General features: G+C 47.6%; 1 protein-coding gene across 1 annotated transcript; it reads left to right on the top strand.

Annotated features, from left to right (window-relative positions):
* Positions 1 to 22,383: 22,383 nt before the first annotated feature.
* Positions 22,384 to 40,185, top strand: HRH2 (histamine receptor H2; the record flags this gene model as incomplete). The annotated part of the gene is made up of 2 exons (XM_080922123.1): positions 22,384 to 23,456; positions 39,993 to 40,185. 2 exons carry the CDS (start codon positions 22,384 to 22,386, stop codon positions 40,183 to 40,185), a joined length of 1,266 nt encoding a protein of 421 aa, XP_080778249.1.
* Between the last annotated feature and the right edge of the window lie 31,904 nt (positions 40,186 to 72,089).

The raw sequence follows: 72,089 nt of genomic DNA, 5'->3' as shown, positions 1-72,089 counted from the left end.
TACCTGGACAGTTCTTATCTGTCCTGCCTCTAAAGCCCCAACTCCCTCCCAGTTCTTGCCACTAGAACACACCTCCTCCCCTCCCGGATCCCGGGATCTTCCAGGGTTTTCTCAAAACACTGTTTCTTCTCTCACACCTTGCCATTCTCGGAGTGGTCAGGTCCTGGTGGCACTCAGGTGAAGGGCTCATCAGATTTCTGGCCTAGGGTCCTCAAATCAGAGTGGTCCATAACTGGGCCTCCCCTCTTAGGACATCAATGTACACACAGGTGGGCAGGGTTTCAGGCCAGGGAACTGCCCAGAATAAGGACAGAAGAAAGCCACATTGTGTGTGTGTGTGTGTGTGTGTGTGTGTGTGTGTGTGTGTGTGTGTGTGTTGTGTTGGGCGGGCATGACAAATGACCATGTGAAAGGAAGAAAAGAAGAGGGAGGGGTAAAAGTGTCCAGAGAAGGAAAGGGGGGGTTGGGAAGGAGGGAGGGAGAAGGAGGAAGAGAACAAGAAAGGGAGGGACAGAGGGAAGAAGGAGAAGGGAGGGAAGGAGAGCGGGGAGAAAGGAAGAGGGGAGGATGAATATAGGAGAAAACGTTGAAGAAAGGAGCGGCTTTCAGAACGAGGAGGAGCGAGTTGGGGGCGGGGACGAGGAAGTGGGTGCTAGGCGCACGCCATCAGCTCCATCCTTGTCCCAGCCAGTGCAAGCGCGCGGTCCTAAGCGCCCCGGTGCAGTGGCGCACAGCAGCAGCACCAGGTAAGGTAAGGTGACCGACGCCTCCAGGCAGACGTAGCCTCTGGATGGGGACGCGGGTGGGGTTGCGCGGAGACCAGGCTGTGGTGTGGCCGCTTTAGCTGCCTGCTTCAGAATCCTGCCGACCCCGTTCCCAGAACGACCTCAGACTGCCCTGCACACAGGAAGCACCTGACCTTGAGCTGATGCCTCTACTTAGGTTTCCTCCCGGTAACCCTCAAGGGTCATACCCAGCCCAAAGGGGTGTTATGAGCTAGGTTTGCAGCCTCATCCCGCGGATGTGAGGGATACCAAGGTAGCCTCACACTTCCCGTACCCTCTAGGGTGAATTTGGAAATCTACCTGAGCCTAAAGGTTTGCTTTGTGCCCTCTGGGCCGTGGTGTGGCTTGCCTGATGTTTGTGTGGGGGCTTAGAGAGACTTTCGACTCCTCAGCAGCAGTGGAGCGTTGGAGCTGACAGGAAGGAGGCTGTCTAGTTTATCAAAAACAGGTCGCTTTGCCTAAGTCCTTCTGGGCTCCTGCCCCATTCTGGGGAACGAGGAGTTCCCTTTGCTAGACTGGGAGGGACCCTGATAGCTGTTCTGGTAGGTGTCCGGAACATCAGAGACTTCTGGTAGCTGTTCTCTGGTAGTGGAAGTTCAAAAGTGGCCTTGACTCTGGTTTTGGCCTCTTAAGAAATCCAGTGACCTTGAGCCTGGAAGCCTCAGTTTCCCCCTCTGACACTCACATGGTGGTAAAGCACCTGTGAGCTGAGGTGTCCCCACTGGTCACTGTCATACACTAATTTTGGTGTCTACAGAGCCTTGGCACTGTTTGTCTGGAGGTCATTTATGTAGCTAAACATAAAGCAGGGCCCAGGGAACGGAGAGAGTTCAAGTCCCAGGCACCCACCCCTCCCTTCGAACGCATGGCAAGGCGGCTTTTTTAGGAGACATTTCTCAGATGAGTCTTGGCCAAAGCCTCTGCTTTCTTAATTATAAGAGAGAGTTATGAATTTCTATAAACATATTTGCTTTCCCTGAAGGTTATCCAGGACTGCGGAACTGATCTCTGAGCTGGGTTTGGGGATAACTGGAAAGAGTAAAGATATCATTTGTGGGCAGGCCTGGCATTGGGCACATTAGGTGTCTAATAATTCAGACTAAAGTCACCACAGCACTCCTGGAAACCGGAATCATTAACCCCCCATTTCAGACGGAGAAACGGAAGTTCTCCACAATAAGTGATTCCCAGTAGTCCCTGCGGTGGAACTTGGCCTTGCATCTTCCTGATGGCAGGGTGATACTACTTTCCTGCTGGCCCTGGCCATTAAATATGACCATGAATGAAATGCACAGGCACCCAGTATGTACTCCTGGTCAGCCATGGTTCCCTCCTCGTCCCACGTGTAGTGGGAAGAGTAGCTGCATACTTCCTGGATGGTTGTCAGGGAGAGCTGGGTACCCTCACCAAGTGTTGCCTCTAAAAGGAAGGAAGGAAAGAAGGAAGGAAGGAAGGAAGGAAGGAAGGAAGGAAGGAAAGAAGGAAGGAAAAAAAGAAGGAAGGAAGGACACTGCTCAGTGTCCCACAGAAAACTGATACTGGACTGTCTCACCTCTGCAGCTGACTCCGCCCCATGTCACCCTGTCCCTATTATTCTCCCCATCCCCCCATTTAGTCTCAGCCTGGATGGTACCCCTGGGTTCTTGGGCAGGCACATTCCCTCTGTCCTGCACTAATGGCTGACTTATACTAACTGCGTTGACTCAATCCGAGTCATCCAACCGACAGTGACATCTGAATTTGGAGGGACAAGACACAAGACAAAAATCTGGTGACAGATTCAATTTGGCAAACACTCCTTTTAGGGACGCTCTCTTCCAGAAGCCGTCCGTGGGGAAAACAAACCCAGCTGTGGTCCCATCCACCAACGCCCCGAGAAAGTAGAAGCAGGATTAAACTGCAATCTGAAGGGTTTAGTTCATCTCTGGGAAAGAAATCCCTGATAATGGGGTAAGGGTCTCAGCAGGCCAAAAAGGCTCTTTGCCAAAGTGTTCTAAAACAAGAGGACATCTGTCCGCATGGAATGATGGGAGGAGAACACAGATTATTACAATCCCGAGATGGTTATCAACACTCAGAAAGTGTCTAAATGTCAAACAATAGAGGCAAACTTTTTTTTTTTTTTACTAAAAACAGAGTTTTGAATGAATGGGGTCACCCTTATCCATTGCAGACATGGTATGACCCTGGATTTGAGACAAAAACCTAGAAAAAAAATAATAAGAGGAGGTTAACAATGTTTGCCCAGGGTGGCAGGATTGGGGGCAGGGTTGCTCCCTGGGCTTTCCTGAATTTCTGCATAGAGTACATATTTCAGTAATCAGCACTGAGACCTCTGTGGCTTCCAGGGCTGTGGTCTTGCTGAAGGAAGGGAGGGAGTGAACGAAAGAGGTGTTTCTGGTGTGGTTCTGTGAGTGGGCATGCCACCTCTGAGGCTTCCAGAGCTGTAGACAGTGTCCACAGAAGCAGCGTTGGTCACCGCCTTGTTTCCTATCTTCTGACTGCCACCTGTCCCCAGTCCTCATATATTGGCTCGCATGGTTCTTCTGTGTGTCATATGTATGGCTACACACTTCCCTGAGGATCCCTGAGGGAGGGGACTATGGGACCTACCTGCCCTGTCTTTTCTCGACATTAGCATGTGTGTGCTTGCCAGGACAGAAGCACACATGCTTACCTGGTAATGGTGTTGGAGGAGGAACCACAAGTGACTAATGCCAGCAGTTATCTGGCAGGCTCTATGTGCTCTCCAGCACCTAAGTAGCCATTCCACAGCCCTGTGAGAAGAGGTACCCCGGCCCCCACAGAAATGTGGCTCCTGGGTGACCATAAAGGGATAGTCCCTGTGCTGGATTCTAGGGCCCCGACATAAGGCACCATCTCTGCAGGCAATGCCCAGATGGACTGAGAGAGCCCTTGAACCCAGACTGCAGGATGTAAGGCAGTACTGGAGACCTCTGGGTGAGATACTCAAATAATTCTGCCAGAGTCACCTACAAGGAAGGTGGTGCTTGACTGAGAACCATCTAACACTCCGGGGACCTTTTCATCACTTGTAGGTTTTTGAATGTCACAATGTCAAGAGGGATGCTTTAGCATCTAGCCATAGACCAGGGACACTGTTGGATAACCAACAGTACCGTCCCAGCATCTTAGCAAAGCATGACTCTGCCCCAAATGTCCATCCACCCATCTATCTATCCATCCATCCATCTATCTATCTATCTATCTATCCATCTATCTATCTATCTATCATCTATCTGTATCACTATCTTTCTATCTCTATAAACCTATCTGTTCTGGACATCTCAGATAAATGTCTCACAACATGTGACCTTTCTTGTCATGTGTCCATGGCCCATCCTGTTGGAGCATGTGTCAGTACCACCTGCCTTGTTAGAAGTGACTCAGATTCCATTTTATGAATGCCACCTTTTATTTATCTGTTAGCCAGTTGATGGGCAGTTGGGCCGTCTCTGCTTTGGAGCTGTTAGGCAGAGTACTGCCGTGAGCACTTGAGTGCAGGCCATTTGGAGGGACAAATACGTTATGGCAGGGTGTGTACTTGGGAGTAGAAGGGTGAGTGGATTTGGGTCTATCCATCTTGCCTCTTGCATAGCAGCTCCAGGGGTAGCCTCAAAGGGGCCCTCCCTGGCTTCTCAAACTCCAGGCTAGCCCAAACACTTCCTAGACCATCTCAAACTTTTCTTTGGTTCCTCTTTCCTACCTGACACAAACTCGACTCCAGGTGTGAATACGTACCCACCCCCAACTCCCATCTCTGAGATTCTGGGCATGTAGAGTTTCCTCTCTGGGCTTTGGGTGACTGATCTGAAAAACCATAGGGCCCATCACTGACTGATCTCAGAGGGGTTTTCCAATTCAACCCTTAGTAAACAGTATAGTGAAAAGGGTGTGGGCCTGGCCACAGTGAGGGAAGGCTGGCTAGGCCTGTGCTGGGCATGAATTGAAGAAGGCAGAGTGGCCAATTGCTACCAGCCTCATGGGAGTATTCTCCCAGAGTCTATGAGAGCATTCTCTCAGAGTATATGAGAGCATGCTCCCGGAGTCTATGAGAACATTCTCCCAGAGTCTATGAGAGCCTGCTCCCAGAGTATATGAGAGCATTCTCCCAGAGTATATGAGAGCCTGCTCCCGGAGTATATGAGAGCCTGCTCCCGGAGTATATGAGAGCATTCTCCCAGAGTCTATGAGAGCATTCTCCCAGAGTCTATGAGAGCATTCCCTTGGAGTATATGAGAGCTTTGACCTGGTTTCCAGCCTCAAAAACCAGCAGGAATGACCATTCCTACTTCAAGATCCAGCAAAAACTGAATGTTGTAGTCACTGTCAACTCTCAAATTGCCCTCTTCTCCTGATGGAATGGCCTCAAAACATCCAAATCAGAGCTAGTCACTCATTCACTGAAGTGTTCAGAAGACACTCTTTAGGGCTGTCACACGCCCAACCTGAGCAGCTCACAGAAGACAGAGATGGGTGAATGTAGCATGTGCCCAAGGATGCCTGTTTAGCAGGGAAACTGGTGATGTTGCTGCCAAGGGGCAGGGCAGTCCTTCAGCCATGGGCTGCACTCATGGGAGACACAAGCACCCCACTGTCCAGAAGAAGTCACCTCCAGAGATTTCCAAAACTGCCTTGGAGGTGATGGGAGCACCAAGAGTATAGCCCAGAGGGAGACAGAGATGGTTCAGAGGCTTGGGGATGCGGAACTTCCAGGAGTTCCTGGGGCAGGTAGAACAGCTAGGTGTCAGCAGGAGAGGGGATGGGAAGGGGTCACACAGTTTACAGGACCTGGATCCTTCATTGCCAAGTAGGCTGTGGGAGGCACCTGGGAGTCTAGGCTCCCACAGAGGTCATCAACTTTTTATTTTTCAAAACGCCATTCCTCCAGACAATGGAGAGGAAGGTGAGCTGGAACCGGACGCACACACACCTCATGCCCACTGATGCTGCCCTGCTTTCCACCTTTACCTTGAGCAGAGAGATGAGGGCCAGGAATTGTAAGTGGACAGCAATAGGAAGCAGTTAATGCCAGGCTCCTGAGGTCTCTGCTGCCACAGGGGAGGCACCAGGTCAGTGCGAGCTGGCATCCAAACACAAAATTCCAGGAGGTGCAGGATAGAGGAAGCCAGAGAGGGTGTTTCAGACCCAGGGATCTGGATGGCAAAGCAATAAAGGGGTCAGAATGTAGAGAGCCAAAAATGATGAAGCCTTCTGGGACCCAAGGGCAGACAGTGTGGAGGGAAAAGGGAGTGTGGGGGGCGACACTGAAGCCACATTACAGCCAAGAGCAGGAATCCCAGCTGCAGGATTACTAAGAGTTGTTTCCAAAAGCAAAAATACTCACTACCCAGGAGAGAGCCCATAGCTAGATTCAGGCTTCTCTCTCCTCGGCTCCCCACATACATGCCCAGAGAAGAGCGTGTGTCATCCTCCTGCTCTGGCAGAGAACACCAGCCTCCTTCAAACTACTGCCAATGAATTTGATGCCAACCCGAAGCGAAACTCTCAAGCTATAATGACCCTGGCAAAGGCGTTTACAAAAGGACAGGGTCAGCCAGGGAGCCTTCCAGACTGTTCAGGACACAGGAGGACATGCAGAGATCACATGTCCAGGGAATGGTCACATGGCCCATGGGATGTTTGTCTGTCTGAATGAGCCTATTTCCCCCCATGTTTACTAGCAGATATTGATTGTGTAACGATGGGCTTCATTACGACTGTCCCATGCATCGTGTGCATATTTTCACACACCCATTATGTGTGCCAATGATTTTCACACACTCATTATGCTCTCGCTTATCCCTTTCCCACTCTCCCGGATCTCCTTCCACTTTCTGATTAAGCCTTCTGCTCTCGAAGTTGTGTGCGTGTGTGCATGCAAGCGCCAGTGAGTTTCATTGAGGCTGTTCACAGGAGGGTGTGTAAGACTTTATTAACGCGGGAAGTTAACCATTGCGTATACTCCTGAAGAAACTGATCCTCCCAACCAAGTAACACTACCTGTGTGCAGGTTCTGGGAAAGGCAGGGCCCTATGAGCCCCTTCCATGACACACTGTCGCGGGACCCAGTCTTGTATCCATCTTTAAAGCTAAGGACATCGGCTGTGAGTTCAACATGCGCCATGCCTGGCCCAGTGTTCCACACCCTTCCCTCTCTTCCCACCCACCTCCTCGGGCTTTTCCACTCATTCTGCCCTTTTTTTCTGAGATGCGACCTGAACCTTAAGGTGATGGAGGTGTCTCCTTATGGCTGGACCTTTATCAGTCGTTAATTCTCGTATTTTGACTTGGTGAGTCTCAGCAGTCGCTGTCAGCTACTTTGAAAAGAAACATCTCCAACCAAAACTGACAGCCACACTAGTCTATGGGCATGAACACAGCAGTTTAGAAGCGTTTTGGATGGGCATGACATGTCCCTTTAGCAAGATAAAGAAATTGCTTCTTCATTAGGCCCTGTGTTTTTTCCCAATCACAGGCTTTTGGTGGGTATGTAGAAATGAGTTGTCTCCCATGAAGTAGGCATCTAATCTAATCAAAAACCCGTCAGTTACCCTCATAACGGTCTTGCCTTCGTTGCACCAGTGAACTCATCTTGCCTGGCAGGCTAGATTTTCACACTCAGGGTCCGCAGTTAACAGGATGTTGATGGCAATCCTCCCCACCCCCGCGTGGCCTGCACAGCATTGAGGTCTAGCACAGCAGGGCAGAAACTTCCAGCCTCTTTCTAACTTGATTTCTCGATGTCCTGCAATCAAGGCCTGTGGGAGCCAGCAATTTAAAAGAAGAATTCGCTGGAAATTAAGACATCTCGTTTTAAAGCCAAAAGACTTGAGTCTACATCAGCTTTCTAGCTTCTCTTGAAAAACATAATGAGAGGGCTCTGAGCCCAGAGTGATCTTAGCTGTTCGGTGGCCAACCCTCTGGACACAGCACTCCGTGTCCCCAAACACACACAGTGGATGTTAAGGGATGCAGCCCACGTGGACTCTAGGGACAAAGGGATTCAAGATGATCCTGGATGAAGCTTCATCGTTCAACTCAGAGCAGCAGAGCATTTTCTGTTGTTTGCTTTTGAGATGGGCTCTTTAATCCAGCATAGCCTCAAACCTGCAATTCTCCTCCAAAGATGGAGATGTAGGTGTATACCACTATACCTGAATTGACAGGCAACTAAAAGCTTAATTATTTAATGATTGATTGCTTATTTCTTGAATTTCTCCTTAATAATTCCAGGCTGTGGATGATCACAAAAAAGAAAACACATCAGACAAAAGGATTCACTGGATTTTGCTTATATTTTTCATTATACCCACATTATCCATGTTTTCATATTTTTGCCCCCAAAGGGGAACATGTAAATGCTATCCTACACTGTAAGAATTGTTCTTAAGTAACTAGTATTATTTATCAATGGAGAAAGAAACGTGCATGGAATGTAATCATTGTATCAACAGCCCGCCCCCAAAACCAGGTATTGCAAGTCAATCACTCTAGGCATCAGTGTTTGGTGGTACTCTCTGCCGCTTAACACTGATGGAATAGAAGTTCATAGAAACACAGACTTTGAATCTTGATGAGGCTTTTTAAACCCAAGCACGAGCATTTCCACCTTATTATTTATAGTTTCCAATCTGTGACAGCGGTAGGCGTAGCGTTTCTGACGCAGCAGAATGGACTCAACTACTCTTCAAGTTCTGAGCATCCAAAGTCATTTTCGACCTTCAAGCCACTGCTGAGGGCACAGAGTATTCTGTGGCTGGATGGACTGGTCAAGGAAGACAAGTGCCTAGGTCACAAGTATGATCGCTGGGCCACAGGGTAGGATCTAGTAGACATGGTGTGGGATGCATACCAGAGCTGAAGCATGGGGGGGGGGACATAATGAGACCCCAGAGGAGAAACAGCAAATGCCAGTGGTAAGCTTTGAGGAGGCAGGCATCCATGAGGGCCAGGGATTGGGCTTGTGTTGTAGGCAACCCACAGTCCTGATGCACACTTGTGAGCTTGGAGATGCGGGACGTGGTTGCCCCCTGACCCACTACAGGTCAGATGATGTGCTGGTTTGAAGAAGAATACCCCTCCACAGGTTCATGTATTTGAAGTCATCAGGGAGTGGCACTATTTGCTAATGGTTAGGAGGAGTGGCCTCAAGAAAGTGGGTGTGACCTTGTTGAAGGAAGTGTGTCACTGGAGGTAGGTTTTGAAGTTTCAAAAGCCCAAGCCAGACCCCAGCGACTCTTTCCTCCTGTTGCCTTAAGATCTAGATGTAGAACTCTCTGGTACTAACCCCAGCACCATGTCTGTTTGCATACTGACATGCTCTCGACCATGATGCTAATGGGCTAACCCTCTGGAACTGTAAGCCAGCCCCAAATGAAATGCTTTCTCTTATAAGAGTTGCCTTGGTCATGGTGTCTCTTCACAGACAGAACACTGACTAGGACAGATGATGGTGCACAGGTGACAGATCTACAGAACCTTGAAGACTTCATGATTATCTGCCTGGGTAGAAACTTTCTACACAGCCTCGTTTTCACAGACTGCAGGAACTGAGGCTTAAAAATGGCAAACCCCAGCCTCTCAGAGACCAGATATCCCTGCCTGTTAGATCTCCTCCAAGTGACTCCTAGCATGAGGACAGACCAAAACTGGTCAGTGGGGATGTGGCCTGGAACTTTTTACCTTAGTCATCAGCTCTTACTTCATCTCTGACGGCAGTGAGTGTGTCACGGTCAGCCTGTAGTACACAGAAGATCCCGAAAATGCTTCCAGCCTAAAGAAGGCCACAGGGGAGCCCAGCCTCCCATAGACATCATAAGGAGACTTACCTCATCCTCCAGCTGGGCAGAGCATCCAGCACAAAGCCTGCCTTATCAAGTGTGGTCCACTTCGTGGGATTTCTTAAGTTCTGTTCTAGAAGTGTGTGGTTTTGCTCCTCATAAAGTAATAAAATTACTAAGTCAAGCCATAGCAAGCCAGAAACTAACTCTAACTGCAAACCCCAGAATTTCCATTATACCTCCTGATGATAAAATGGACAGTTAAAAAAATTATAAGGATTGTTTAAGCCCAATAACTCTTCAGTAGACTAAAATACATGTAGCCACTGGCTTTCTTATTGCACACACAAATTAGTAAACCAAGGAAAAAACACATTCCTGAAAGGGGCAGTCAATAGGCCTGTCTTTGGAGATAATCAAGGGAAAACGGTATGGCCACTATGTGAAATACTGGACAAAGATTCCTGCACCTCAGAGATCACTGAGTTACTTTCTCGGTTCAACATCAGACGGTGCACAGATCCCATAGACCCTCATCCTTGCCATCCCTTCTCCCTTCATCCCATGATATCCATGAGCCCACAGAGACCCTTCAAGAGTCTATGCTGTTCACAATGTGCCCCTGGCCAAAGGCCATCCACATTAGGACTATGAAAGTCTCATTCAGGCTTGTTTTGCCACACTCTCTCTGGGCACAGGCCAGTCACAGTACTTCTGGTCCCGTGTGATGGAAAGCTGGTGTGGCCAAAAGCCTCTTAGAATATGGATCAGAAGAATCTCCAAGGACTGATAGGCTCAGAAGCCCTAGATGGGTTTGATTTCCTCAGCAGAGTGGAATGTAACAACTTTCCCCTGGCCTGATATCACAGGAACCTTCTCCCTGTGTAGAATGCATCAGAGTCTGACCACACCTTGGCCCAGGATAAGGTTCTAGCTCTGTAATGATCCGCCCCCTCCCACTTGGCCTCACCCCTCTCCCTTACTATTACTGCCACCATCAGGGGGCTGTTACCAGTGGGACCCCTTCTAGCATGTGTTCCTCTTCATATTACTCTCTCCCCTCAAAGCCATTCTCCACCCATCCTGCCTGCCCTGGCCCAGTTCCCAGCCCCACAGGCTGTTCTAGACAAATTTGTTTTAGGCTTATTCTGCCTCTTTCCATCTGGTGACCTTGGCTGCCTTCACTCTCAGACAAGGTGGGACTTCAAATAAGCTTCTGTAAGAGGGAAGCAGACAGTAAGCATGAGGCACGCCATCTGTGGAAGAGCCTTGGTGTTTCTCACACGGTCGTGGCCCTGACTCCCACTTTTCTCCTCTCAGCAGCAGGTTGTGATGAATCACTTATGGGTGGATGGAATCATAGCCTCAGAGAGGTCAAGAGCTTTCCCAGCAGCACAGTGGAGACGTCACTGGGCCAATATCTGACACAGAGCAGGCTTTTGCCCACCCACTCTGTACTACTGGCTCCCTAAGAAGAGTGAGATTCCTCTGGTACAGAGCAGGACACCCTAGGGTGTTACCTGAGATAGATTTGGGTGATATCTGACACACATACAACAGATGACCAGGTGTCATGGAAACCTTCCTCTGAACACAGAGAAAACACCTGCCAAGTGCCACTACCATCTCACACCTCATCACCTTCCCAAGGTAGACCAGTTGCCCTTTGGACTGGCCTCAGAGGCTTCAATAACATGAGCTTCCCTTTGCATTTATCACTCGGGTGGCCTATTTGTGGGAGAGAAATCCTATCTGTGTATAGAATGATCAGACAATTCCTAAACCCATTCAAGGGGAAAATGTCATGTCATACATACATACATACATACATACATACATACATACATATATATATATATATATACATATATATATATATGAATTTGGTAAAGATCATGAGAGGGTGGGGGTGGATGAGTGACTGATGCTTGGGAGACAGAGGGAAGAAGATGGGGTAACACTTAAGGAGTTGAGCTCCAAGAGGGTTGGGTATTGACCTCCTATAATCAGGCATGTGGCCTCCACCAAGGTAGCTGGTTTCTCTGTGTCATGTTGCAAAATGGGATGAAATTGGTATCCCTGTCCACAGCACACAGTTCTCCTACAACCTCCAGTTGAAATAATGGGTGTGGAAAGACTTTGAGGGAGATGGCAAAGGCACAGAGGAGTGCCTAAGATAACCAGCAGTATGAATGTTCTTGGCAAGGGTTAGCTGTTTGCTTCTGATACCTATACAGTAGCCCAGCCAACCACAGTGCTTTGTCCTGTACAACTAATCTGTACCCTGCTGGAAGGGCAAACCTTCAAGGAATGAGATTGGTGCAGAGTGGAGATCAGAAGAGAGCTGGTTCCTGGGCATATGGTGGTGGAGGTAATGTGATAACAATTCGGGGGCATGACGGCTGAGATGATGAGGTGACGGTGGGGGTGAAGGGGATGCATCCACCTGGCAGACTGAAAATACAGAGATGTGATGGCCTGAAAGACACTAAAGCTCTGTAGAGCCGCCTGTGAAGGAGGACTTGGAGCCTTTGATGACCTACCCAAGAAAAGAGTTTGAGTTCCAGGTCAAAACTACAAGAAAGAAAAAATACACACTGCAAATGGCAGCTTGTAGCCAGCCAGCCGAAAACACAGTATTAGACATCTACCCACATCCATGCTGCCCTTTCTTGGAATGAGTATGAATTGCAATGTTCCCCCTTCCCAGGGAGTAGGGTTTCCAACAGAGAGTGTGCAGGGCCCAGGACAAGGCTTTCAATGAGTGACTGGGAAAACATTCTGTGAGAGGCTCTCCATCCTCAGAATTATGTAAGGAGACTCAAGATGGCTGTCTCTTGAGCAATTTGCAGATGGGCCTCAGCAATGCTAGGCAATGGTTGTGTTTGGATTCTACTCAGCTCTCCTGTATTTTGTTATTTGGAAAACACATAATTGCTTTCTTCCTCTCTCTGTTCCTCCCTCCCTTCCTTCTCCTCATGTATATAGAACTGAGAGGAACTCAAGATGTTCTAAGCCTGTCTCCTCATTTTTCTGCCAAAGAAACTGAACGAATAAAGTCAGTGTCACCCAGAACTTAGATCCAAGTTTGCAGTAGGTTGCCCTCCTCACCCCAGTTCCTGCCCAGAGACTTTTATCTCCAAGGTGGTAGAGATTTGGGCTTCTCTGCCAAAGCAGGGAGTCCTCGGCTTTACTTCCTTGAGAACCAAGGCAGAAGTTTGCCTTGGCTCCCTCTAGCTCCTGTCCATACGGTCCTTCATCAGGCCTTCCCTGCCCCTTTGGTCCAACCCATGCTCATGGTCCACACTTCAGTTCCAAATCTATAAAACAGAGGAGCAGTAGCTACAGAGCTGCTGTGAGGTGAAAAAACACGTGTCAAAGGTCATACAATGTAGCCTAACAGTTCCAAGTGCCTGATAAACAGGGCATTACTATGTGACAATGGTGTTACTATGTGACAATGGTGGCATATTTAGCTACTCCAGCTAAGAGTTGATGATCTCCTATTGCCTGTCAGGGAGCAAGATAAAGGGGCTCTTAGTCCTAATACTTGACAGAGGTCACACTCCAGTGGGGGAGTGGCAGCAAGGAGGAAAACCAGGCAGGGAGGTGTTGGCAGGAGGCTGAGGCTGGAGACTCAAGAATTCAAGGTCATTCTCTCCTATACAATGAGTTCAAAGTCAACCCAGCCGAGAAATTCTGTCACAAAAAAAAAGTAATTACAAATTATGCTATGTAAAAGGCTAGGTGGGGTGGTTATACAGTGGAGAGGAGTCTGGTGGGCCCCTCAGAACCGACACCTGTGCTCTGGTAATAAACCTCCACCAGTCAAGTAACCATAAAGTTGGTGGCAGCAGCAAAGGAAGGTGACAGAGAGGAGAGAGGCTAGATATAGAGGCAGGACACATGGGACTGGCCTATGTGTGGCTGAGCGCTGGTGTGAAGGAAGGGCAGAGAATTAAGGGACATAGGGAGCAGTTCTCTGAACAATGTGTCTGAAGGCTGAGCAAAAACAGAATAGAGGAAAAAACAAAAAACAAAAACCAGGGACCCACTTCCTCATTCCAGACAGACAGACAAGTTATAGACAACCAAGTCTATAGACAGAAAGTAGTCCAGTGGTCACCAAGGCAGAGGAGAGCGAACAAGGATAGGATGTCCTTCCTGCTGTGTTTTGGATCCATGTGCAATGTGATAACGCTGTCTAAAGCTGCTGGATTGTGCCCCGAAACAGTGGCTTATGAGAATTTCAACTCAAGTGGGAAAAGGTGTAAAACAGAAATAACAAGTTTTCCAGACAAACAAAAAAACTAAGAGACCTGTCACCAGGTGTGGCTTGGCCACCTCCATGCACTACTGCCAGATGCCAAGCAGATGTCACCACAAAGGAGACATGACAGCTGAACTACTCAGAATCTGGATGATGTGAGGAGGTTGTGGATGCTCACACTCTGACCTAGACCTTGTACAAAACCCTGCCGGTCTCGTCACTGGATGTGTGGTTTTAGACAAGTGGCGTGTTCTCTCTGAGCCTCAGTTTCATTACCTATCATGTGGCAATAACATTCTTGCCCCTGCTACAGATGTGTCACCACCTAGACTGTGGAAGGTGACTGGCACATGGTCAGCATCTTGGCTTTGAGTCAAAGTCACCTTCTCCCTCTTGGGGCCATCCATCATTCTAAAGAGATCATTTGGAAGCCATCACCCTGCTCCAGGTGAATGAGACCCTGACTAATGTGATGGCAGCAGCTACAGACCTTTGCCCCAGATTCCAGATGACACTGAGATATGCTCACCTTTCCTCCGGCTTGTTGAGTGTGTGTGTGAAGGGGGGTGTGCACCCTTGGAGCAAGGTGACATGAGGACAAGTGAAAGCTTTAATCACCCATGTCTAGAAGAAACAAAGGGGGTGCAATGAAAGGCCCCATGAGGCTGGGCCTTTCCTCTAAGCAACAGCTTCCACCAGATGTCTTCCTGCAGTGAAGGCCATGACCAAATGTCCCACCCACTATGCATGAGGAAGCAGCTGCCGATTTCACCACCACCAAAAAAAGAAAAAAAAAAAGAAAGAAAGACTCCCGTGGCCGTGATTTTCAGGGAGGAAAAAGCCTGCGCTGCAAACACAGGCATTCAGGCCGATCGGCCTTTGTCTGCTGAAAAGCTAAATACAGAGTAGCTAAGAATAGGGACTGTGGAGGCAGACAGATCTGGGCTCAAATCCTGACTTTCCCTCTCGCTGGTTTTGAGACTCTGAGAAAGCGCCACAACTTCTAAGCTTTGATTTCTGCCTTTGTAAAGGGGGGGGGGGGCAAATAAAACCCCTCACCTGACAGACCCATACAGAGAGGAAATAAAACAGTGTATGGCCCCAGGCCATGAAACAGACACTCGGCTAATTTCCAAGTGGAACAGCCTCACTGACTGAGCAGGAATAGATACCTGGTGTTTCCCCGGATGATCTTGAACTTGTTCCTGGAACAGTCAATGTCACCCTGTTGCCTTCAGAACTAAGTCTCAGTGTCTGGGCACCTATCCTCAGCTACATTTTTATCCTGACAGTCAGCTGGGAAGGTTGGAAGGTGCTGTATCTTGCAAGCAAGTTGGAGAGGAACCTTTGGGAGCATGGCGTAGTCACGGTCATGACCATCTAGCCGTGAGTCTCATGGAGGGAAGGAGTGTGAGCTTGGAAGTGGTGGGCTTCTTACAAGGCACCCTCTCCTAACCTATAACCCACTGCAACTCTGCCTTCATCCCCTCTTAACATGACCTGCTGACCTACTTCCTTTCTAGCATGCTGTCCCTTCTACCCAGCATACACCTCCTCTTCCCTTTCCAACGTGACCAGTCATGCCACTGTTGGGTCTTAAGTAAATGAGATGTCTGGAAAGGTCTTCAAATGAAGGTAGTGAGAAGGGAGTCTTCTACTCTTAATGGGGCTACCCGTTCCCTCCCTGGAGACATGGGTACTCTTCTGTGGCTTGGAGGCTCTCCCACACTCCACTTAGAGATTCCCAGGTGCTAGTCTAAGCTAGTCTTGCTGTTTCTCTCACTGTCCCTCCAGTGCAGTTTTGTTCTTTCTAGACTCGGCTAACACATGCAGTGTCAGGAAGGCCACAAAGCTCAGCTGCTGGGTTGGTCCGTCTATAGGTTTTGAATGTGGCTCTCACTAGTGATCCCAGCCACTAAGCAGCTTGAGCTGGAGAGAGCGTGAGCCACCAATTCAGAGACATCTGGGACAATGGAGGGAGAGTCTGCTCTCAAAATAAATGAGTAGATAATTAATAATTATGATAATAATTGGTGATGATGATAATAGGTGCTTCTAGACCCAAAAAAATGCTGCCTTTCTCAGAGTATGTGTTCTGTGTGCATAGTGAGAACATAAACACACATCCATACTTACAATAAATACACACACACACACACACACACACACATCGTTACTCATACCCTCAGACACACAGACTCATATACCAATTCACACATACACTCAATATACACATGCACACTCACACTCTCACACACACACTCACACTCTTTCACACATACATACTCACATATACACTCACTCTAATACACACTCTCACACACACTCAACACACACACATGCACACACACACTTTTACATGTATATACTCATACTCAATATATATACTCACATGCACACTCACACACACTCTCATACACACACACACTTGATATACACTCACACATACACTCAATACACACACTCACATACACATTCACACACACTCAATATACACTCTCCCATGTACACTGAATATACTCACATACACACTCACACACTCTCATATATTCACTAACACTCAATAAACACACTCACATGCACCCATTCAATATACACTCTCACATACACACACATATAATATAGACTCTCACATGTACACTCCCCTCACACACACTCATGTCCAATACCCATCTTCATATTCACACTTAATATATACTCATACTGATACACAGTCACAGACACACTCACACACACTCAATATACACTCTCACATGTACACTTAATTTTCTCTTTCTCTCCCTCCCTCCCCCCTCTCTCATACACACACACACACACACACACACACACACACACACACACACACACACGGCTGGTTACTCTGAGTCTCCTTGCATCTCTCAGCCCTTACTGCCCCTCCCTGACTTGTGCTGAAGTCTTGGAAAACTGGGACCTGATGTGTCATTTTAATTTCCCTGGCCCTTCATCTCAGGCTTTCACAAGAAGCTAAGTCCAAGTCCCAGCTCAGGACAGACCTCCATGTCAGCCTTTCCTGACAACCCTAAGAGGGCAGAGAGCATTCCTGGGAAGGCCCAGCATCACTTCAGCCATGACCCTCTATGTACCAAGTCACCTTGCCAGTCACCATGTGGGGTGACTGCTCTGAGGCCTAGAGAGCTCTGTTCTTCTGTTAAAAAAAAAAAAAAAAAAAAAAAGAAAGAAAAAAAGAAAGCTATGGTGCTTCAATAGCTACCTGCTTCCTAAGTCCATTTTGAACTGCTTCTTAGAAGTTGGTTGTGAGGTGTTTCTATCTTCTCCACCCCAGGTACATGAACACAGTCGTAAATGGGCTGCCCTCTGGAGACCCAGTGGTGTGGGTATCTGGTCATCTATGGTGATGGGTAGGGACCTTCATCAATGTCTGCTCACATAGACCCACGGGGACACCTGATGCATGACAGGGAAACAAGCCTGGGGAGTCCTGTTCTGGCCTTTTCATCTGTAGCATCCTGTGCACACTCTCCCTGTCCCCTGATAGAAGGGACATGCCTCCTGGGTTAAAGAAAAAAATCTCCTACCTCAAGCTCCTTGGGGCTGTCTCCTTTCCATGTGGTACAATTATGTAAGTAAAAACTATCCCGGAGGAGCAGGAGGTGACAGGAGACCAGGACTTGGAAGAAGAGTAAGAGCATACAGGACAAGAAAGGGACGGAGAGCTAGCTTGCCCAAGCAGTAGGAACAGCACATACAAAGGCACAGAGTCAGAATGGCCCTGCCACTTGCTGTTCAGAACCAAGAGAAAGTGAACCCCATCTCAGAATGCTGCAAGGCACAGCAGGCATTCAACAGGCAGGATATGACACTGAAAATGGAAGATAGGGTCATGTCTATACTAAGAGATAACAAAGACAGGTCATGGGTACTGGCCAGAGCATGCTCAGTTTCCCACAGAAAGCCTGGTATGGCTGAGTAGGCATTACCAGGTACCCAAGAGATCCACTGAGGCCCCAGCCTTTGAGTGCGGCCCATGGAGACTATCTTGGATGAGGGACACATAGTGAGATTGTTAACAAGGTGGCAGTGGCTGGGGACACCTACAGCTAAAATGAAAAGCTTCTCTCTGCATGTGTGTTGGGGGCTCGCTGTGCATAGATATATTTAGGAAGCACCTCTTTCAAATGCATTAAGGAAAACACGAGAAGCCATTGAAAGGAAATGCATGAGTGTACCACTGTATTATCTGTGGTCAACATGTGAGATGGGAAAGGAAGTAGCCAAATGAATATTCTATCTTCGTCACATGTACAGAGAGGTAGAATAAACTGTGTGAAACCATATCAAAGATAAACAAGATGTCATGTGTATTCTTCTTCAGCTTTATGCAACTACTCAGGAATATTCAATATTAAATAAACACATTCTCACCTGTCCATTCAGACAGTCACCAGGCCTGTTGAGCTCCAAGATGAGCATTAAGGTGGGGAAACCACAAGAGAGCATACACATGCACACACTTCATACTGTATATACTTTTCCCATTATATGGGCAATCAAAAAGGATGGATAGATGGATGGATGGATGGATGGATGGATGGACAGACGGGTGGGTGGGTGGGTGGGTGGATGGTTGGTGGGAAGATGGATGGGTGGGTGGATGAATGATTGACAGATAGATTGGTGGGGGTGGATGGATGAATGGATAGTTGAGATGGATGGATGGATGGATGGGTAGATGGGATGAGAGAGACGGATGGATGGATGGATGGATGGATGGATGGATGGATGGATGGATGGATGGATGGATAGATGGATGGATGGATGGATGGATAGATGGATGGATGGATAAACAGGTGGGTGGATAGATGACAGATGATGAATGGTGAGATCCAATTGATCAGACTAATTGAAGTCTAATCAAAGAGTGAGCATTCAGGGAAGCCACCAGAGCTTTAACTGTGTACATTAGTCAGTGACAAAATACCTAAGGTAAACAGGGAAATAAGGATTTCTTGGGCTTGTAGCTCTAGAGGTGCCAGCCTATGGTCTCTTGTCCCTGTGGCTTTGGGCTTATGGCACATCATGGCAGAAGTGCATGGCGAGAGGTCTGTTCACCTCATGGCATCCAGGAAGCAAACAGAGACCTGAGGGTATTAAGAAACCCGTGTCTCCTTCATTAGGCTTACCCTAATGAGCTCATTTCCTCTCCGTAGGTCCTCCCTGCTAAAACTTCCACCACCTCTACAAATCACTCTGGTGGCCTTTGACATATGGGCCTTTGGAGGCCACTCCTCCACACTGTAGGACTGAGTCTGAGTTTGGGTTCTGCCAGGTATCAGAGGAGTGACATTACTTGGGTCTTCGTCCACACCACCCCTCGAAGTTAAGCAGAGACAAATTCTCTCATCCCTGGAACTGTCCTTAGGATCCCATGATGGTTTTCTGCTAAGCGCCACATCACCCAGGCCAGGCCTGTTACCCAGTATAGATTCCCTGTAGTTTACTGACCTACCTATCACCCTCTTCATGGTGGAAACTCATGTTGTCGCCATATTTTTTGCCACTTCCAACAAAGATATTATTGTTGCCCGTGTATCTGTGGTCATGTCACCTCAGGCTGGGTAACAAGAAAAGGGATTGGTTAAATCTTAAGTCCTTTAAAGAGATACCCATTATACACTTAAAAGAACCTAAGGAAACAATAAGAGGTGAAAGAGTGAAGAGTGTATATGTGTGGGTCTGTGTCCTGCCTGTATTCACACAGATGGACAGGGGAACTATGGAAGGCCTTCCTCAGTTCAAATATCACAGATTAGCCTCCTGCATGTGAGGGCTAGGATGGTTGGGGCCACCCGAATGCATCTGGAATACCCTTACCACAACAACCATACAAGTTCTTACAGAGGAGAGCATTTAAGTACTTACCGCCGTGAGCATGTAAGTTCTTTGGCAGTCTGAACGTTTGACAGAGTGACCCTTTGCGTTAGCTACTGTGGGGCCAATGAGGTCCTAATGGGCGAAAGGGCCCATTGGCAGCCCACACAGAGATGATATGGTCTCTTAGTGTGATCATTCTACTCACAGGCTATGGGGTGGGGTGGAATTAGCACCATCCAAACTCCCCCAGCCTTCAGAATGCTTGTGTGTGGAAAACTCTGGGAAACCTCGTGCTAAACAGGAAGACGGAGAGATGGATCCTGGAAGACTTAAAAAATTCATAGCAGTCACCTCTGCATCCCTGGCACCCAGAGCTCTGCAGCACACCCAAAGAAATGATTGTTGAAGAAAACAGGAGGGAGGGAGGGAATTTCTAATCATATTGAGAGCTGCCTTGCTATGACAGTAACTTGAATACCAGCCTAATGCCAAAATGCCTACAGCCAACTGTTAAAGAAATGCAGAGGGAATTGCTATCAGAAATAGGTAGTCTCAAGAAAAAAAAATGTCTATCCTATTGCCCCCTGTCCAAAGTTAATTAAGTGTGGTGGTAAGCCCTGTGCAGTTTGGGCTCTTCTGGTAATGAAAAACTCCTCCAGAAATAATACCCAGAGGCTCAGCTCACAGGGCTAAGAGGCTGAGGCAGCTGGAGCAGCAGAGGATGCTGGGGAACTCTGGTCCCTGCTCCAGCACAAGCATAATAATCAGAGGCTACGTCCATATTCAGATTACAGAGCAGCTCCTGGCCAGAGCTCCAAGAGGCAGAATTTATGTCCCACAGCGATTCAAGCTTGCTTCTGAGACGGTTCTGCTGTCATTTGGATTTTCCACAGTTTTGGTCCTCGGGAAAGCATGCTGGCAACTCTCAGAAAAAAACAGGAGGGACCTGTGTAGAAGGGGGCTGGCCATGAAACAAGGTTGTTTCTTGTCAACCAGAAGCACAGGATGTTACCACTGGAGGGGATGTGTGCAGTCAATCTGGTGTCAGAGACTGTGCGTTCAGGAGAGAAGGGAGAGAGAGATGGGAGGGAGGGAGGGAGGGGTGGAAGGGAGTTAGAGGGAAGGAAAGTTACTGAAATGCCCGAGAAGGTGATACAGTGGTAGAGTAATCACCTCCACACGATGGGCTATTATACAACCATTAGAGTTGAGTGAGCCGTGTACCAGCTGATTTGGAAATGGAAATGTTTACACTGCTAAATACAAACCAGTGAGACTTAAACATGAGTGTTGAACCCTGAGCAAAGATGGAGTTGACAGATCATGGTGACAAAATGAAAATGAAGGCTAGCCTTGCACCTGATTTTTACAGAAGATAGGAATGCTTTGAAGTTATTAGGGTATAGGAGAAATCACAATGATCTTGTAGCAGGAAAAAAAGCAATATGAAATTTACAGTTCCACGCCTACCACGAGGCCTGATTGGAGCACAGTCTGTGCATTCCTTAACACATGGTCCTAGGTGGCTGCTTTTAGGTGACAGTGGCAGTAAGTTCAGCAGACACCCTGGATGCTGCAAAAATAATTTAAAAAGAATATAAGCTGCCTGGTCCTTTCTCTGAAAAAGTTGTCAGTCCCTGGTTTAGAATGTTTCCCACACTTAATAAGAGTAAACTGGGCTGGAGAAATAGCTCAGTGATTAAGAGTACCCACTGTTCTGCCAAAGGTCCTGGGTTCAATTCCCAGCAACCACCTGGTGACTCACAACTATCATCAGTTAATGAGATCTGATGCCCTTTTCTGGTGTGTCCGGAGACAGCAACAGTGTAGTAATATTAAATTAAATAAATAAATAAATAATTTTTTTTAAAGTAAATTGAATGCATTTATTTATCTACTCATTCAATGCACCATTTAATCAGCTGAGGACAAATGCCTGCCTACCAATGGAGTCGGGCAGCAACCAGAGAAACAAAAGCAGTCTTGTCCTAGACCCTTCCCTCCACTTTTTTTTTCTCAAGGTATTTCAGACTTACATCCTGGTACCCTTCACCACCTACCATGTGCCCTGACCATCTTGGTCTTATCTAAGGCGGGATAGCTAAAAGAGTTCCCATTGCTTCCTGATCTCTCATCATGTAGTTGATGTCTAGAAAGACTCATCTTGGAGCAGGTCATGCTGTTGGTCTAATTCTAAAGTTCTAAACACGCAATCTTTACATTTTCAGCTCCTATGACCCCAGAGAGGGTAGCTAATAGTCTTCTACCTTAAGTCATCGATGGGAACAGGTACCAGCCATGGAGAAGGACATGACAGCCTATGTGTGTGATCCCTTGCATATAAAACCTAAGCCACCTCAAGACACATCCAGCAGTGCCTCAGACTCCATGAGGAACCTAGAAGGTAGATACTTACTACAGACCTGAGAGAAGTCTGGCTTGGAAGACCAGCTGAGGACTGGGGTGTGAGCTTTTAAGGTCCTGTCTTAACTTTATTTTTACCCATGTCCTGCACTTAACATGAATAGCTTGACCTATTGCTAGAACAGCATTGGGTCAGTCACTAAGCCCTCCCCAACTTTCCTTTGGTTTGGTTGGGAGCCCTTTTGTCAGAGCTGGAAGAGAAGCAACCAAGGCCAAGAGGTGAGTGTAAAAGCCATAGGGCCCCAGAATGGAGCGCAATGGCACGATTCATTCCTGCTGCTTGGACTCTACTGCATTGAAAGTCACCATCAGTGTGGTCCTTACCACCCTCATCCTCATCACTGTTGCTGGCAATGTGGTCGTCTGCCTGGCTGTCAGCTTGAATCGTCGGCTCCGCAGTCTGACCAATTGCTTCATTGTGTCTCTGGCAGCCACTGACCTGCTTCTTGGCCTCCTGGTGTTGCCCTTCTCTGCCATTTACCAGCTGTCCTTCAAGTGGAGCTTTGGCCCTGTCTTCTGCAACATCTACACCAGCCTGGATGTGATGCTTTGCACAGCCTCCATCCTCAACCTCTTCATGATCAGCTTGGACCGCTACTGTGCTGTCACGGACCCACTGCGGTACCCTGTGCTGGTCACCCCAGTTCGAGTTGCCATCTCTTTGGTCTTTATTTGGGTCATTTCCATCACCCTATCCTTCCTCTCTATTCACCTAGGGTGGAACAGCAGAAACGGGACCAGAGGGGGCAATGACACCTTCAAGTGCAAAGTGCAGGTCAACGAGGTGTACGGCCTGGTGGATGGGCTGGTCACCTTCTACCTGCCTCTTCTCATCATGTGTGTCACCTACTATAGAATCTTTAAGATCGCCAGGGAGCAGGCCAAAAGGATTAACCATATCAGCTCCTGGAAGGCAGCTACCATTCGAGAGCACAAAGCCACGGTGACACTGGCAGCCGTCATGGGAGCCTTCATCGTCTGCTGGTTCCCTTACTTTACTGCATTCGTTTACCGGGGCCTGAGAGGGGATGATGCCGTCAACGAGGTGGTCGAGAGTATCGTCCTGTGGTTAGGCTATGCCAACTCAGCCCTGAACCCCATCCTGTACGCCGCTCTCAACAGAGACTTCCGCACGGCGTACCAACAGCTTTTCCGCTGCAAGCTTGCAAGCCACAGCTCTCACAAAACTTCCCTGAGGTTGAACAACTCTCTGCTGTCCAGGAGCCAAAGCCAAGAAGGTCGACTGCAGGAAGAGAAACCCCTGAAACTGCAGGTGTGGAGTGGGACAGAACTCACCCACCCCCAGGGAAGCCCAGTCAGGTAAATGGTGTGGGTTGGAAGTGCTGGGAGACACCCCACCCTCTTGTATAGATGATGCTGAAACCATTCCATGAACATTTTACAGAAATCGCCTCTCATCTTCCCAATGGCTGGCTCTCTTAGGCAGAACCTTTACCTTTATTGTTAAAGGGCCATATTAAAGGGAACAGAGGGTCACGGAGATGGGACCTGGACAGAGGGCTCCTCCCTCAGAGGCCCTTCTTAAAATTGCCCTTCCACTCAGGTAGCCTAAGTATAAGGCCCAGCTCAGGAGTTGTGAGAGATCAGTTTTACCCTGGAGAGAGCATGCAAAAGCCATGCGTGAATCACTTCTTCCTTGGGGAGTGTTACAGTTGGTAGAGGATGAGAATGGCAGTGGTTGGGAGGTGTGGCCTCAGTGAACCACAAGTGTGGGCCTGGTGTGTAGAATTTGGGGAAGGACAAACACAGGGGTGAGGGACTGGTGGCTTTGGGAAGGATGATGTGGTTAGCAAATCTGGGCCATGGAAAGAAAGCTATTGTGACCCCTTTGATGTGAACTGGGTGAGCCTGTGGATGTTTAAGAAGGGAGTTGCATTGATCCATGGATGGAAGAGAGAGAAAAGCAAAATCTTTTAGGCTACTTTGAAAGCAAAACAACCCCCCCCCCAAAGAAAAACAACCAACCCTGTAGAACACTGTCTAAGAAGACTGCAATAATAGTGGGGGCTGGGGGACACATAGAAGGAACACAGGGACAGCAAGATTCCACCTCTTAGAGGTGTCCAGGCTGGGAAGAGAAACAGAATCAAAAATGAGATATCAATAAACTCACCGGGACAAAGTCACTGTGCAGGGTGCTGCAGGGACCCATGGCACTGTCTTGGGAGGCACTGAGGAAACTTGATGTGTGCAGAGCCAGCTCCTGCTTGAGTCATGAAGACGGTCTTGAAAAGCGCCCAAAGGAGGAGTAGCTCAATTAAGGTGTCTTCTCTTTCTCTTCCCACAGACCATGCCTTAGATGGCTACAGTGCTGGTCACTGCAGCCAACCCAGTCATTCCTTTTCTTGTCTATTCATTTGCAAGCCCTGATGGTAGCTCTGAGTTCTGAGGGACAGCTGAGGATAGAATTGCCTATGAGGTTCCTAGGCTTCATCCTGTCTGTCCTCACAGGCGCCATGCCCTCCTATGGGTGGGTCCTCCCATAGACTGCATACCTGCTCCTCTCCTCCCTCTGGAGAAAAACCTTATTGTTCCTGAACTCTTGCTACAGTGTCACAAATTGCATTATTCTGGCCTCTGGAGTCCCAACACATACAAACTATCAAGTTCATCCTCCAAGCCAGCACAGGGTGTCTCTGCACCTGGAGACTTCCTGTCCCAGCCCAGTGGGTAAAATGCCCTCCTCAGTTACATCTTCCAGCTCTTTCACAGAGCTGAGTTCATCCGGAGGGAGAATAAAGGCAGGGTTACAGACTACACAGGAGAACAAAGGGTCCTGTTTGGTTAGTCCTGTGCATTGCTTTGTATCAATCATCCCTTCTAGCTCCTTAGCAGCCTAGTAACACACTTGGCAGAAATGACTAAGTTACACCAGGATCCTTTCATTTGCTATCTGCAGAGGCCAAAAGAGAGCATCAGATTCCATAGAACTAAAGTGATAGACGGGTCTGAGAACCTGACATGGATGTTCGGGATTGAACTGGGTTTTCTGCATGAGCAACTCTCTAGCCCCTAACCTAAGACAACCAAGACAGGTAACCAAGGCTCAAAGAGCCCAAAGTGCCTCGAGGGTTGGAGTCCCAGTTAGGTACCTCCTTCACCTTCCAACCCTCTTCTTACCCAGGAGCCAGAGTGGCCTCCAGCTCCTGAGTTTGCCTTCCTTCCCTCTAAAGCCATACAGGCTCTTTCAAAAGGCCACTCAATTGAGGTCTAACTCTTCTGTTGCTTTTGGAATGAAGGTCAAATTCTACCCAGCCACAGGCTCTGAATACCAGGAGCCTGCAAGTGCACAATTTTCTCTTGGGCATATATGGTCAGCACTTCCTAGGCTACCACATGCTATCCTCCTGCCTTCAATTTGAGTTGTGTTTGCCCCGCTACACTATAAGCTCCTGGGGGGGGGGGCAGGTCCTACCCATGTCAATCACTGCTGGATCCCTGACAGCTAGCACTGTGCCTGGCAGGCTGGTAAATGAACGAATTCCTGTCCTAGGTCTCTGAGAACACAAAAAAGTGGTCAAAGTCACCCACTCTAAACATTAGGAAACCAAGCCTCAAAGAGGGAAGTTGGGGAGCCTAGAAAAGCTCAGGGAGAGCTTGTTCCCTTTTCATATACATTGAGTCACAGCAGGCCCTCCTCCACGATTTGGAGCCAGAGGCAGATCTCACAGAAGCATCCAGGGCCATTTCTGAGTCACAGAGCCTTGGGTGGGAAGTCTCTCCCAACCCGCCCACCCCCACCAGCTGTCAGATGGGTCTGGAAGACCAAAGGCCCATGATAAAGACATAAAAAGTGTCTCTAGCATAGGACAGCCATCCATAAACCGACCCTTCACCACAACATGACCTTGATATGGCGGGGAGGATAGATGAGGGGAGGGGGTAAGGGGGAAGGTGCCTTGTTTACTGTTTCAAGTTCACCCTCTAGAGATGAAGTGCTAATACCCATCGACATGCCAGGGCTTCTGTCTAACAGACATTTTCCTAGAGGAGCTGTTATTAAGAAGGGAAGTTTTCTTCACCGGCCTAAACGTGTTGGCTGGTTCAAGAGCCCAGATCTGTTTATTTGCTATTATCCGACTCTCTAACTTGGCCTAGGTGCTTGGTACATTGGTTTCAGCATTTAACAGCTACCCCCCTAAACAGTAAATGACAGCAGCTGCCCTCCGTCCCACTGCCTCCTGGGTCCTGCTGGCTCTCTTGGGCAGGACACGTCTCCCTCCCTGTCCTGAGGTTAAGCTACCCAGAGGTTGGATAGACCCAGCATGAATCATGGTGCCCCTGTTTACTGGTAGGTGACACTTCTCAGCCTGAGGCAGCAACTCTGACTGCCTTTGGGAGTGAGGGTGAAGGCCCTTACCATCCCTGGTGTACGGCAGGCACGTGAACAAATGTGTTTCTTGGTCATGAGCCCGTCTCTTCCTCTTCCCAGCTGTATTTCATCTTCTTTCCTTCTCATTTCCTCAGGTACCATCAGTCAGTTCAGGTACAACCTGCCTACCTGTGTAAAGTGCACACGCCAGTGGTTTCACAGAAGCGTATGTCTACTGTCGTTAATTCTGTGGTGCTCATATTCTACCGAGAGAGCCCCCAGTTTCTTTCGTTGTCACCTCCTAGTTCCCACAACTCATTCCTTCAGCCTCTCACTTAAGGAACAACTCCACATTTTGTGCTTCTTTCACTTAACACGATGGGGTTTTTTTTGGTTTTGGTTTGGTTTGGTTTGGTTTTTTTAATCATCTGGTCTTTACTCATTTTTTTTTTTTTTTTTTTTTTTGGTCTTTGTTTTTCTACCCTTCCTTCTAAGACCTAATTCTCCTTCACTGGGGACAGGTGAGGGCATAGTGGACACAGGGAGGAGGTTCTATGGTCTTTGGACACAGATAGTCATCCACAGGATTGGCTGAAGAAGTCTAGGCTAAGGCAGTCTCTGGGACCACCTCACTGGCCCAGATCCAACCCTCTTTTTCCTCCCTCCCAGGTGGGTTCCTAGCAAATGCCTAGCAAAGCTGCTCCGTGAGCCAACAGCCACAGCCACAGAAAGCCTCGGATTCTTCTTTCTCTGTGAAGAGTGTGGTCTATGGGAGTCCCTCTTATTTTCAGAGGAAGTCATGGGGAGTGAGAATAAAAAGAGCAGTAGGAACCCTGTCATGGTTGATCACTCACTGGAAATAGCGCATCTGGGGATCATACCAGGTGGAAGTTGAACCCCTACTTCAACTTCTTCCCCAGACTGTGTCCCTCCCCTGGCCTTTCTCTAAGGCAGGTTCAATAGGCACTGCTTTCCCAGGGCCTGAGAGGAGAGGAAAGGGCCACCAACTTGTTAACTTTCAACTTTAGGAAGAAAGACTTCACCCAGGTGAGCAGACACTGGAAAAATACAAAAGCCCCTTTCCCCATGGGACATAACCCCAGAATAGCATGTAACTTGGCAGCAGGAAGAGAGTCCCCCCCAACCCTGCACTTGATGCTCGGGGCAGAGACTGGCCGGTGGAAAGGTTGTATATCTTCCAGGGCCACAGAAGATACCGAGGCAGGAAACAGATGGGAATTGTTTTATCCCTTCAGAGTATCAGTTAAGTTCCATATCTAAATTTGTAACAGAGAAGCCAAAGATCTTATTGCCTATTTCTTTGCAGTATGATGTCTACATTAAGATGCACAAATACTGAGTGTTCTGCCGGGATTGCCTGAGCCATTCAGAACTGTGTCTCCCTGCACTGGTTCTTTACCTAAAAATGGCAGCCTATGCCATAGAGCTGGGGAGTGTGCACGGCCCCAACAACTCAGAGTCTGCACACTGCACACTATGGCATCTGTACAGTTGTCTGTCTCTTAACGAGGCATTTCTCAAATCAGGTCAAATTGCTATTGCTCAGTCTGCCTATTGCTCAAAGGCAGCCATGATCAACAAATAAATGCAGGAAGGTAGCTGGGTCCCGTTAAAGCATTGTTTACCAACACTAAAATGTCAGTTGCGTAACATTTTCATGGGCCATGAAGTGCTACTTTACATTTTTATAGCCTTTTTTATTGGAACAGACAGTAGGTAGGATTGGACTCATGGACTATAATTTTCCAATGCTGGTGTTGGGGTAAGACATGAATACCAATTCCCAGCTATGCATTCTGGGACTTTAAGCATAAACTTGCCCTCTCTGAACCCCAGTTTTCCCATCAGAAAAAAAAAAAAAACAATTAAAACCACCTCCCTAAAAGGGGCAGGATGAGATTGAGCACCAGTTCAAACAGTGCCTGGTACAGTTTTGTCTACACCTGGAAAGCAGTGGGTTTTATTTCCGGGGATTTCTCGGGATACCACAGAGTCACTCAGTTGTCGCCAGAGCCTCCTGTCCTTCTTCTGAAAGCTGGGAACTTGGATTCGCCACAGGGGACCCTTCCAACAATCTCTACCTATCAGTGCTTAACAAGGGAGGAAATTAGGCCCGCAATCCCAACTGTGTCATGTCAAGTGTCTCTGGCGGTGGCAATGGGGAACGTGGTTTTCATACTGATGAATTGCTTAGTGTGTAGAGGCAGATACAGTGAAATTTGTTCTTGTCATGATTAGCTATAAGTGCCAGAGCAGGGCCAAGTCAAGACATCGCCTCTGCACAAGGCGGCGCTGCAGCCTTAAAGACCGGCAGCCTGACTTACTGGTGCCTCTGCCTTTTCCATGGAGGTATCTGTTGGCTGTGACTCTGAGAAGGTCACATCTTTCTCAGAGACCCAATTTTCTCACCTGTAAAAGAAACAGCAGTGAGCCCCAGAGGTCTTTGCTTTGGGGTGATGCTGGTATTTCTGTAACGCTGAAGCTGTTTATAGCAGAGTGTTGGGAACCAGGTTGGGACAGTATTCCAGGGTATCTACATCTGAGACTCCCCTGACTGAGCTGTCGCATCCTCCCTGCCCAGAGATAAGAAGTACATGGGGGCCTGTACCAAGTGCTGAAGGGTGGCAGGGACTGCCACGTGACCATCAGTAGGTCTCCTTGCCCTGTATGTGCCCCATGCTAAAGATCACAGCCCACATAAGACTCGGTACCATCACCCACAGACTGGCACGCAAGACAGGTGGCGAGGGTGTGCCCGACTCTATTGCTTTTAATTCATCCCAGACACAAAGGGCAGAAAAGGGCCAGAGAGACAAGTCCACCCAGGTTCAGCCAGGTAAGCTGATGGATTTACTGAGGTCACGTGAGCATGTGCAATTCAGACAGCTGCATCCCTGAGGAGCTGAGTAAGCCTGAGGGACACTGTCACCATGTAAGTCCCCAAGTGGTTGCCCCACCAAAGGGTCTCCTCCTCCAAACTGCTTGCTTTTGCATAAGCTCAGGACTGAAGGTCGTTTCTTGTAAGTTTCATGACCCTCTGAGCCTCCCTTTCACCTCTTGGAGGGAGTGTTAATTTTTGTTCAAATACAATCTACAGTTGAAAATCACAGGGGATCCATTATTCTTACTGTCCATGTCCAGGTGCGCATGTATGTGGTGACAGTCCTGTGCTCTGCCCTCATCTCTCCCTTTGGAACCGGTCTCTATAAAGCTTTGCTGCCACCCCCTCCCTCCCTTCCTCCATCCCTCCCTTATCCTCCCCTCTTCCCGTTGGTGGCTGACGCTTGCTCTGATTCATCAAGTCTTTGATGTATCCAGTCTTGATTTTGCCAGCTCACTCCTAATCCCCATAAAGCTGGCCATTGGAGCACCTCCTGGAAGCTGTCTCCCAGAGGCAGCCAGCTGGCCTGGGTATTACTTCCTTTCTCTAACACGGCCTCTGTCTGAGAAGTGTGTCTGCACCTCCGTTTGGGTACAGGAAGAGGATTGTCAGCACGTGCCGGGGTGTCCCCAGGGTAAGAGTCTTCCTTTCTTTCTGCACAGGGAGCAGACAGACCACGATTTCACAGATGAAGGAAAACCTTAAGTTTCCAGTGTCAGACACCTCTGTCACCTCCATCTGTGACCCCAGTGACTCTGTATGCTGAAGGCAGACACTACAGGACTCACCCCACCTCCAGCCTCTGGGGTAAGTTCCCCAGGCTGCCTGGATCCCTCTAGACCTGTCTGTGGCATTTCTGTGTCAGAACAATTGGAATGTATAACCTGAGTGACAGCTAGCAGCTGCTAAGCTTTTGGGGACACTATCAGGAATCAGTCCTACGCATAGGCCCTGGCCCATGTTGCATTTGGTCTGTTTGCTGCCGTAAGCAACTCCAAGACCAACATCCTTGAGCAGAGAATGCACAGATTTCTGTCAGACTTTTCCTAGAAACTGAGTTTCTAGACACGGGGTTCCGGGTCAGAGGGAAGGGATATTATTTTCGAGCATTTCTTGCACTTTGCTTGTCTCCGGGACAGGTTATGGGCCTTCCAGCTGCTAGCCACATCTGAAGGTATCACTTCCTCAGAGCCTTATCAGCAGTAGGAGCCTGTAGGTGCCGCGTGGCCAGCTGACCAGAGCAGAGGATGAAGACCAAACAGGAAGAAAGATCACTGGCCTAGAAAGATTGTGGTAGGAACTCAGAAAGAGGAAGCATTTCTGTGGTAGCTGAGGAGGAGCCATGTGAAGGAAAATCCTGTCCTAACTTCAAGACTGGAGAGCAAATTAGGGACTCAGAGAAGAGACTAGCATGGGTGCGCAGGAGCCCCAGAGCAGGGTCTAATGGCAGACTCCATCAAGTTTCAGGTTCACTATTGATTGATGGGCATGCCACTTTGCCAGCCTCAGCGGTGAGGGCAGAGAGCTTCCAGGATGCATCAGATGCCCTGCGGTCTTTTTCATAAGCAGCCTAGCATGAGTTTGGAGGGAGTTTAGGATCTCTTTTATCTTAGATAAGCAACCCGGGGGCTGGTGGCATGACTTTGTGAATGAAGGTGCACTCCAGCAAGGCTGATGACCTAAGTCTAATCCCCAGGATCCACATGGTACAGAGAGCTGACTGTCCCAAGCTGTCCTCTGATCTCCACATGTGTACCATGGCATACATGCATGTGCTCTCTCTCTCCCCACCTCCCTCTCTGTCTTTCTCTTTTAAACATGCACACACACACACACACACACACACACACACACATTCATTTTTTAAAATCCAGTTTTAGGAGAGGATTCACAAGGAAATAGGGTAAACAAAGCTAGGACTAGGGAGTCCTGAGTGCACACACATTCCAGAGAAATAGAACCATGTAGCTCCTGGCCCCCAGCTCTGCTTCATGCATCCTGAGGAGAACAATGCAGGAAGTCTGGTGCAGCTGGTCTCCCCAGAAGCCACCATCTTTATTTGCTTTGAGTCCACGGGAAAATGGCCAAAAACTCTGGGTTCCAGGTATTCATCTAGAGATGGTCAACAAACGCTCTTCTTCACATGGGAGTTGTAGAGCGGAGTGAGTCTTGTAGATTCTCACAGGTTTTTGTCCAGTGGTCCAGTGCCACTGATGACAAAGAGATGGAGAGGAGCTAAACAGGAAGTAAGGCTCCCCACACCCTGTTTCCTCTTCAATCCATCCACTCATGTGCCATAACATACCCAGTACCAACCTGTTGGCTGTGCTGCCCAACTTGTCTGACCTTTGGCACCCATCCACAGTGTAGTGCTCCATCTCCAGCATTAGTGTGACAAGCACCTAAGTATACAAGGTGCCTGGCGCTCAGGCCTAGTACACGGAGCTTCCAGTTAATGATGGCTTTTCTGTGGTTCCCATCTCTCAGTGCCCAGAGTTTAGATCTAGCAGGTGTGTGTGGCCTACCTCCCTATACCTGCCAGCAACATGTACCTGGCAAGATCTGAATCTCTGGAAACCCAAGCTGGTACCCAGCCAACCGGCTGCTAAGAGAGTCCCAGGCCACACACCCAGCACAAGCTCAAGATGGATGTAAGATCACATACTTTGCCTGGAGAGAGAATATCTGTGAGAGCCACCTAAGCTCCCTTCCCTGCACCCTCCCAGTGCTGAGAGACTATTTCCTGCCAGGGGGTGGGGTATATTGGTCAGCGTTCTGTCCCTGAGGTGGAACAGCTGAGGTAGCAGCTTCAAAACAGAGGTTGTCCTTGGGTTGAGAAGTCTCAGGGTGTGGCTGTTGTCTGCTTTGCTTCAGGGCTGAGGTGGCAAGTGCATCAGAGAATGTTGGGGATCAAAGGGCTCACCTCATCCTCACTGAGGCTGGTGGCAGAGAGAAAGGAGGCTGCTGAATTAAATGCCCTTCTAGAGTACACTGTCAATGGACGACTTCTCTCCACTAAGCCCTTCCTTTGAAAGGCTTACACCCCAAACCACCCTGACACATACACCCCCACTAGTACACCTGACTGACCACCAACTTTAGGATGTGCATCTTTGTGGGAGGGGCAACAACAAAAGGGCAAGCTCCTTTCCCTCATCTTATGAGACACTCACTGCTTCCACACAGAGTCCTGGGGAAGGGCCAGCCTAGGCCACGAGGAACTTTCCAGAAACTTTAGACTATTCCCAAAACCCCTGTGCTCCAGAGCCTTCAGTAGGAGACCATACCTCAATCAAGACCATCCAGATACCACAGAAAGGATGCATTTCTGTCTCCTCTTCATCTTCTCATCATCTGTCCTCAGAACACAGCCCCAGCTCATGGTAATCCCCCTGTCTCACACCCCCAAACATTTGGAGATGCTGTTGAATTCCCATCCGTTGCACCAGGCAAAACACAAATGTCCCCCTTCTCATACCTCAGAACAGGAAATGGCTTCTGTCCCACACAGCTCTCTTGACAGAGCTGGGTCTCGCTCACAGGCAGGGTAGACACACATACTCATGCACTGAACATGCACATCTCTGTGCATGCATACACAGCCACACATATGTCCTCTTGCTTTCTGATCACTTGAAGGTCAACATGTTGTTGTCTGTCTATACCTCAGCCATTGACCTGTGCAGTTGTCACTCATAAGTTACTGGAGGCTGATTACCCATCTTGTTGTCTCTAAAGCTATCTTTCAGTATCATTCAATCACATGCATGTAGTCTGCCTTCCAGAGAGCACACTCATCATAGGAAGCAGGCAGCATGCTTTGGAGTCAGACGGCTCAGGCTCAGGCTGCCCTCTGATGAGGATACTTAGGGTATCTCCACGTCCCGGGAGCTTCAGCTTTGTGATAAAAACATTTGCTTTGTAGCATCACTGAGATAATAGAGGAGAAAGGGATGTGGTGGCCAGTTAAGGACTCAGAGGGTGTTGCTTCTTGTCAATCAATTTCTGAGATTTTTTATTTTTGGCATGCACTGTGTGTATCATCAGTTTGTTCTCTCCTTCTATCAGTTGGTTCACATCCCCAGGGATCAAACTCAGACACTGTTCAAACATACCCAAGGACATTTCGGATATCTGTGGAAATGACACCACCACCAACATACACATTTCCACACACTCACATGCACACACACACACACACACACACACACACACACACACACACATGCATGTGAGCACTCATACACACTCCACATCCCCACTGTCTGCTAGGGTTCCTGTCTTTAAGGCTCTGGCAGGCTAGATGTGGTGAGAATCAGGGTAGCCAGCAAGCAGGTGAGGACTGCCACAGTCTATTGGAATAGGCACTCTCACACCTGCCTATCTAAACTGGCCAAGTCAGAAGACAGGAAGGTTGCTGTCTCTTGAGATTGACTGAAACAGTTATTCCCCAATACACACACACACACACACACACACACACACACACACACACACATACACACACACTCATGGAGGTTAAAGGGGTAAAGGTGATTACTACCAAGCCTGATGAGCTGAGTTCAATCCCTAGGTCCCCGCATTGTGAAAGTAACAAACTAACTGTTACAAGCTGTCTCCTGACTTTCCATATGGGCAGGGTTGCATATGAGACACGTGCAAATAAATGCTTGTGGTTTTTCAAATGTAAAAAGAAAGGAAAATTTGCCGGTTGCCATTACAACACCCTTAGCTTAGTCTGGGATACAGAGAAGCAGTCCCGTAGCCAGCTCAGGGAAGTAAGTGCAGAGACTTGAGAGGAGTTGGTAATTCCGGGAGACCTGGGAGACAGCTGCCCAAGGAGGTGACAATGGAACAGCCTTGCAACAGAGTAGAAACAGTTGTCAAAAGAGAAATGGAGGGCTGGGGACATAGCTCTGTGGTAGAGTTAGCAAATCCATCCCTGGGTTCCATCTCCAACACCCTGAAGGTGGCGAAGAAGAAAAGGGTTTGTCAAGTGCTAAGAACAACACACACAGGGTTAGACACAAGCAGAGCAGCTGGTGGTTCTGTCTGTCCATCTGTTCTGCAGGCAGTAAAGGCCAATGGAAGAAGGCCCTGGAGCTTAAGTTCTGGAATGTTGCTGTTATCACAGAGAGAAGCCTGGAGTCTGGATATGAGCTGAGGGAAGGAGCATGGGTGCTGGGTTCTGACCCCTGGTGGCTGAATGTATTCTAACACCCTCAGCTCATTCAAATAATATGTAATGAGTATTCTTAATCTGGACACTGGGAAGCACCAGTAACAGAAATTTGGTGAAGAAAGACAGATGGAGGTGGTCACTGACTCACAGAACAGTGAGGTCAAGAGTCTCTTGAGTGTGACTAGCTGAAAGTCACCAGAGACTGGTCCCTGATCAGCTCTTGGCTTCTCACTGTCAACAGGCTTCCTTCTCTCCTCCCCATGTGACCTGCAGCTGGCCCATGCTCCTGTCTTTCAGTCTTTTCAGACCCAATAGAAAGGTGCACTCCCCCATTCTACTCCAGCAAATGTTCCAAGATTAAGTTTCATTGACTAGGTATTCCCCCCAACATGTAAAAAAAAAAAAGAAAAGAAAGAAAGAACGAAAGAAAGAAAGAAAGATCAATGATGAAGCAAAAGTAAAACCATCAAAAAATTTTTAAATTAATTGATAGAATTGGGTCTTGGTTTTTCTATTCTGAAACACAGCCAAGGGGAGAAGGTCAGCTTCTGCTCTTCCACGTGAGCCAGAGTGGGGAATCTCGGGGCCAAGTTAAAGTGTTCCCAGGAGAAGACAGTGAAAAGGTGACCCTGTTTTCTCTGGAGCCCAATCAACAGTCTTTTGCAACAGTCTTTTTGGGCCTCTTGGCAGAAACGGGTTATGGGGCTATGAGAGGGGTGGAGAGCCTTCTAGTGTCTCTAAGAACCTAGGCTGGAGTCTGCACACTGTGGGACTCCTATCATGGTTTGGTGTGGCTGATGGCCTAGGCTATTGGACTTTGCACATATGTGGGTCAAAAGGCTTTGGGTAGCCTTACCTTAAAAGGGAAGGCAGAAATCCATGAGATGCTGTGGAAAGAGGGTGAAGAAAGGGACAGTTTGGAAGGAAGCAAGAAAATATTTAGACAGGGTAGGCTAATGGTGAAATAGAAATCAGGATGAAAGAAGTGAAAATAGATCAGTAATCTCATTGGTCAATGGGATAAAATGACCAAGTAAAAAGATATGATGGTCTGGGCGGCTCACACCTGCAGTCACTGGGGATCTGGGTTCAAGGCCTGCCTGGGCTACAGCGTGAGACACTGTCTCAACAGAGGTGTCTGGGACACAGCTCAGCTGAGCGTGCTGCACAGTTCTCAGAAGCTATGCGGGGCTGGCAGGAGAGAACTGGCTGGGAAAACCTGTCCTCTGACCACGGCAAGCATGCTGCAGCATTCACACACCCTGAACACTACACAGCCACCAGTAACAATAGTGAATAAGGTATGCAGCATTTGCACACGCTGAACACCACACAGCCACCAGTAACAATAGTGAATAAGGTCTGCAGCATTTGCACACCCTGAATAAGGTCTTAAAAGAAGAAAGGGAGATTGTCAGATTTTAATTTTTATACATTTTATAATAAACATATTTAACAAAAATGAAGCAGAAATACTGATGTATAAGGAAGAGAATATATATATGTGTATATATATATATGAGATAACATACACTAATACTAACAAAAATAAATATAGCTAGCCCTATTATATCATACAAAATAAATTTCGAGTGGAAGGTATTATTAAGGATAAACATGGCCAACACATTTTAAAGAGAGTTAATCTCCCAGAAAGATAATTTTAATTCATATGTACCAAATGACCCTAGCTTGAAAAACATGTAGAGCTAACAGAAACACAAGGAAAAACTTACAGCTCATTAAAATACAAAATGTATAATATATTATCAGTATTCAAAACCCAGGTCTATGAGTATTGATATAAGAATATAGTTCTTTATAAACACAATTGGAAGTGTAATACTTCTTCCCAGTGAAGGCAGAACACATTTGAACACAAAGGAGTTGTCTAGAGCTGGGTGTTGTGGCACACACTTTGTCCCAGAGGCAGAGGCAGGTGGATCTCTGTAAGTTCAAGGCCAGCCAGGGCTACATACTGAGATCCTGCCTCAAAAGAACAAACCAAAGAAAAAAGAGTTGAGTGTCTACTAGTAGAACTCCATTCATGGAGCAGTCCTCTAACGATCACAAAATGAATAGCAGAAGAAACGTTTGCTAACTTGCAGACACATTCTTTAGTTGGTGGGATGAAGAAGGAAGTCTTTAAGCTGTTGGGAAATAAAGTTGAAGACAGGAGAATGGAAACCAGACCTCAGAGCAGACGCTGTTCCTCAAAGTGCCCCAAGGGAAATGCAGATATACGTGCTTAGAACATAAACAATGAGTTTGAAACGTCATAACTAGAAGTTCAATTTAGAAAGTTAAAAAGAGGGCCTGGAGAGGTGGTCCAGGAGTTAGGAGTGCTGGCTGCTCCTCCAGAGGTCAAGAGTTCAATTCCCAGTAGCTATGTGGTGGCTCACGACCATCAGTACTGGCGTCCAGGTGCGCGTGCAGGTAGAGCACTCATATCCATTAAATAAATAAATAAAATCACGTTAAAGAAAGAAAGCTAAAGAGATCAACACCGTGCACCCATACACAGGAAATAAGAAAACAACAGAGCAGACATCAATTAGTGAAGCAAAGAGACAAAGGCTTGGTCAGAAGACTGCAACAAACCCAACAGCAGTTCTGTGGAAATTTCTGGAAAAACCAACAGGTCCATGGCATAAAAAATGTAGCATGTTTTTGTAGATTTTTGGTGAAATTAAAACTAATGATACCATTGGGATCAACTCCATGGGCACCCAAAGAGAAGCAAAGATTGGGTGGAGTTCAGTCAGCACCACACAAAGGTAGGAAAACCATCTGCATGCTACAAATAGGAACAGAAAAGATCGGGAAGAAAAATGGGGGGAAAGTATTGGATGCTACGTGTCTTAGGGTTTCTATTCCTGCACAAACATCACGACCAAGAAGCAAGTTGGGGAGAAAAGGGTTTATTCAGCTTACACTTCCATATCGCTGTTCATCACCAAAGGAAGTCAGGACAGAAACTCACACAAGACAGGGACTTGGAGGCAGAAGCTAATGCAGAGGCCATGGAGGGGTGCTGCTTACTGGATTGCTTTCCCTGGCTTGTTCACTACCAGCCCAGGGATGGCACTACCCACAATGGGCCCTCCCCCCTTGATCACTAGTTGAGAAAATGCCTTACAGCAGGATCTCATGGAGGCATTTCCTCAGCTGAGGCTCCTTTCTCTGTGCGAACTCCAGCTTGTGTCAAGTCGACATGAAGCCAGACAGTACACCCTGTGACACACAAAAGCCAACTCCAATATCAAGGGCAACATTCAAACTTGTAGAAGGAAAAAATATCGAATACTTTGATGACTTTGGGATGTAAAATAAATCATAAACAAACCCAGAAGGGAAAATAAATAAAAACTCGCTGGCTATTAAAATGTAGGCCAGGGCTGGAGAGATGGCTCAGAGGTTAAGAGCACTGACTGCTCTTCCAAAGCTCCTGAGTTCAATTCCCAGCAACCACATGGTGGCTTACAACCATCTGTAATGGGATCTGATGCTCTCTTCTGGTGTGCAAAGTATACATGCCGACAGAACTCTATACACAACAAATAAATAATTCGTTTAAGAAATGTAGGCCAATGGGGGCTGAGTTGTTGACACAGTGGGTAAAAGCACTCAGCACACAAGCATGAAGAGCTGAGTTTGAATCCCTGGAACCCACATTAAAAAGCACGGTCATGTGTGCTTATAATCCTGGCATTGAGGGCGGAGACAAGTGGATCTCCAGAGTTTGCCAGTCAGCCGACCCAAAAGTTCAATGAGAAACCTGTCTCAGGTTAATAAGGTAAGAATAAAAAGTCAGCCTTAGAAGGAAAAAAATAATCATAAATCATGACACCATCTATATTTTAAAAAATGTAGGCAGAACAAAATATTTGCTAAAATGAATTGGGTGCTAGTGAAGTTCGACTTCTTCTCTTAAATATTCTTTACACCATGTATATGTACTTATAAAGTAGGAACTGTATGGATGGCTAATGTATTTTATTCAAAAGTATCCAATAGCTGAATTGTGTACTAAGATTTGTCATAGTAGGGGGATTATCCGAGTTGTTTATTTGTGTCTTTTTGTTGGTTCTGTGTGCTGACATTTTACATGTCATGATGAATCATTAGGCTCCTTAGAGAGCAAAAGGTAGTTAGCTTCAGCCTGACATGGCTCCTCAGTAGTAATTTCAGCAAGAAGTACTTTCTCAGAGCTACCGGAATGTTCGTCCAAGGGCAGACACCTCCCAGCTAACTTGGCCAAATATGTACATTGCTCATGTGGGAGCAAAAACCTCTAAAATGCCACAGGCCTGACCCTGAAGTCCAGATGAAGTTACAGAGTGTTAGCAGAGAAGGCCAGGGGCCACCTGGGAGTTCCCAGCAGAGACTCAGCCAGGGTATGCCACACACAGAAGGAGGCTGGCAATCAGCAGAGTCTTTGTTCATGGAGCCTTGTAAAGCCAGGCATCCGCAGCCGTAGCCACGGTGTGATGGGCAGAAGTGTGCAGGAAAATGCAGTCTTCATCCCTCTCTCTGAAAGGATGGAGGAGCTGTGAGCTTGATTGTCCCGCTGGACAGCAGCAAACTTCAGTGATTTCCCAGACTTCCCCAGCTCGTGCTAGACATGTGTGAGATGGCTCTAGGTTCCATCTCCAACACTGCAAACATTGAGAAATGACACAGATATGACACACATTACCTAGGTCCCCCTACTGCAGGAGGTGCTCACTTGAGTTGTGTTTTCTGACCCTGGGTTCTTACCAGAGTTGGGGATTACCAGAGATGGTTACGAGTAGCTTCATTTGAGACTCAGAGGATCTGAATGTATCCCACCAGCACAGCATGCACAAAGAGAGCTGGCATTAGAAGGCATGGCCCCTGGATGCTCCTCCTATAGGGTGATGGCCTTCCCTGCTGCTGCCCATAGAAAGGGAAGAGAATCCTGAAGGCCATCAGACACTAACCAGGCTTCAAAGAAGCACAGCAAAAAGGCTCATCCCATGTGCTTGTCTTGGTGATCACCTGTTATAGCCTGCTTTCTGTTGTCATGAAAACAAACAAATGAACAACAAAAACCTCTATAACCAAAAGCTGTTTGGGAAGAAAAGGGTTTATTTTAGATTATGAGTTATAGACCATCATGGCGGAAAGCCGGGGCAGGAACTCAAGGCAGGAACTTGAAGCAGAAACCACCAGGGCAGCTGCTTACTGGCTTGCTCAGTAGCTTCCTTACAAAACCCATGTTCTCTGCCTAGGGATGGCACCACCCACAGTGGATTGTATGCTCTTACACCAATTAGCAATCAAGAAAAATCCCCACAAATAGGCCAATCTGACAGAGGCAATTTCTCAACTGAAGCTCCCTCTTTCTGTGTCAAGTTGACAGCAAGTTTAGCCAGAACAGTGCCCCATCTCTGACCTGTGCTTGTGTCTCTTCAGGAAACCAGCATTGTCTTACACTACATGCTCCAAAAACCTCCTAAGCTGCTGCAAGAGCCTATGGAGGCTTTGTTTGCTCCAGCAACACCCAGAAGGACCTTCAGAGGAGCAATTGGGGGAGCCACTGCCTGAGGAGACAGAAAGGACACCATCACAGGAAGAATTGGGGGCACTGCCCCGTGAGGCTGTCTAGATCCTGCCCAGGACACCAAGATACTAGCCTTATTACTTGGATCTCCTTTCTGGAGCCCCTGTAGATCAAGTCCCACCAAACCACTGAGGACAAACTTTAACCTGATCCTGGAGGCTCACAGAACACACAGACCAGCCTCCCTGGGAGCAGATTCCAGACAGGTACTTAGGCTTATTTAGGCTGAATCCACTAGGTTCAAAGCTCAAGTCGGTGCTAGCCCTAGGAGTCATGAGCAGAGAGAGGAGGACACACAGATGTGCATGAACATGCTTCTGTAGAATGCATATCTGCTGAGCAGGGCAAAGGATGCTACCATAAAGCACTGGCCTCACTCATGTCCTGTGGGGTCTCGATGTGAGCAGAAAAGAAGAGAACGGGAGAGAAGAAAGAGAGAAATTTCCCTCCACAAACACCTAAGTTTCAGGTACTTTGACCATACAGGCTCTCATAGTTTATATACATATGCTTAGGATAAGCATCACTATCCAGACTTTACAGAGATGGAAACTGAGAGTCAGGGTGGTATGGAATGTGCCCCAGACCACTCAGCCAGAAAATGTGCCTGAGATAGAAGTACACAGAAAATACTTGGTGAGTGAATGGATGTGTAGGAAGATGGATGGATGGATGGATGGATAGATAGATAGATGAATGGAAGGATGAATGGATGAATGGAAGGATGAATGGATGGATGGATGAATGAATGAATGGATGGATGGATGATAGGTGAAGGGAGGGAGGAATGATGAATGGATGAATAAATGGATAGGTATATGGATAGATAGATAATAAATAGATAGAGGGATGAATGGATGAAAATTTAGGCTTATGTCCATGTTTTCTAAACTACACTCAGAAGAGAAGCCAAGATAGTTCCTTAACTCAGCTAACCCTCCTCTAGCAAGTCTTAGCTCTTCAAGAAGCCCTCCATGATGAGTTACAGCCATCGATGGTGCTTGTTATCAACAAGAAGTTATGTATAGTGGACTTGTGGGAGCAAAGTGTGTCTATTGAGTCCCAGGCAAGAACAGGTAAAAGTTGGGAAGATGCAAAGAGTACGAATGTGTAGGTTGACCTAGTACCACCCTCATCTGGTTACATGACCAGGAAAAATTTCTGGCCCCTCTGGAGGAAAAACTCTTTACTCCTCTATATAAAGGGAGGAGCTCCCTTTCTGTAGTAATAGAATGAATGAAAAGACTCAAGGTGGGGCTGGTGAGAGCTCCAGAAAGAAGAGGTTGTTTGTGGGCTTCTCCCCCTTAGGGCTTCTCAATGGTGTTGCCCTTCCTTGACCTCAATGCCTCCTTGATGCCCATATTTGTTTTGGGTTTCCAAGACCTCTCCTGCCCCCTCTCCATGTCCACCTTTTATGTGACTTTCCAGCCCTCTTTGTGACTGGCTGTCTTCCATATCACCATTAGATGTGACCATCTCCTGGGGCTCGGGGATGGGACTTCTCCCCTTGGCTCTCCCTTTGGGACCTCATCGACATCCATGACTTTCATCACCAAATAGAGGGAGATTATTTACTGATTCACAATAGTAGGCAAAGCATCAGGTCCTGGGTCACTGCATATTTCAAATACCTGCATATTTCAAAGGTATCTCACCTTTAACCACCTTGCCTTTAGCAACCTTACCTTTAACATGTCCACAACTACACTTTCCAACTTCTCCCTCACCTGCTTCTCCAAAGCCTCCTTCTCAAGCAAAGGATATACCCCGAACTTCAAAAACCTTGGTCAGCTTCGGCCCTCCTTTTACCTCGCTTCTTCTCATGTGGGATTCTCTAGAGTCTTAGCCAACATATCCACCATCCAACTGATAATCTTCATCTTCCCTGTCTCACAGGACCCTGCTGCCATAGTCTTCATTGAGACAACCAGAAAAGCTGCTTAGATCTCTTTCCTACACCCACCCACCCTCTTCCTCCTATCAGCTCTCCACAAAACAGCCTCAGAGGGCTGTAGAAATGCATACCCTACTGTGTCACACCCAGAATAGGACCTTCTTTAGAATGGCCTGCTGGCCTAGCCTGTCAGCTTCCATGTCCCTCCAGCTTCCTACTTTGCCATCCCCTACCTTCTCTTAATTTCACCCATTTGTCTTATCATTTTATTTAGATCTACTATTTCTAGCAAACAGGGCATTCAGAGTGCTATTTCCATGATCGCAAATGCTCCTTTCTCTTCTGGACAAGTTGACAACATGAGATTTCACCTAAAATACCATCCTTGAGAATTTCTTCCTTATCTGTCTGACCCTTCCTATACCAGGTCCTTGAAACACACCATGGGACTTTCTGTAGAAGCCATTGACTTCATTATTATGTGAGAGACAGCTGTGGTTTCTTGATGCCATCTTCCTCTTCTATGCCTAAGTTCCTTCTGCTCTCTGGGTCTCTGGAAGAGTATTCACACATAGTAGAAGCTTAGTTAAAGTTGTCAGGGGAACATGCAAAGAATGGTCCACAATAATATTTAAAGGGCTAGCCTGCCAATAAACTTCAAGGAATAGTTTGGCCTGATGTCTCCCAGAGACGACCACTAAGTCTCTTTATCAAATCTCCTCTGAAAGCCCAAGAAACTCACTTTGATGTCTTCTTGGGAGTGGTTGGCAGGTGAGTCTCTTAAGTCACAGCCAACTAACTGGAGGCACATGATCTCTGGTGCAAATGGTCCTGTATGATGAGAGAGACAGCCAATCAGGGCTCAAGACCACAGTGCCCAGGGGACAACCTGCCACATCAGAAGATTCCTGCAAATGTAAACCTTCTGGAGCCTTTCCTGGAAGCACAAATGGGGGGCATGAAGCCTGAGAAAGGGCCAGCTGAGGTGGAACTTCAAGTCCATTCTGTGTTACCATGTCCCAATAAAGCTATTAAAGCAGATGCTGCCTTGGTGTCTGTCTGTCTGTCTGTCTCTCTCTCTTTTCTCTCTCTGTCTCTCTCTCCCTCCCTCCCTCCATTCCTCCCTCCCTCCCTCTCTCTACTTCCTTCCCTCTCTCCCTCCTTCTCCCTCTGGCAGGGAAGCACTCCCACATTTTATCATGTGGTATCTTGATTTAAAAGGGGGAAAAGTCATGAGAAAAGTCTGGGATAAAGGAATGAAAGTTGCCAGCGGCCAAATTGGAAGTTGCCATTAAAAGTTAAGACAAAGCTGAGAACATGGAAGAACGCTGACCCTCCACATAAGAGGACACGAGTTTTAGTCTCCCCAACTCATCTTAAAGTGGTAAGTGTGAGTGTGCATAACTATAATTCTAGAACTACAGGGAAGAGACAGTAAGATCCTGAAGGCTCACTGGTCAGCAGTGCCAAAAATGAGCTTCAAGCTCAGTAAGAATCCCTGACTGGACTGGAGAGGTGGCTCAGTATTTAAGAGCAGTGGCTGCTCATCTATAAGACCCAGTTTGAATTCCCAGATAAGACCTGGGTTTAATTTCCAGCACCCACATGACAGCTCACAACTGTCTGTAACTCCAGTTCCATAGGATTTCACACACAGACACACACACACACACACACACACACACACACACACACACACTGAAAGTGCAGAAGTTACCCAGCAGCTCCAGTTCCTCTTAACATGTGAGAAGACATGAAAAGCCAAACCATGAAGAAGGGAATTACCTTAAGGCGACATGCTGAAATTCAGGGTCAGAACACCCAAAGAGATGCCATCCAACCCCCTCCATGGTCCGATGCCTCCGTTTGTTGCTGACTTGTAGAAGGCTACCATTTCTGGCTCACCTAGTGGCCTAAGTGTGCAGCAGGAGCTTGGCAAGTGTATTTGTGAAGTGGACTTCCAAACTTGTCAAAGGCAGGGATTCATTACACAGGAGAACACATGTTCAGGGTTGAACTGTCCGTCCATCAGGGGAGACCCACACTAAGTGGGGGAGGTGCAGGTAAGGCAAGAGAAATCCAAATCCCAGAGGACCCAATGAAAGACTTCAGAGGAAGGGAAGGGGTTGGAGTAGAGAATTGGCTTGGGTAACGAAGTATCCAGCTGGGAAGGGACCCTGGTATGGGAGGGGTAAAGCTGGAGGTTGTAGAATTCTGAACTTTGGCCCCTTCAGAAGAAATCATGATGTCATGCCTTTCATAAGAACCAGCGAAAACCTGGTAACGCAAAGCTTACAGAAACACTGCTCTTCCCAAACATTATCTAAGAGAGAAGGTCAAAGCTGTGCAAAAAGGCTTGGAAAGCTGAGTCTGAAGGCAATGCTAGTCAGCTCTTGATGGAGCTGTTTTCAATCCTTGGTTACAGCCAGGAGTGTGATAACCACCTGGGAACTAAATATACAACCAGGCATGGCCAGGAGCCCGGGAGCCGAATTTCACTGTGCTGATCTGCCGGCCCTGATACCTCCAGTGAATTAGATGAGAAGCAGAGACATGTAAGTGAGCTATGGTGGGAGGACAGGAAAGAAGCAGGGTCCCACAGACTAGCTCAAACAAAATGTGGGGATCCATCTTTGTGCCGGGCCCTGATGGGCAGCTGGTGCTTAGCCACTGGGGTTGGGGTATGCCCTATCCTACACCTAATGAGAAGCCTTTGAAATGTATCAATTCAAGCAAGAGAGGGTTAGTGTAATAAGGCCTGGGTAAGGACTGAAGCCTTGAGATTTCAGTTGGGAAGCCAGCTCAAGGGCCTCAGGGCAGAGGTAAACAACAGGACCATGAGGGTGAAGAATAACTCTCTGTCTTAAATTGAATGAGGTATCACCACATGGTCCAGGCTGGCCTAGAACTCACTTCATAGCCCAGGTGGACCCCAAACTCTGGATCTCCCTGACTCTCCTCAGCTTGACCATAACACTTTATTAGAGCCCACTCTCCACTGACCCTTAGCCATGTGGTGGGAAATCAAAGAAGAGAGTGTAATTTGAGCATCTGCTCCCTACTCTCCAGGAAGGTGGGCTTGTATTTAAACATTGCAAAGGAACTAGGGATGGAATGAGGCATGCCAATTAGCAGACACATCACCAGGAGACAGGTGGGACACATAGGAAGCATGTGGACCCAGCCATTGAGGCTTTCTAAAGAGCAATGATGCTCCTGGCCCAATGGAACCAGGTCTTACCAAAGCCTGGTATGGAGGTTAGGAACACAGTGGATGTTAGGGAACTGCTGGGGAGTCCAGACCCAGGGGATCAGTTTTGAACCCCACCTCAGCTGAGCTGGTAGACCATGCAGACCTTTCAGAAATCAGGGACGCCCATTTTCACTAACCCAGCTGGCTGTGGTCATCAGGGCCCAGTGTTTCAGAGACAGCCAATCAGCATACAGGTAAGGAACAGGAAGGAGCTTAATGTGGGTGGGTGGGTGGTTCTCTCTCTCTCTCTCTCTGGGCCATTCAAGCAGGAAATGATTGCTGTGGGCACCCATCTCCCACCAGAACTGCAAGTGTTCCTGTAAGAAAGAATTCATCAGCCCTTCCTGGTCACTTGCTGGGTGGCTGGAGACCACCATTAACAGCCTGAAGGAATTTGTGACTCTATTTGGAGGTGACTGCAGACTTCAGCAATGGTCCCCATCTCCCTGCTCAAGGTCATGGGACACATGAGGTTTCTCAAACCCAGCCATATTACTGCCCTCAGAAGCTGGTCTGCTGCAACAGGGGCTCACTCTCTGGGGATCTGCCCAAACTGTCACGTGTGCGCCATAAACCTGGAATAATTCCCAGAGAAACAGGACTCCCAAAGGACTTGCCTTCTGGGTACTGTGATTCCCAGATGAATCTAACCATAATTTTCGGGTGAGATCATCAAGTCCTTTCCCACACCCAGGATTATTCTTCCAGTGGCCACCTCCATGGGCGGCAGCAGCCAGTCAGCACCCCACAAAATGGGAACAGAAAAAGGAAACACGACAGAATGAACAGCCCCAGCCAATGCCCAGCTGAGGCCATAGATCAGGTCTCCCTATCAACAGTCTGTGTCTTTTCTGATTTAGAGTCTGAGTTTATGCCTAAGCTCATAAGTGATTGCAGAGATGGTCTCTTAAAAATAGAAGTTACTGAATAAACAAGACAGGAAAAACAAGAATACCAACAGCCGTGTCAACGTGGGAAGGGAAAAGTTTTCACGGAGCCCTGCCCTTAGCTAGCTTCCATAGATTCCTGCTTCTAGACAAAGAATTACAGGAAACCAGTGGCTTCTGGGAGATGGAGAATTAGCCTCTTCCAAGGATGAGCCCCTCCCCCTCATTGGTTGTCCAACATAAATCGGTCATCCCCAAAAACAACAGCAACAAAGACAGACTCAGCAGTTTGAGTGTGTGCATGTTTGTGCATGCACACACATGTACTTATATACGTAGGTAACAATAATAATAAAAAGAGAAGCCGTTAACTTGAGTATGGGGAGAAATGAGAGGAGGTGGGGAAAGGGAAGGAAGAGGGAAGCAATGTTATTCTATCTCATTAAAAACACATTAAAAAACAAAAAGAACATAAAAACTGAAACATAATATTATAAGAAAAACTGCAGTTCATCTGGCAAACCCCCATCCTCATCGTTTCTTTCTTTTTTTTTTTTTTTTTATGAATCGATAGCCTCAGATTGCTGCCCAGCGCTTAATTAAATTTGATTCTTTTTCTTCTTTATCATTAAAACTGCAGTGTCTGCAAGAACATAAATTCAGCACTACATCCTCAAGTTTCAACTGTAACAGCAATGCAAAGGTCTTCCTCATTATTTTTTACCCTGGGAGCTTGTCCCCTGGTTTATGTGTCTGTCTTCGTAGCAGCAGACATTGAGTCACTGCTACCCCTTCTTATGTTTAAACAAGGAGATGTTAGTAACCTGACAGTGTCTCCTTGTCGGACAGCAGAGCATGTTTGCCCCGAGACACAGACAGCTCCTGACTTACAATGGCTCTACCTAGGGTTCTTTCTTTGTGGTCATGTGAGGGTGACACACATGGTGTGGACGGAAATGCCATCTTTCCCCAGGTTACACAGATGCAACGGAAGCCTGTCTGGTGATGCTGGATGGCAGCAGTGGGCTGCAGCTCCTACTCAGTCATGGGATCACCAGGGCGAGCAGTCAGCACTCCATGGTACACTAGCTTGTTGGGTGAGGGTCTCACCGGGTTCGATGGAGTCTGTGCTGGAGGCCTCTGTTGTTTTCAAACTCTAGTGAGTTATCACAAAATAATCCCATCACAAATCAAAGAGCATTTGTATACACAAATGGATTCTGGGTATGGAGGTCACATTATCAAAGTGCATTCAAAGAAGGGGAGTTCATTCTCAGTTGTGCCAGTACCAACAGGCAGGCCCCTGTTCCCCCAGCTCCCCAGTACACTTGTGTCTAAGAGGAGGCCCTCTGGCTTCTCTTAGACCCTAAAAGTTATACAAGACAATTGCCAGGACAGTAGAGAAAATTCAGGGAAAAAAAAACATTCTCACCGGTCTTCTTGGACTTACCCTGGCCTTCCCATGACCCCTAAGCCCTGCCTTCCTCCAAAATCTCTTTAAAGAAAGCTGACCCTATCAGAGACGCACAACCATGCCAAGCTGTAGGAGCTAGTAAGTGCTCCAGCAATGCTGTGTAACAAACATCCTTAAACTCACAGCACATGACAATAAATACCAAATCAGCTCCCGAGTCTGGAGTCATGACTAACCAAAAAGGGGCTTTTGATGGGATGGTCTGACTCCCTCCAAGGACCCAGCAGCTACAGCACACACCTCCTCTACACAATTCTCTTTCCAATCTACCTTTTCCCTTACTCATCCCCCAAATCTCAGCTTGGACATCACCCCTATTTCCAACCTGTCTCCTTTCCCATTCTCAAAATAGCTCACTGCTTCCCATTCCTCTGCCTCGCCCCTTGACAAGGACATATCAGACATCTCTGGCAGATGTGGCCATCAAGAGGGACCACCCAAGTTCAAAAAAGAAGAATCACAGTTATAATTTATAATCAATAGCCCTGCTATCAATCTATGTCCCTGCCCTGCCATCTACAGATTAACAATACTGTCACTGCAGAAACTGCCGAACAGTAGAGCCGGGCTGCTGTGTGGGGTGCTGGGTCTACAACTTTTTTCAGAAAGATATAAACCTGGATTTTTAACAACACTAAGTGAGTTAATATTTGTACAGATATCTACATATCGGATATAGAATAAAGGCTTACAGTTGGGTGAAGGAAGAAGGGAGCAAGGGAAGTGGGAGCAGAGGGGGACGTATGAAGGCTAATGAGAGAGACAGATGACAGGTGAGATAAATAGTAGATAGATAGATGATTGATACACAGATACATAGATAGATGGATGGATAGATACATAGGTGGGTAGATAAATAGGTAGGTAGGTAGGTAGATAGATAGATAGATGATAGATAGATAGATAGATAGATAGATAGATAGATAGATGATAGATAGATAGACAGGTAGGTAGATAGATAGTTGATAGATAGATAGATAGATAGATAGATAGACAGACAGACAGGTAGGTAGATAGATAGGTAGGTAGATAGACAGATAAGATACATAGATAATAGATATAAGATGGATGGATGTAGATAGATGATATACAGACAGACAGATTGATAGGTAAGATAGATAACTATAGATAAATGAGAAAGAGATGAGAGACGAGAGAGAGAGGAGAGGAGAGGGAGAGATTTCAGAAACTGGCAATTTGGAAGCAAACTATACAGCACTAAGCCTTTTCCCAAGCCACATCTGACAAAACTGCTCCTGGCTCTTGGCTTCATTACTGACCCTGTTGTCCTGGGAGCACCTCTAGGAGGAAGTGGAAGTGGGTGTTCAAAGAAGAGGCTCCTGAGCTTCGCCACACTGTGGATGCTGCTGCTGCTGCTGCTGCTGCTGCTGCTGCTGCTGCTGCTGCTGCTGCTGCTGCTGCTGCTGATGATGATGATGATGATGATGATGATGATGATGATGATGATGATGATGATGATGCCTGTACGCTCTGGGTGCACTGGGGAAAGTTTGAGAACCCAGAGTATGTGGCACCTTCCATCCTGGAACGCTTTTACTAAAAGTTAAAGCGTACACTGCCGAGCCTCCTGACCAAGCACCCTCCCTCCAACTTCCATGGCTAGGGCCCTAGGTTAGGTGTAAGCGCCCATAATGGTGGAGACAACATGGAAGGGATGCAGACCTGTGGCTACAACTGGAATCGGAGAGCGGGGAGCTCGCATCGCAAACTGCAAGCAACGAGCGGAGAGATCAAGTAGGGGAAAGGCACAAGGCTTTGAAACTTTAAAGCCCACCCCGAAACTTACCCACACTGCACCAACTGAGGACTAAGGATTCAAATGTCCAAGACTAAGGGGGACATCTTATTCAAGCCAGCACAGTCAGGCTTCCACAGACTCCTAACAAGCCAGCCTCCAATCCCCATTTCCTCCTCACCATGTGTCAGAGTTAATGGCTCACAGTGTGTGGCCGGCATTGGACACCAGATCCTCAACTGCTCAGTGCGCATGTGCATGCGCATGTCAAGTGCCACCTATGTAAAATATGGATAATTATACTCCATCAAAGAATCCTCAGAATATTCAAATGAAACCATGTTTGCTTAGAACAAAAACCCAACCGGAGGGATGAAGTGGTATTTCTTATGGTTTAAATCTAAAAAATGCCCCCTAAGGGCTCGCATAGAGATGCTTGGCCACTGGCTGGTGGAGTTTTGAGCATGAAGCGACTTAATCGGAGAACACTAGCTCCACCAGTGGGTGAGCTCATAGATGACTATTCATTAGGGTGAGCAACTCTGCTGCTGCAACCTTCCCACCTCATGGCCGAAGACAACAGAATATGGATATCATGGACTAAAACTGTGAGCCTAAATAAAGCCTCATCTCTTAAACTCACCACGTGCATCCCTGTCTAAAGACCTGTGGATCCAAGGTAAGCCCCTTTGATTGGCGTTCGCAGCCCTGATGTCTGCGTGCCATCCTCCAGCCTTCCCTGTGTGTTAAGATCCAGACACCAGAGATACACACCCCACACTGAATGGGCTTTCCTGCTTCCCCAGTCTCAGGTCTTACAAACACCACAGTCCTGCAGGTAGGAACAGCCCTCTTTCCTAGCATCCTCAGAGCTTAGGGAAGGGTGTGAGGACCAAGTCAGGACCACTCTGGGTATTTAATATCTTTAGAGGTGTCAGAACAGGAACCTTCTGAGTTTACCCCCCCCCCCCATGTTCTTCTTCTTCTTCCAGAGACCCAGCATTTATCCCATCTGGGGACTGATTCAGAGGGGACAATCCAGGAGACAGACACAAGGTCTTGTATGTCTGTCTCACTTAGCCATCTGTGAGCGCAGTGATACCAGGGTCGCTTTTCTTCGTGCTAATGGAAGAGATGGCCTTTGGTGTATGAAAGAAACTTCCAGGGGGATAGATTAGCAGAAGAAAAGCTCGTGTTTAAATAAATGCATGCTCAGTAACACTACAGAAAGTGAGGCTGAATCACAGCCAGACTGTTTACAACATTCCGAACCCTGTGAAAGGAAAGGGTCTCTTTGGAATTGAGGTGGTGACCCAAGTCATAGGAGGGGGACGGGAGACAGTGATTGTGTGGTGAACAGAGATTGTCTCATCATGAGGATAGACAGTCTTGGGTAACAAAAGTTGTCTCCCAAGAAAGTAGATGGGAAGGGGCCAGCAAAAGAGGGGAAAGGGAACAGAAGAAAGAGGGAGGTAGGCACAAAAGCAAGGCACAAAGAGGCACGTGTGTGCCAAAATATCATTGCCTTCTATGCTAACTAAAAAGAAAGAGGATAGCATCTCAGGGAAGAGCAGGCAACAGGCTGTAAGAAGTCTGTCTGGGTGTGGTACCCCTACCCTGTAAATTAATCTCTGGCTGATGAGGTTTCTGAGAAAAAGCCTTAACCTTTTAGTTCCTTCAGAGCTCTTCTCATTGAGCTGCTACAGAACTTTGGAGAAAACCTCTCTCTCTACAAGGGACAGGTATGTCAATAAGACCCCAATGCTGAGGTTGTGCCTGAGGCACCCCAATGTTCTTTACTTCACTGTACTCAGCCTTGCTCTAGAAGTTGGTTTTTCAGCCCTGGCTGTGCTATTTACAATCCAACTACCTTTCTTCAAGAAGCCCCTTACGGCCACAGGACCCGTCTGTTCTGTACAGTGCCTGGCCCAATCAGAGGGCACATTGCCTTCATGATAGTGAGATAAGACTTAGAATTGCCCAGGTACAGTCTGAGGTGGCCGATAGAGATGAGGAGGGGTGAGAAAGGAAGGGAGAGAGAAAGGGAAGGAGAGAAGGGAGGGAGGGGGAGGGAGGAAAGAAGACCAGAGGGTTATTAGGCTAAGAGGATGAACTTAATTTACATTGACAAACGGTTGGCTCACCCTCACAGCCGCTGGTGAACAGCACACAGAGCACTCAGGGAACAGTCGTGCTAATTACAATGTGATATGAATTCTTCCTTTGGCTACATCCTCCAGGAAAAACATCTTGTTAACCTGAGAAACGCCTGGCAGAAATTACCAGTATGTGGAAATCAAGTTCCCTGAAGTATAAAGTACAAACGTTCCAGGTAGGTCACAGCAACTATTCAGGGTGAGCTGTGACTATTTAGATTCACATGATGCGTGAGGAGGGGACGAAAGCAGACTCTCTCCATTCTTAAAGCATGTCATTTCCAAAACATATCATTAAAAACAGTCTAAGCACAAGCCACCTAATGGCTGAAGCCAGCTAGGGAGAGTGGGGAGCCCGGAACGCCTCATGGACACGGGTCACGCACATGCCGGCTCCAAACCTGTGATCCCCTCCTAGCTGGAGAGGCATATGTGGAGCTTGCACACAAAGCAGAGAGGACCCTACTAAGGGATTTTTTAAAAATCTCTGGTGCATAACCTTCACTGAAGAGCTTGTATAACTGTTATATAATCTGGGAAACTCAGTCTTTAAGGCATACAATTCAGTGTATGCCAGGTGTTCACATATTCAAGTTGTGCACCCATCAGCAATTCAAAAATATCTTCACCATCCTGCACACACGTTTGTGGTCACATCTTCCAGCCCCTGATAATTCCCAATCTGTTTTCTTTCTCTGTGTCTTTGTTTACTCTCGACATTTGGAGAGACAGAGACAAAGACAGAGATAGAGACAGACAGACAATAGACAGATGGGCAGACACAGACAGGGGCTTAGTAATTTGTGCGATCATGCTTACCACCACCACCACCAACAACAAAAATACAGTGTTCTCTAAAATTAAAATTGTCCTCCATGATTCCCACTGTTACCTGATTTCCATACTGCCCGAAGGAAAGCTTAGGAATTGATGAGTAGCCACCAAAGGGGAAGAGACGTTTTCCCGATACGTTTACACCACTGACTCCACTGTGATCATTACAGTGAATGGGTGGGTACTTTTGCATCTCTGTGGATAGCTGTCCTCTGTGCCCCAAGAGGGACTCAAGGTTCTGGGTCCACCACTCTCTGGCCCTCTGAAGATGTTCAGGTTCCTTTCAGAGATGGCGTGGTATTTTATTCAACTCTCTGCACATCTTCGCTTTACTGATCAAACTCTCTTTCGAAGTGTGGGTATTGACAAAACAGTGATCACGCCATACTCTGTACGCAACGAGGAAGAGGAGAAAATTTGTCTACCTGTTCAACTCAATTTTAAACATATTTTGGAACGCACAGTCATAGGATCTGCAAATTCGAAGAGCCAACTACTTAGTTTTTATTATGAGAAACATTAAGTTTTCCGCAAACCTTTGATTTGGATGAATATTATACAAAAAACAAATGGAATAGGTGTGCTGAGTGTTAAGCCACTCCCCCACCCAGACTACACATGACTCAGGAAGGAAATGGCCAGGAAGTGCCCTTTCTCCTGCCTCTCTATAGCTAAGATTTACTCAAAGAGGGCAATGCATTCTTTGAGCATCTTATGTGACCATGGCAAGTATGATTAGGTCATCTGATTCTCAAGGACTGTCTCTTTCTGGTCACAAAAGGCCCAGCCTCTGGGGTGAAGTAACTTGTAAAACAATGATAAATTACAGAAATTTCCCTCTGGTTCAGAAAAGATGCACAGTTATCTGTTCAGGCAGAAAGATACTATACCAGGTGATTGTTGACTGTCCAGGGCCACACTGCTAAGTTTGTATCCAACTTAGCCAACAGGATCTCTAAATTGTGTTTCTGGAGAGTCTGTGTCTGTCAGCCCAGGTGTGACCCAGCCTGATCCCTGCTGTCCCCAGCAGAACAAGCTCAAAGTGTCACATGTAAACTTTTTATTTGCATGGATCCCAAGTTAGAACTTGGACATCAATCTTGGGTTCTAAGAACAGCTGATGGATAGGGTGCCCCCTATTGGCAGGACCATGTCTTCATTAGACACCATAAGTTTGCAAAAAAAAAAAAAAAAAAAAAAAAAAAGTTGGGCCTAAGGGGAAAAATCAGAACTTCCAAAGTATGAACCAAATTCTTGAAACAACAACAACAAATGATGCTTCTTTAAAACTCTCCAAAATATGAGATCTTAATATCTACAAAGTATAACTTGTCAAACATGGCTCAGCTCGGGTACATAAAATGTGTACGGGTGGGTCCCACGAAGCTCATGTGTACGTCAGAAGGCAGGGTGTGGAAGAGAAGGTTTATTGTAGATATCTGGGAGGGCATAACCAAAGGCAGGAACCTCTGGGAGAATTCAGAGTAGACAAGACCAAACTGAACTGTGCCATGTAAGGAGATGGGGGAGGGGAAGGGAGTGAGGCAAAAGTTGGAAACCAGGTGCAGCAGCCAGGAAGCCCAATGGTACAAAAGAAAGTGGGTGACAAAAATGGCTGGGTTATATAGGGAAGAACAGCCCAGCCTTGTGCTGCAGAGTCCAGGGTAGGGGACAGGATATGTCATCCAGGAGGGCCCTGTAACAGATTGATAGGGTCTGTGGGATGCAGGGAGAACCTGGAGGCCAGGTCTACTTAGATATGCTAAGTAGGCAACCTAACCATAGGAATCTCTCTGGAGTGTGGGGAAGGCATGCTTTCTGTGCCATTTTATGGGATGTAAAATGGACATAAAGGTAGGACCACATTCTCTAGCCCTGTTTCTAAGATGTGGTCAAATCCTGGTCCACCACCAACCCCATCTTGATATTCTAAAATCTCAAGGATAGAAATGAATACAATCCATGTCTCCCTCCTCCCCAAATCGCTGTCACCACAGTCTGTGGAATGTCCCTGTGAGCCCTTTACTGTACCTGTGGGCCACCGCACCCAGCCCATAGTCCCCTTCTACCATACTTGTGGCAAGAGTTGGGTTTGGCTGTGCCCTGAGAAATTCCTTCACCAGTCAACACCTGTAGCCATTCCAAGGTACAAGGAAGAGGTCCTGTGAAATTTTCATGTCTTCACATCCACAAGGCCGTCACTTATGTAGTTATAAAAAGATGAAGAGAGGGGGATATGTCCTATGGAGATGTAGTCAGGTATGGGAGAAGGGGGTGCCTCAGCAGGCCCATGTTGAGGCATCCCTTCTTCCTGAGGGACCAGCCACACAATGGTATAGTATAGAGTAGAGTTTATTCATGGAATGGGGAGGGGAGTTAAAAGGATAGTAGAGGCAGGGGGGAGAGACAGAGAGACAGAGAGACGGAGTCAGGGAGACGAAGAAAGACAGAGAGACACACAGAGAGAAACAGAAAGACAGAGAGACAGGGAGACAAAGAGAGACAGTGAGATAAAGACAGGGAGACAGAAACAGAGACAGACAGAGACAGAGAAAAGAAATAGTGTAGAGGCCGGCCATGAGCACATGGAGATAGAGGAGGGAAGGGAATGGGGAGAGAGTGAGAGCGGGAGGCAAGAGAGAACAAGAGAGAAAGGAGAGGGCAAGCAGCCCCTTTCAGGCATACCTGGCTGTTGCCAGGTAACTGTGGGGTAGAGCTTAGACAGAATGCTAACAATCACTTCTCAAAAATCCCATTGTTTTTTAACATTCTGATTTTTATTTCGATCATTTAGAGCTGCTTATTTGGTGAGCTATGGACAGCAGAGGCAGTACAAGGAAGTGTAACAAGTTTCTGGTCTTTGACCAGAGCCACCCCAAAAGCACTCTCAGAGTCACAGGGTAGGGGTTGCAGATGCTCTCCCCACTGGCCCAGCTTCTCATGCACATCAGCACAAACTCGATTTGCATGTTAACCCAGGATAACATATGCAAGCCCCAGTGTTGGAGCCAAGACCAAAGAGAATCACACTTCTTCCTATACCTCCATCCCCCTAGATATGTGTTCTGACTCCCAGCTAGGTTCTACGAGAGCCATGGAAGTCTGTTACTGTTCGTATGCACCTCAATTTCACCATCTGGAAAATAGGAATGAACATTATTACCAAGATCAGAGAAAAAATATACTAGACACTCAACGCCTCCAGTACTTTGCTGGTAAACATTGGCTTTCAAAATCACATTGTTTAATGTCAATAACATTTTCACAGTCATCAAACATAGTACACTTCCAGGTCTAACAAATCCTGGGGCTGGACATTTGGCAAGAACTCTTTCTTCAGGGACTTGCTGGCTGGGGAGAGCTTGTTTCATCTTCTCAACACAGGATACTGGTTCCTAACCCATCTAAAATAACCTTCTCGGTTTTGAACTCAGTGGCACATTACCAGCTGGTAAAAGATCTGGCACTTGCTGAGCATGTTTGGATTGAAGCATTGATTGAGTTTGATTTTGTAATTTTAGGCTCTCTTTTTAGAACTCTGTATCAACTTTGTGCGTGTGTGTGTGTGTGTGTGTGTGTGTGTGTGTGTGTGTGTGTGTGCATGCGCGTGCGTGTTCATTCTTGAAGAAAATAAAATGAAAATCTGGAGGGGGAAGGTAAAAAGTCAGGAAGGAGCAGGAGGAAGTGCTGAACTGGAGATTAGAAACTTCAAAGCCAAACCAAGGGCTCTCAATATCACAGCCTTCATCTGAATTTAAATAGAAGTCTCTCTCTCTGTGTGTGTGTGTGTGTGTGTGTGTGTGTGTGTGTGTGCGCGCGCGCACGCGCACCTTGGAGGAACTGAATCCTGGATCTCTCAAGATCCAGCCCATCCATTCTTCTTCCCCCAGGCCAGCATCCTCAGAAAACAGAGCTGGCATTTTTGTTAGGGGAGGGAAGGACACCACTTCTGTAGTGTAGAGACTAGAGACTGCGGGATGTGTTCTTGTTTATTTACTGCCCTGGCAGCCAGTTTCAGCCATGACTGCCCAGCTGGTGGACTCCCTCACACCCCTTAACCCTTTCCTCCCCCGGGAAGCCCTCCCGCCCAAATCAAATGCAAATAGCAAATGCCCATGTAGCCATCTAGGTCTCCTGAGTGAGAGTACCTGAGATGCAGAATGTGACTAAACATCTTTCCACCCAAGGCTTGGGACAATTGTGTCTTCCCTGTGCAGAAGATGGGGCTTGGATGTGGCTCTTTCTGGTGCAAAATCATATTCAGGAAAGGGCCTCTGAGGGCAACTTCTAGCCAGCCCACCACTTGGTAAACTTTCAATAATCTCTGTGTTAACTGCTCCCTCGCTATTGAAATCCCCCACACACACTTAACCAATGAAATGTGGGGTAGTGTCTAATGGGATGAAGATTCAGGAGGGAAGGAAGGACAGGTTCTCCTTTGAGGTGTGTCTTCCTTACTAACTGAGAAGCCAAGAGCTGCCTGCATTCCTCGGAACTCCACAGACAGTCGCTCTCTGAACTCTGACCTCTTAGGAGTCTCTGTCTTAACCACAGCCCACCGTGCAGGGAGGTTTCTCTGACGAGGTCTGAGAGCTGCCCTAATCTCTGAGTGTAGAGCTGTGTTTTTCCAAGGCATTCCGATACTACGTCCATTTAACAAAACAGCACTAATTGGTTTGCCCCCGGGACTTACCAGCACCCTAGTCAGAGTCCCACGGAGAGGGCCTTAAATGCAATCAGAAAGCAGCTGGTCACCCTCATGACATCTGTGCCACTCTTGTTCCCGTGAGCCTAGCTTGCCAGGTCAGTCATCACTTCAGCTTGAAGAGTTCGCATCAAGACCAATGGCTTTCTTCTAGCAGTCTGTATAGCACAGTTAGGACTGTGAAAGCTATCCAACAGGGAGGAAACTTCTGGATCAGTTCCAGCTTGATTTCTCAAGTGTGCCATATCTTCAGCAATCAGATCTTACCATCAAGTTCTGGTGGGCAACCTGGAGAAAATGACAGTAGCCTGTATTTGTTTCTTGGTTTTTGTTTTTTTTTTTTTTTTTTTTTTTAAGATTTATTTATTTATTATGTATAAGTACACTGTTGCTGTCTTCAGACATACCAGAAGAGGGCATTGGATCTCATTACAGATGGTTGTGAGCCACCATTTGGTTGCTGGGATTTGAACTCAGGACCTCTGGAAGAGCAGTCAGTGCTCTTAACCACTGAGTCATCTCTCCATCCTGCCTGTATTGTTTTTGAAATCTCTGAGACCTCCTCACTCAACCAAAAATTAGAGGGGAGGTATCCCACAGCTGAGACAGGACTTCTTATTTGGCAACCTGAAGCTGCAGGTAGGAATGTTTATGTATTAATAATGCATGTAGGACTCAATGTGCGAGTGTGCGTGCATGTGTGCGTGTCCAAGTATGTGTGCAGGTGTGCATATGTGTGTATGTGTAAATATATAAAATAGCATGCTTTTATATGGCTTTTCTAAGCATCTTTAATGTTGTTTATCCCTCTCCACATTTCCTCCTCTTCTCCCTCCTCCCATTTCTCTCTTCACTTAATCCCACCCTCTATTCCTGTTTCAATCTTCTGAACATGACAGAACCGTTGCACTCAATAACTTAATAACAGTTAGGGTTATGAGCACAAGATTAAACCTGTCAGCATTTCAGAATGGATGGTGGAGGGGTACAGGAGCCCTTTAAACAGCAATCAGTAGTTTATGGTCCCTAGAAGAAGGAGGCCCACTTGTCTTTAGGAGAGTGAATCCTGGTAGATTTCTCTAGTGGACAGTCAACCTACCCAAGACTATATGGACACTATGGACACTAATGTGACTCAGCAGGTCACAAGAAAAGTCAAAAAGGCAGTAAGTTGAAAGGAGGAATATGAGGGGGGAGCTGGGGGAGGGGACTGGAGGGAGTGAGTGGTGACCGTGATTGAAATACATTGCATGCATTGTGAAATTATCAAACAGCAAATAATCAACAATATTACATAAGGTCACTTGCAGGACTCCGAAAGTTCAGAAAGCCAACGGTTCATAGGCTTCTCCAGAAGGTAATGTAAGCAGTAGACAGTTGTTAGGAAGGTAGCAGTCCTTTGGGCAGGAAGATATATATATATACACACACACACATACATACATATATATATACATACATATACATGTGTGTGTGTGTGTGTATATATATATTCAGCTTTAGTGAGTTGTCACCCATGCCCAGGTGGGCTCTCCAGCCTTTGAGATACCCAGGCTCTTGTGAGTAAGCCCTCATCGATGCCTTTCTAAGCAACCCTGATAGATTCATTGGTCCTCGAGATAGACCTGGGTAGTGGAATCATGGCTTTTGTCTGCTGTTTCTGACCAACTTTGGGTGAAGTCACATGCCATATGGTATGTATATGATGTTGTCTTCCCCAAATGTGTATGTGTTGGTCCCCAGTAGGTGGATTCAATTACCGAGAGATGACCGAATCAGGCGGACACTGAGGTAATCAAGAAATTAACCCTTCATATATTCATAATGTAGTCCCACCGTTGGGAGGTGGAACCTGTTGGAGGAAGTGTGTCAGTACTCACACAAGGAAGGCACCCTCATCCCACATCCCTTCTTTTGGTTCTGATCCTGGATGCTATAATGTCAGCAGCAACACTCCCCCTCCCCCCCAGACATGAACCTCTGTTCTCGCTCCTGGCTCAAAGCTATGACCCTAGCTGACTTTAGCCTGAAAACCAAACTCATGCCCCATCCTTAGGATTGTGATTTCTGGGTGTCTGTCACCATAACAAGCCTCTTCAGGGCTGTTGTTATTCTGCTTTGGGGTATTTTATCTCTGCCTTTGATGGTTAGAACGAGGAGTCTTCCATGATGTCTTCAAACCCAGCTCAGAAGGACCCTGATTTTCATCCTGGCCTCTAACCATCGCTTGCCTTTGAGGGATGTTTGACTAGGTTTACTGCAATTATTGAACTGGAAAGACCCACTTTAAATGTGAGTTTATGTTGGTCTTTGGCTGCCTGTCTTTGATGTCCTGATGGCTGAGCTCATTTTCCCTGCTGCTGCTGCTACTAGTGATGGTGGTGGTGGTGGTGATGGTGGTGGTGGTGGTGGTGGTGGTTGTGGTGGTTGTGGTGGTGGTGGTGGTGGTGGTGATGGTTGTGATGGTGGTGGTGGTGGTGGTGGTTGTGGTGGTGGTGGTGGTGGTGGTGGTTGTGATGGTGGTGGTGGTGGTGGTGGTGGTGGTGGTGGTTGTGGTGGTGGTGGTGGTGGTGGTTGTGATGGTGGTGGTGGTGGTGGTGGTGGTGGTGGTGGTGGTGGTGGTTGTGGTGGTGGTGGTGGTGGTGGTTGTGATGGTGGTGGTGGTGGTGGTGGTGGTGGTGGTGGTGGTGGTGGTGGTGGTGATGGTGGTGGTGGTGGTTGTGGTGGTGGTGGTGGTGGTTGTGGTGGTGGTGGTGGTGGTGGTAGTGGTGGTGGTGGTGGTGGTGGTGGTGGTGGTGGTGGTAGTGATGTTGCTATTATTCTTTGCCAACATCAGAATCCAACTTCTTTGGGCTTTTAACACAAGCTGAATACCAGTAGCTCTCCATATCCTCCAGGCGGGTTGGTGCCGGATTGGAAGTACTGAGACATCCCACCTCACAGAGTGGGCTGCTCTCAGGCTCTCAGTGTGTAGATAGCCTTGGTTGACCTGCTTGGACTGGATTGTGTGAGAATCAACTACCCATTTGCACTGCGTTTTCATCCTATGGGTCCTGTTCTGTCGCAGTAAATACTAAAAACACAAAGCAGCTCGACTTGTTCCCGTGCATTACCGTTCCACTCTGCCTTCTTCCTGCTCTCTCTGACCAAGCCGTTCCCACGTGGCACTTTGCCACACTGCTTTCCCTCACAATTCCCTTGACAGGTTGTTACCTCGCCAGGCTCACACATCCCAATTCCGTGGCGGGCTTGGTGTGTCTTCCCACTGCACCTTCTCTTGAACTCAATTAAGTTGTCACATGAAAAAAAAAAACCACACAATAAACTCTGATCCAATTGATATGATATAATTTTCCCATCTAGACAGCACAAAGTCCTGTACATATCCATCCCTTATGAAATATTCACAACAACCTGTTGTGCAAAGAGAAGAATGTTTACATCTGCTTCCACGTTTCTCCCATCACCCTCTCCTTGCTCTGGCTCCTCCCACTCTTTCCAAAACTTTGTTCCCATCCATCCTTCCTTCTCGTCCAATGACAGGCCTCGATCCATCCTGTACCTGTCTTCCTGCATAAAGACATCATCTTACACTGTTCCCCAACTGAGAGGAAGCTACCGGAGACAACACCCGTGACATGGAGAAGTGTACATTTGACTTTCATCTGTTTCCTGACAGAGCACCTAAAGCCCTTGGACTTGGGGGATTAAGAAAGGTATCTTTGTATGCTAATAAAGGAAACTGTGACCTGGCTTCAGCATGGGTACTAGTCACTAATAAGACCAAGACATAACTTTCAGTTCCTTCCCCCAACCTCTGGAGAAAGGAAAGACACAGGAATTTACATTTTCATTGATGGATCATGAAGTACTCAATCATGCCTCAGTAACAAACTCTCCACAAAGCTCCCACGGACACTTTGGCAGAATTTCCAGACCCCTGAGTTCATGCAAACCACCATGGAGGGGCCCCCAACACTCCAAATCTGTCTCTCCATGCCTTGTCCTGCCCAACTCTCCACCTGCTGCTCTGAAGCAAGTAAGAAGCCAGTAAACATGTTTTCCTGTGTTATGTAAGCCCTATTAACAAAGTCATCAAGCCCAGGGTGGTGTCCATAAAAACAGTCTGCAGCCAGTCTGTCTGGAGCTCAGCCCACAGCCTGTGCCTGAGACTGGGGTCTAAAGTGCGGGGTCGGACTCAGGGCTAAGACCTGCCTGTAGCAGCCACTGCTCCCTCCAAAAAGACTGTGCCCATACCGAATTAAAGGAGCTTATGGAAGAATCTACAGGACAGCTTTCTCGGAGACCAGAAATCCCCTAGTTCTATTAACTAGAGACACAGAAGGCTTTTCCTGCTTCTAGGAGTAAAATAAAATGGTGGTGAGTTCTTTTCTTCTCTGTGGCCTTTATCTATTTGGTGCTGCACACATATGTCATTTGTGGAGACTAGAGGTCTATTTGCTCATGGTACGAGAGAGAAAACAGAACACTAGCCAACAGGAGGGACCTTAATAGAGGGTATCATGCAACAAAAGCAAGCAAATCTTCCAGCTTAGCCTGACTCTCCTAAGAAAGCTCTAGTAAGGTCATGGAGGCCCACCCTCCTGCGTCATTCAACCCTGACTGCCTCCCAAGTTCCCTGCCTCCAAAGACCATTGACCCATGAACTTGGAGATCAAACGTTCTAACACATAAACCCTGGTAAAAATATCACAGAAACCTTTGTCATGTTCTAATGATCTATGTTTGCCACCCTACACTCAAAGAGATAGTTATACCAGGACACAAATACCAGAAGTATAGGGTGCTGTCGAGGCTGCCTACCTGCACTGGCTCAGTTCATTACTTACGGTTATTGGGGTAGTTGGGGTATTGCCTTTCCAAGTTCCACAAAACTTGAGAACAGAATTGCTCTTTGCTAAGAACCCTGTGAGGCTCCTGCTTACCACGCCCCAGGTCCCACTTTAGAGAACTCAGCAGAATCCCCCATGCCTCCTACTGTGTGCCAAGCCCAAAGCTGTGCTCTCAGAGCTGCTCCTGGGAGTTGAGTGCTCCCCAGAGCACTACCCAGCAGCCTGGACAGATAAGTAAAGCCCAATTCAAAGGGAGCTTCCGTGAAGGACAGAAATTACCACCTCCAGTTCCAATTACCAGCTGAGCTAATTGCAAAAGTAATTGCAATTGAAGGGTCTAATTATGAGGCTGGGCCAGAAAAGCATTTCCTCGCTTCCGCCTCTGAGTACCCGCCTGCTCCCTCCTAGGGGGCTCAGGCAGGGTAGAAAGCCCATCCTGAGAGAATGGGAGACCTGGCCTACATCCCAGGGGCCAGACTAGTAAAGCAAGGCTAGATTTCTTTCTACTCCCATAAGGATTTCCCATCCATGAGGGGGCCTCTCCCATTGGCTTGTACCACCTCATCTGCTTCTGGGCCACTGAGAGCCAGGAATTATGAACGCCAAGTTCTTCAATCCCAATACCCATACCTGGTCCTTTCTTATCATGTCCTTCCCTGTGGACAATGTGTGCTGTCACTGTTTGAGCCCTGCTCTCAGAATGGCCCCTCTAAGCTGTACAGCCTCTGACTGTTCTGAGGACTGGTATCTCATGGCTCACCTGGTCCAGGATACCCAGCCTGGCTTGGCCCTGTGTGAGCTCAGCTCACAAACAGCTCAGAAGAGGTGTTTATAAATAAACAGGGCACATGAGGGTCAGCTAAGGGGGCCCCAGAGTCAGCAGACCTTCCTACCAGACAACAGCTCCAACCAGCAACTCCTCCCAGGAGGCCCTGCCCTCTAAAAGAGATCTCACTGAGCTGCCAACTTCGTTGCCTTATAGAGACCAGAGCCAAGGAAAGACCTTGATATCAGGATTAGGACTGTTTGTCCAACAGTGCCATGGACTGAAGGACCAAGCCTTTACACGTGGGGACCTTCTGTATCCAAAGTATAGCACCGCTCAGTTTAGCTAGGGCTCCCAGCATTCCCAGCACTGTGGACATCTATCTGTGAGTCTAATCATCCTCTGAGGCTAGAGCAAAGGCTGTCCCCATCCTTTATCATTTCAGCTGGGAAAATGCAGGTGTCTCTGTCGACAGTAGTAAATTAATTAATAAGGAGTATATGTCCAGAGAGTACGAAAGAACTGCAACAGCTACAATGTTTCTCAGCAGGCCTAAATGATCATTTGTTCAAACCCCAGAGGCCATCCCACTAGGGTAGGCCCCAACATGCCCATGGCTATCAGCTTGAAAGTCCCAAACTGCCAGCACCAGAGCACCAGGGCATAAAAGTCCACCAGGGGGCAGTGTAGGACCATAGTACTTTGGCGAGTGCTGGCACCACCTAAACCAGGCAGAACCACCCCATGCAAGGGTAATAGAATCTTACCTACTAGGTTAGGTGGAAGGAAACCAAGGCAGAGGAGCCAGGCAGAGGCAGCATCAAGCCATTCCAATCTAGGCTGTGAGAACGTAAGTAAATTCTTTCCACCTTGAGCCATGGCTTTCCTAAGATTGTTTTTAATGTCCTTAGGAGTTTTCTGGAGACATTCATCTGCCAACACAAGTTTGTAATTGGCTAAATCACTGTTCAGTTTCTAAAAGATGCTGCATTAATCTGACTTCAGTTTAGGGGAGGAGAAACACCAGTCCCAGCACTCTGTTAGGAAAAGCTCTGATTATTCGACTGTTAACAACGGTCTAAGCGACAACCAGGAGAAGGCAGCCTGGGCCATTTCTCAATTTTATATTGAAGGGAAATGAGAGAGGGGTAGAGCAAAGGCTTCTGGGTACCAACTGAATTAGCAGTTAAGGGTTTCTCATCTAAGAACAATGGAGTGCTGACTGACTGAAGGCTCCACACCAGTTCCTGTCTCTCCCCTGCCTTTCAGCAGCCCCAGGGGCCAGCACACTCTGTGCTCTGTAAGTGTGCCTTGCACTGTGGCACTTGGAGGAAGGCTTTGAGAGCTACTGTTCCACTGCCTGCCTCAGCTTCTGTCCACATCATCAGAAAACGCTGGCTGGAAGCCCTGAACACTGACTCGAGTGAAGTTAATCTATCAGAAGGATGTCAGGAGGCTGAGGAGGAAACAAGGGGAGCCTAGAGGGTTGAATTCAGCAAGTGCTGAAGCAGCCTGGGGTTGGGCGATTCTTCTCTCGGGATAATCGCTTAGCGTCTGTGATGAATGATCTATGATCAGCCGTGAATCAAAATCTGTGGTGCCAGATCACACCCAACCTCAGCTGGCTAGTCTGGAGAATGCAAGGACATCTTGATGGGCAAGCCCACGACAATGCCACACATAATGGAGAAAGACTAAGGTCAAAGGATATGAGGAACCCAGGCCCAGCCAAGATTTATGTAACAAGCCAAATCAGAGAGTCTGCTCCAGGAATCAATCTCCCCAACACACACACACACACACACACACACACACACACACACACACACACACACACACGCCTACAGGCTATGTCCTTCCTTGAGGGTGTGCAGAGCACAGTGAATGGCTCGTGGAAGACCAAGTAGACTGAGTACATTCATGGAGGGGAAGACAGAGCCCTCTGTGCAGAAATACGAGTCTCAGATGCCGCTGTTCCCATCTCTGACAACTATTTCTTGAGTGAACGCTGGCAGGTCCAGCGCTTCTCTGAGCCCAGCTGTATCATCAGGGAAGATTCTCCGGTGCAAGCTCAGGTCCTCTCAGGCAGCTCTCTGGCCAGCAGTGCTTCCCGTACAAAGAACAGGGATGTAGACTCCGTGGTGACCAAATTCAGCAATTCTGAGCATGTTCACACATGTACACACTCTCTCTAATTGCCAGGGGTCCTCTGCGCCTCTGGTCATTAAAGGGTCTTAGAATCAGGGGAGCTGGCTTCCCAGGAGTTGATTCCCTCGGAAAGACGTTAATGTGAAAGCTCAGAGGAATCCACCTCCCTTCCATCCGGCTCTCCACCAGGCAGACCCAGGCCACAGAGTCCAGGATGAGACATCTGCAAGGATGAGAAGGTGACTCAGTGTGGCCCATTCCTGCTGCTGGAGACTCAGCCAACGTGTGGGTCCAGAGTCCTATTTATATCCAAAGGTGGTATTTACCAAAATCATATGTTGGTACAGAAAGAGCTGTTGTGAAATTAGACCTGGCGATGTATGGGTATTCAAGCCTTATAGAAATCTCTGATATCCCCACAGAAGCATCCACAAAAAATAAATAAATAAATAAATAAAAATAAAAAAATAAAATAAAATAAAATTAGCCCAGAGAGGGTACATTTTTGTTGTTGTTGGCATTCTTCCTTTTCTGCCCATATCCTGAGCAGTTCTTCCTGGGCTCAGGATGTTCTTAGAATAACACACTATTAGAGAGCACAGCACAGCACAGGTAGATACCCAAGAGCCTTCAGGCTTCTCCCCTCCCCAGGGCCATAGCCCCCGATCTTGCAAAATACTCTAAGAGTCAGGCCATTAACTATTCTGCAACCACACAGTGTGAGTCCCAGCTTCCCTACCTGAGATCTCTATACCCTTTCCTCCCACTGCCCATCCCCTGGACCAGTCCCATGTGATTTAGGTTTGTTGTTATGGCAACATTTTCACTTCCAGATGCTGTGTTTGCCTTCATTATAGTAATGCAGGATGTTGGAATACATGGATCTAAAGTGCTCAAAGCACCAGAACTTGGTTCCTTCATCTCATGTTGGTCCATAGGCCCTGTGGTCCTGGTCAATGGAGGTTCTTTTCACTAGGATCCTGTCAGGACACTGTCACGGCAGCCAGTGCCACTCGAAGACAAGGGCTTTGTTTCTAACTTGTATGGCCGTGGGAAAAAGAGACCAGGAGGAGGGGCATCTCCACACCACCTCCATCCAAATGAGGCTGTGACCATGTTCATGCCCAGGAAGGCAGGAACTAGGAGAAGCCAGACATAAAGAGGGATTCCCAACAGCTATCTTTAGGAGTTTCTCCCTGACTCTCACATCTGTTGTCATCTGTGTGTTCATCTGGCAAGTGTTCGCTTGCCGAGTGCTTTGTGTGGGTATCGAGCCAAATTGACACCAGCCTTGTGCATCTGGCTTCCGGTCACCAGACACAAAAGGGAACACATACCTGACACTCCAGTGTGATTCACATAGGTAGTAAATGTGCAAAAAAGAAAAAAGGAACTGATAAAGTATCTAAGGGGCATGAGTCAGACTTACCAGAGGAGATGGCCCTGAAGCAGAAACCCGTATGCAAGGAGATGCTTTGATAGAGGCAACCTGTTCACAGGATCCAGGGATGAGGAGATTGGGTCATTATTCGGTTGACATGCCAAGGGCACTGAGACAGAAACAGGGACATCTGTGCAGATGGCCACACACAGGAAAGGAGAGCGCTCAGTTCTAAGAGTCAGAAGAAAAAACATCAGCATGGAGCCTGGCAGCGGGTCCTGGCCCCTGCATGTCACCTCCTCCATTACTACATCCCAATTTTCCTGAGGGACCACCAGCTCCTCTGTGGAACTTCCCGCAGCCCCCTTGACTCATGTATCACCTCCATTGCCCCTGTCACTTTTCTCTGGTCACTCACAGCTCCAGAAAGGAACACAGCCTTTCATGAGTTTGTCAGAACCAGATCCTAAGCTGCAAGAAGGCCAGCAGCTGCTGATCAGAGGACAGAAAGTGCCACTGGCCCCTTGCCAGAGGTCACTATGACCTATTCTTACAGGGCACCAAACGCTAGACAAAGCTTCTTGCTCTGCTGTGTCTGCAAGGCCATGGTCATCCCCCAGAGAAGAAACTGGGTGGTTGATATTTGTCCCCAGGTACAGGAAATCATTAAGCATCCTTGTGGGGCCCAGTGTCTCCCCTGTTACTGTCTCTGCCTCAGACTCATGAGTATACGTTGGGCTATTTCAAGAGACAAAACATCCACCTCCCATCTGGCAGATGGTTCTTCAGATGACAGAGCCACTGGGGCTCTCACCGAGTGTCATGACATCAGCCAAGGCCAAAGAAGGGAAGAGATGGAGCACCTCCACCTTCAGACCTGCTGAGGCAGGAGAAGGGGGAGCTGGCAGGTGGCTGGGAGCACATAGGCAGAGTGTTAAGGCCAGGGGGTCATTTCTCTCCCACTAGGTAACCTGTGCTGGTACCTCTAGGCTGCAGAAGACTAGACCGGGCATTTGTATACCACAGAGACAGATAGGTACGTGTAGCCAAGGACACTGACCCTAGGGTAGATGGGCTACAGTGTAGAGAGAATCTTTATGCACTGTTTGAAAGCATCAGCTGTCAATACAAAGCCTATGACTAATGAGCTGGGGCAGGATTAGAAGATGGGGCATCTTGCAGAGACAGAGAGATGGGGAGATTCTGGGAAAGAGTCTGGTGAGAGAGATTCTCTCCAGCACTGATAGAGGCAGATGCGTGAACCTGAGGAGAGGTAACTAGGAACGTGGCATGACTCAGACTAGTTTAAACAGGATAATTTAATTAGGAACCAGCAGAACAAGCCAAAGCTATTGGTCCAGGCGTTTATTCACATATGAGAAGTCTCAAAGTTGTTATTTTGGGAACAGAGAGGCAGGGGGGAAAGCCTGAGGCCACACAGCATCAGTCTTTGTTCCAGCTTTAGGTTCTCTAGTTCTTCATGGCCTCAGGGGACCTTTGAGGGATGGCAGCTTCAGGTGGGTTCAAGGTGTGAGTGTCTGTGAGGTGATTGGCTTTAGGTAAAGGAATGATAGAAAGGAGATAGATCATCCAACTCCTTCTGGGTGCCAGGCTCCGTATCATTGCCTTAAGACAGCAGTCGTTCCTCTACTTTGAGAAGGAAAACGGCTTGGATAGGGTCTAACAGTCAGTGGGTACCAGAGCAGGGATTGCAGCCCCAGCCATGCCTGGTCTGCATCTCCCTCAGTCCTGTTAGGCCCCCAAAGAGAGCAAATCCAATGACTATAGCCTGTTCTATAGGAGAGAGGGAGATGGGAGGGAAACAGGGTGAAAGGCAAAATGTCTAACTTCCCCCACACCCTATGATCTGGCTGCTTCTTAGAGCCAGGAGAGACCAAAGCTCCTGCCTTGTTCAGCTCCAGAAGCCTCGCCCAGCCTGGGTGTCCTTCATAGCCAATCATGTCTCAGCTAGGGCTGAGCTAGGGCTGCGCTGGAGAGGAGGCTAGGTGGTCCTCCCACATAGCTGTTTCCCACACATCGATTGGTATGTGCAGGGAACAGCTACTTACAGGTTTCCGCTGTGCGAGCTGTAGGTTCTGGCGGTACAACTTCCGGCAGCAACCAGGAGTCTCCGTCTCCTATGCATAAAACTAGGATTCCAGTGTTAGGCTCTGGAGACAGTTGCAAATGAGTAAAAGCCCCCACTTGCCAAATAATGCTCACTGTCATCACCCACGAACTGTAAGCCTCACATGGGAGGAAGGTGCCGCTGGTCTCATTTCACAGAATTCAAAACTGAGGCTAAGGAGCTTCAGGTCCAAAACTTGATGGGAGCAAAAGCAGCTGAGCAGGACACAGCATCAGAGAGTATCATCTTCACTGAACAGAAAGGGGCCCTGGTAAGATAAGATTGCTTGTCTTATCTAACCACACCTACTGGGTGCCCCGGCATGCCTCGCCACAGGTGCAGAGTCAGTATCTCATTACATACCAAGATGCCTGGTTCCGAAGAGCCCACGAGACTTTGCTGCATCCACTAAGCGCCTTTCTCTGTTCATCGTCTCGTCAAACTCTCCAAACAATGTCCGTGGATTTATCTCCCTCACCTTACAGATGAGGAAATAACGGTTCCCATCTTTCTGGCCCAAGTAAGTCTAATGCTGGAGTCTTTATGAGCAGCTGGAGGTCTGGAAGTCAACACAAGATGCTTTGTTCCAAAGGGCTTCTTGGCCAATGTGGGACGCAGGTTCTGCTGTGCAAAGCAAGTGCTTCTGAGAAAGGGTTGTGTTCTCTGCTAACTGAAAAAGTGATGGGCACAGGTGGCTTTGTCCCCCATCCAGGCACAGAGCTTAGCAAGATGGTGACAATGTCACATCCTGCCTCTGTGGGATTTGTGCCCAAGTCCCAGACATTTGGTGTCTCCTTTATTGTGACTGTGGAGAGGATGAGACTGAAGCAAAACTCAGCTGTGCCCACCCCAGAGTGAGGACGGCACAGGGGGAGGCAGGGTTGGAGACCAGAAGCCCAGGGCTCTCCTTTGACTCTCTGTAGCCTCTGGTTTTGTTAAGGCAATGAGGGAGAACACTTAGAGAAAAGAGTAACTTATCCCTCTTCCCTGAGCCAGGAAGAGGGTTTCTGATCCTTGCTATAGCCTTGACAAATGTGGCAAACACCCCCTACAAAAAACAAAAATAAAAGCAAAACAAACAAACAAACAAACAAAATGGAACCAAACTATCACATGCCTTACCAAAAAGAATAAAAAAAGAGAAAAAAAAACCTTGGAGACAGTTATTAGCATTTTAATGGTAGTAATTAAACAAACAGGAAAACAGTCCAATTAAATAAGAATGTTTTTTTTCTTATCTTGAAGGCAGTACTTAAAGAGGGAATTATTTACTTAAGGGAAACCAGTCAAACTCAAATGCAAAAAAAAAAAAAAAAAAAAAGAGTAGAACGCAGGCTGCCAGGGGGCTGGGGAGAGGAGGCCCTGAGTTGTTGACCGATAGCTATGAAAGCAAGAGGAATGAAGCTGAGGTTCGGAGTGAGGTCCTGCCTTCTACAACCCAGCACCCTGGCTTTTAAACAGATCAGCAGCTTCTAGTGATCTGTTGTGGGCCCCGAGAGCACAGGTAACCAACCACGTGGTATTTCATACTTAAAATCCTGTTCAGGCAATAAGGCTTCTGCTGTGCTCTTACGGCAGCAAAAAGTTAAATACGTTTAATGAAACTGAAAGTAGTGAACCGTGTGCACCAGAGCATAAGGAAGAAGATGGTGGAATCTGCTGAAGTAGCTGAGTCCCAAGAGGCAGCACCCACTCTGAATTAAGGTCTGACTGTGTGCAGAGAACGCCCACTGTGGGTTGAATGCTGGCTGTGTGCAAGATGCCCTCCTGCTGTGTGTGTATGTCTGACCCTCAAACATACCCCCCACACTCAGGGATGTGACGTGCAGTTACATAAGTGAAGATACTGATGTTCAGACTTAGTCAAGCATGCGCGCGCGCACGCGCGCGCGCGCGCACACACACACACACACACACACACACACACACACACACGGTGGGGGGGGGCGCTCACACCAACCACTCTTACCACAAATATGAGGTCATTTTCTCATCACATTATCATTCCACAACCATTTGCTGAGCTTCTGTGGCCTCCAGGCCCCACGGCCTTTATAGAATAAGGCATCTCAAATGAGCAATCAGCTCTTCATCTGAAGATAGCACCGGTGGAGACATCAAAGGCCACACCATCCTCAACCATTCTGGGGTGTTTAAGCCAAAGGCAAAAATCCAAGACTGTTTGGCTGCAGAGCTTGTGAATAGGTCCGTAAAACCTCTGTCTCCAGGCCTGAAATACTCTCTGCCCATGGACCCGTGCATTCTTCATCTGCCTGGAAGGTCAGCTCACCCTCTGTGCCTAAGGTCAATGTCAAACACTCTGTGTACCAGCATTAGGGCTAACATCCCCTCTTGGTTTCTGAGTGTGAACAGTCTCTGCCCCACTCTAGGGACCAGCACTCTCAGCATCCCCAGGACCAGTAAGCCCTCCATTCATAGGATGAATACATCCTCCCCTCCCCCAATAGGACACCACATACTCTGTCCTAGGACCATTCATCCATCTTCAGGATCAATCCATCCCTCCTCCCATCCTTCATCTGCAGTGCAGCATATCCTCCATTTCAGGATCAATGCACCCATCCCGAAACTAGCACACCCCTCACCCAACACAAGCACCGCTCCTGCACTTAGGACTGGCACAACCTCTGCTCTTCCCGACAACCCCCAAGGGCTGCCTGAAAACCTTCCTACCCTTCCTTACTAAACAAAGAAAAAACCCCTTGCAGACAGTTACACAGCCTCTTCCCCACTGGCTTGGGTGAAACCAAATCTTTTGGAAATGGACAGTGCAGTCCAGAAATCCGGCTCTTGATTCCAAATGCCAAGAACTCAGAATCACATAGGACCAACTGGATCCAGCTTAGCTAGAGCAGAGCGTAGGGCAGCCACTGTGTATATGTAAAGGTTGAGTTCTATTCTTCTGGCCCTGTGAGGGTGAGAGAGGTGCGCTCCATCAGACAGAAGAGAAAATGGTATCCAGAGAGGACGAAAAAAGAGCATAGAAGACATTTAGCCCAGACTCCCCACCCCCAGAGGACTGACAGCCTCATCCCCACCCTGGACAACACACTGAGGAACATACACAGGCAGGAACAGAGCCAAGCTCCAAACTAGTTTATGACTGTAATAAATAAATAAATGCCCTAACCCCTCTTCCCAGGATGTACAGAAAGGGTCAACAGGGGCTCCGAGGAACAAAGCTGCTCACACGCTGTCCTGGCATCCTCGGAATACATCACGGTGCTGTGGGAAGAGCTCCCTCGGTGCCATAAATAATGGAGAACCCGTGCGCTTCATGGCTTTCTGCTGATGCCATCGCTCACCCACACAGCCTGTGCTGCCTGCATAGCTAAAGACATTTCTTGATGAATTTTTTTTTTTTTAGTAATGCAGCCTTTTATTGAAGTGAGTTTTTGAATTTAGCACCCACTGAACATGAACTGTTGTAGGCGGTGGAGACCCAGGGATGACCTGGTAGTCCCTTGCTCAGGAGAGAAGAGGGTAGGGAAAGGAGAAGATGAAGAGAGAGGAGGGGATAAACAGAGAGGGAGGGGGAGAGAGAATGAGTTAGAATTGCTGTCCTGTAAATTATTTACCACAGTTACCATCGGGTGGAGGAGGGAGGTACTGGGGGGAAGGTGGCCCATGAGTACAGACAGCTCAGGCAAGTCTGGGCTCTGCAAGGGGAGGGGCCATTCTCCTAAGACTGGG

The sequence above is a fragment of the Micromys minutus genome (assembly GCF_963924665.1).
Source record: "Micromys minutus genome assembly, chromosome: 1".
Taxonomy (NCBI): Eukaryota; Metazoa; Chordata; class Mammalia; order Rodentia; family Muridae; genus Micromys; species Micromys minutus.
This window is presented reverse-complemented; position numbering and strand designations above follow the sequence as displayed.